The 72,089-nt window shown below is 46.0% G+C and overlaps 2 protein-coding genes across 2 annotated transcripts; both read right to left on the bottom strand.

Annotated features, from left to right (window-relative positions):
* Positions 1 to 28,652: 28,652 nt before the first annotated feature.
* On the bottom strand, positions 28,653 to 55,033 carry LOC149361908 (uncharacterized). The gene is made up of 8 exons (XM_089568178.1): positions 55,007 to 55,033; positions 53,724 to 53,766; positions 50,411 to 50,548; positions 44,390 to 44,683; positions 40,469 to 40,569; positions 37,317 to 37,530; positions 34,016 to 34,201; positions 28,653 to 28,756 (listed from the first exon to the last, which is right to left on the bottom strand). Exons 1-8 carry the CDS (start codon positions 55,031 to 55,033, stop codon positions 28,653 to 28,655), a joined length of 1,107 nt encoding a protein of 368 aa, XP_089424304.1.
* Positions 55,034 to 58,185: 3,152 nt separating this feature from the next.
* LOC149361907 (uncharacterized) lies at positions 58,186 to 71,718 on the bottom strand. Its single transcript, XM_089569621.1, has 5 exons — positions 71,596 to 71,718; positions 69,473 to 69,630; positions 66,117 to 66,190; positions 64,539 to 64,622; positions 58,186 to 58,319 (listed from the first exon to the last, which is right to left on the bottom strand). Exons 1-5 carry the CDS (start codon positions 71,716 to 71,718, stop codon positions 58,186 to 58,188), a joined length of 573 nt encoding a protein of 190 aa, XP_089425747.1.
* Positions 71,719 to 72,089: the final 371 nt, after the last annotated feature.

Raw genomic sequence — 72,089 nt, 5'->3', positions numbered from 1 at the left:
CGTGGGGCGCCGCCTCATACTGATCGCGAGCGTAACTAGCTTCGCTTCTACTGTTTCCCCGAAAGCTGAGACAAGCTTTAACTTTCCGGAAGGCTCATGAGACGCGTCTGGCACAAGGCTTTCACGGACTACCGTTATTTCACTACCGGTGACTATAATCGCCGTTGTCGGTACTCCGCCGCATTCGATCTCTACTAGAGATGTAAAATTTCATGAAATTTTGAATGGCATGAAAAAAACCATTCTTTTCAGGGTTTTTTTCATGAAAAATTGGAAATTTTGCAAAACGTGACCAAAACGGATTTATTTGCAACAGCACAACGATCATTAATGATGCTCCGAAGTTCAATCGAATATGCAGTTATAGATGTCATATTGTGAAAGAGCTTCTTGTTCTATTGCACCGAGAAGATAAATAATGATTTGCACTTCAGGCGAATATTAAGATATAAATATTGTAACGCTGCGGCCAGCCGAAGAATGAGGCGTGGTGAACGATGGCTATGAGATGATTTTAATGGCCGCTGGCCTAGCGCGGGCGCTCCGTCCCGCGCCACTGCCAGCTTCGTCTTCGTCACACTACCCGGGGCCTCCGAGCGATCGTCCCGATCGGTGACGAACAGACGGCGAAATGGCGATGGTCTTGAGTGAAGGATCGAACAATATGTAGAAGATCGTGCAGTGCTGGCCGCCACGATGAGAAAGATGAGAGAATGAGTCCCGGTCCACGAAGCAGCCGCGCCGTAGGGTGCCAGGAGCTGACGGCCGAGGTCTCTGGACGCACCGAACGGCGGGGGCACGGGGGCGGTGTCGTCACGTTTGGGTCTTGGGTCGGTGGGGTTTTGGGTCGGTGGGGTCATGGGTCGGTAGGGTCATGGGTCGGTGGGGTCTTGGGTCCGTCGGGTCTTGGGTCGTCGTGTCGTGTGGTCCGGGCGGGGGACGGTGCTGGGGTGAGCGGCGAGGTTGGTTCAGGTCGGGCGGGCTGGGGCATGGCCGTGCGGCGCTGACCAGGTACTCACGGCCGACGTCCACGGCAGGCCCAGGACGCCGAAGCTCCGTGTCCAGGATGGCGATGAAGGGTTCCCAGCACCTCACACCAAATGTAACGCGGCGGCCAGCCGAAGAATGAGGCGTGGTGAACGATGGCTATGAGATGATTTAATGGCCGCTGGCCTAGCGCGGGCGCTCCGTCCCGCGCCACTGCCAGCTTCGTCTTCGTCACAATATCATATTTGTGGAACGAACTTCTTGTTCTATTGCACCGAGAAAGGGAACATGAAAACTGATCTATAAGTCACTCCATATCGGACTCTCACTGTCGCTGTCGGATATCACTGTCGCTGGATGCGGCACTAGGCGCAGCAGCATGGATTGAAGCTGTGCCCACAGCTAGGTTCGACTGCACATACACAAGCTTTCGAACGCGTTCCCCTGAAAGCCTGTTGCGAATCCTTGTATGGACGTTTCTGAAACGTGACCAGTTACGTTCGCAACTGCCGGATGATGGTGGTATCTGCAGCTGTCGGCAAGCCAGACGAGTTAGCGGCTGGTTGTTGCAAAGGCCTTGCCACCAGGTGGATGGGGCCACGCGCTTCGCTGAAGACCCCTGTCCTGGACCAAATTCCTGCGGATGTCCTGTACTCTGCTCTGTTGGAAATCAAGAAGCTAGGCTTGTATTTGGTTAAAATCGCTTACGTGCCCAGCAGCCTGTGTTATTTATGCCGTGCGTGTCGCGCTGTAGAATTTGTAGCCATTTTGTTCTACATCAGCCGTGAGTTCAAGTATTAGTGTATTTGTAAGTCAAGCCTAAATTTTATAGTGATCTGGCCTTCAACCCGCGTACTCGCAGCACGAACGTTTTAAAAGCATTACCGGGCACCGGCGATGACGACTGCTCTCCAATCGTTCAACGATGCACGCTTTAATAGTTTTCAAACCAAAAACAGAAACCTAAACTAAAATCAAGCAATCATAAAACCTTGAAATTGCCTTGTGAAATTTTCGATGTTTCTTTCCATTTTTGCTCGTCTGAAGAAAACGAAAAAAAAAACCGTCTTTTTTTTCTCCAAAATTTCACTGTTTTTTTCAGGCCTTCACATCTCTAATCTCTACCTGCTGCAGCTTCGATTTGCGCACTTCTGGCGAACTCGGGGATTTAATTTCTGCAACCAGAGTCCTGTGGGAGTAGGTCGACCCAGCGGTTTCGGGAGCGTTCGCGCTGGCGACGGCTACTTTCTGAGCCCGGGCGCGCTTATCATTTCTCTGCGCGTTCTGCGCAGCGCGGGGGCAGTCTTTAGCGCGGTGACCCCCTGCGCGGCACACATAACACTGTGCCTGCCGTTTGATGTCACTGCTTGAAGGTGGGCATGGTGACCTTTCTTTTTCCGCGTGTGCGGTCATTGGTCGCACCGCGCGCCCCTTTCCTTCAGATTGCTCGAAAGTCTGAAGAATCTGCGATAACTCATCCGGTTTCGCCCACTTTTCCCCCTCGCGGAGGCGCACATACTCCAGACCCTCGGGGCTTAGGCTAGCTTTCATGCGATCGGCTACGACGAGAGCCACCACATCTTCCTTAGTGTCTGCCTCCCTCGAACGAAGGTAATAGTGAAAGTATGTCTTCACGCGAGAGGCGAATTGCGCCCAAGTTTCCTCCTTACGCTTTGCGGCGCGTTCGAACCGATCCAAGTACTCGACGGGGGTCAGCTTCAGCTCGCTTAATACGGCCGCCTTCACTGACTCGTAGTCGCTGCACTCGCCGTCCTTAAAGGGACCATGCAAAGAATTAAAAGCCGCTTGTAAATGTTAGAAGTGATGCTCAGAAGCATTGACACCAAGTATGAGTCTTCGGAACTGAGCCGGCAATTTACTATGAATTTTTAAAAATCGTGTTTTTAAAATTCGCGGGCCGGTTGGTGTCTTCGTAGGGAGCCATTTTGGAACCAAAATCGGGAAAACAGACTTCACTAGTCCCATGACGTCGGCAGGCCACCACACGCTGTCATTCGCTCCAGCCGCGGCAGCTACGACGTCACGGGCACACTTCCGGTAGCGGTGAAAATCGTCTGCTCGAGCCGCCGCGCGACCCCCTCGGGCAAGCGCGAGCCAGGGCATTGCCTTCGCGCATATGTTTTCAATTTACCTCTGCCGCCTCTTTCTGTCGCGAGTTCGGGAGCCAAGAAAGCACAGAGACCGAGAGACGCTGCCGACGCACGCTGCTCCTCGGGAGTGCGACAACCGGAAGTCGTAAACCGAACGTCAGCGAATGACGTATTCATGGGCGGTGCCCAGTCCCGGAGCTGTTTTCTTTATTTTTTTATGGTGCTCCGCGCGTACGAGTGGAGGGGGGAGAGGAGGAGCGTGGTTTTTAATCGTCTATAACTTCGTTGTTATTGTTGCTAGCTCAAACATTCTTGCGCTGGGGTGACGAGTGATGGATTGCCTATCTTTACATAATCTCAATAAATTTATTTCATAGTCCCTTTAAGACCGCGAAGCAAATACCGCACACGCTCGGTCAGCGCCGTCATGATCAAGTGTACGCGGTTGTTTTCCGGCACATCGTACGTCGTGAAAACTCTTTCCACCTCGTCCAACCAAAGCGGTACGTCCGCGTCGCCCGACAACTTGAGTCCCTTTAGGACTTTGGCACATTGGGAGATTGGGTCGAGGCCCGTTCGCCGTTGCTCCCCGGATTCCGATATCGAGGGGGTCTGCCGGCCACCTGTTGTCGCTATCCCAAGTTTCTGCAATTCGATGCGCTCTCGAGATTCGACTTCGAGTTTATGCTTTGCGAGCGCAAGCTCGAAATCTAGTTCCATGCGGCGGATTGCCAATGCATCGGAACCCGGCGTTGCAGCTACCTTTCGTAGCTCTCCCGCTATCGGCTCTGATGTCGCTGCGTCCTGCTGCGACGTTTCGTTTAACTGATCATCGCCCTCTGTTGCCTCTCCCTGCTGCGACATTTCGCTTGACTGATCGTCGCCCTCTGTAACCATCCCCTTTAATGCATTCGCAATTTCCTGTCTGCGATCTGAGCTCGCCATCATGCTCCTTGTCAACACCATACGCCCTTTTACACATAAGCCATAACCACCTCAGAGGTACGCAAGGAATCCCGCTCACCCGAGCTGGTGTCGCTAGTAGGATCCGTTGCCTCTGTTGCCGCTGCCTCGTCCCGAGATGAAGGATGAACGACGCCTCAGGGTCGGTGCTCTGGAGTACCTTGTTCCTTGGCTGGACCTGAAGATCGGCTCCCTCCCGGGTTCCCGGACGGTCGTTGCCTGACACTGCTGGCTTGACGGTGGTGTCAGCTCGCGGTCGACGATTGCCGAATCCTGTCGACTGCGCCAGTAAATTCTTTTCTTTCTTCAGGTTCGTTTGCGTTTCTTCGGGGGAGTTCAGCCTCCTCCAAACGTGAGTTGTTCGGTGGTGTTTTGAAGCACAGGAGTCCAGAAGCAGAAGGTACGAAAGGGAAATTATATTTACAGAGTATATACAAGGCAAACTCAGTTGCAGAAGCGTGAAGTCACACAGACGTTTCAAATACTGCAAATTAGAAGGCACTTATCTCACACAGAGATACTATCTCACACAGAGATACAACTTCGGAAAATCTTACTCTTCGACCGGCGGTCTCGGTTAGAGCCTAGAAGTTTTCCCGTACGTGCTAAGCACGGAGCCTGGTTGGGACTGCCATTCATGGCTTTTTCTTCTGTTTTTATCCCTTGCATAAACAAAGGAGCTAGGGCGGTCATTTCTCTTGACCCGCCCCAGTCTTTGGTCAACCAATCGCTACTTAATTTCGCAGTAGCCACAGCCCTGTGGGTTGGGCATAGCCTCGAAACCGGGGCTCGAATAAATAAAACAAACAAATCAAGAGAACATTCGTAAAACGCTCTCCACGCAACACCCTCGCGTTCTCCCAAGAACGCACTTTTCGTCTTAAGTGCATGCACGTGCATAACTGCCTCAGGGCGGCCACCCTCGCGTGCTGCGTCCGACCGGAAGATTTTTTGTTTACCTCCCCGCATGGCTACAATGGTATCAGTCAGCGAATCAGTCCTTTAATCAGTCGCGGTGGGAGGGAGACCACCCCTTTCGGGACGGCAAGGCCACGCCGCACGCGCGCCCTCTGCCCGAGGCGTCACGTCTACGTTCCAAAGGGGCGTCCTTCCCATGCCGGTAATTGCTTCCGCATGGGTTGCTCGCTGCACTGCGCGAGCCACGCGGGAAGTACAAAGGGGTGAGCCGGCGAGGTCGTGTACGAGGCGCGATCTTACAATGGCTCTCAGTGAGGACGTTTATAACATCTCTACCTCCTCCCAACGATGCGGAATCGTCGGCGTAGGCTTAAAAGGTGCTTTCGATAACGTTGCCCCTGAAGTAATTCTAGATAGCCTTCCGTCCATCAATCGGGGACCGCGACTGTTCTTCAACGTTCGCGACTTTCTGCACAACTGCGCTGCCATGTCAGTATACAGTCGCACTAATCTGCGCACAGATGCTCCACAACAAGAGTTCTGCACACTTCTATGCATTCGCCGGCCCTGTTTAACCGAAAACCCCGAGCTGCACTCGTCGCACGAGATGGTACCAATGTCGCCAGTGATAAGTCACACTCGTCCGGCCCGATGTTGCGCTGCTCCCACCGCCAAAGACGAGCTACGGCTGGCAGTTGCGTTGCTTGCAATTTGCAACATAGAAGGCGGTATTTGTCGATGATCAAATCGTTTCGCGCCTTCAGCGCCTCACACATAAGTGATGCCCATGGTGGTTGTGGTGGTGAAAACATTTATTCAGAAGGGAGAGGAGATTTTAGATCAGCCCGTAAGGGACCGATCCTTACAATCGCTCGGTGGAGGTCCCTAGTACGGGACCCCAGTGGCGGTTGCCGCCGCCCGGGCGCGCCCGGGGCCGGTAGGTCGTGGCAGCCGAGCAGGGTCGCCTCCCAGTACTCCCGGGTTGGGTTGCGGATGGGGGGAATGGCCGGGTTGGAGGGGCAGGCCCACACCATGTGATAGGTGTCCGAAGACACCGCACTACAGTGCGGGCAGTTGCCGCTTAAGGAGGGGTCGAAATGTTTTAGGGCTGCCGGGCACAGCAATGTATTGGTGAAGAGGCGGAGAAGGAGCCGCTCATCCGCCTTCTTGAGGCCTTTACATGGGCTAGGGAAAAACGATGAGGATGCCGGTGCAGCGATGTCCCAAGCAAAAAGCTGCTCCATGAAGCAGTTCTAACAGCTTTGCTGACGTTCTAGAATTTGTTTCCACCTGTGACTGCTTTGGCTGCTTTCCACCTGTGATTGACTTTATTTGCGAGCTGGAGACGGTTTCAGATGACGATGAGAGTGACCGCCACGACAACGACGATGACGCGCTGCGGGATATGGTGAAATCTTGCTTGTGCTAGGGCGAAGAAATGTCTATGAACTTTGCATTGTATTACAGCCTATCGGATCAAATAAATACGTTTCATTTCAGTACCTTGTAACCTATTACTATAGCATGCACAGAAGAAAAGCCGCCCTTCAGAGCAGTTTTATTTTTTAAACTTTTGCGTTCACAAACGAATGAAGTAAAACATTTTCAGTGTAAGAATTCTATAGAAACAAATGAAGATTACTTAAAAAAAAATGGCGATTTGAGTAGGCTTTTCGGAAATTAATTTGGTGGTTAAAAAGTTCTCTTAGCACTTCGGGGCGCTTTGCTTTTCCTGAGGCAAGTGAGCAATCTCTCGTTCGACATCAACCTGTGGACGCCGCTCGGCAAATCGTCCAGTGGAACACGCAACCCAACCTGTTCTGGACATTGTTGCACAGTCACTCCCTCCTGCACCAAAACGTGTCGTCTGGAAGGACCCTTTCCCCACATCACCGAAGCAGTTAGAGGCGTAATTGTTTCGCCCTTCCAACCGAGTTGTAGCAGCATTTGCTTTTCCATACCTTCCACACCTTCCTGACGTTTGCTGAGAAGCTAAAGAGAGGCGACGCGTTGTCGTCAGAAAAGAGATGCAGTTATTGCGTCATTTCCTTTCCTTTCCTCTAAAACCGTTAACCAATAACACAACCAAAGCGCCTCCTCATTGCTGAGTTGGGTCGCTCAGTAGCAGCACTCCCTCCTGCGCCTTCCTTGCACTCTCTCTGGGTTTACATCACTAACTGAACAGTCCTCTGACATCCCCCGCAATATGACTCCTAATGAACACCCTGGCAGGCGGCAAGCTCGATCCCGCTTCCTGCCAGTGGAGGTCCCATGGGGAACACAGAACTGAACGCGGATGCTTCTCCTAATGGCCTCTTGTGTCTAACGGGGGTGCCTTCTCAAAATTCTATCCACTCCCAGGACACCTACGCTAACGTCCAAGACGTCGCTGAGATGTTAGCTATCACCAACGCGATGACTCTACCACTCCCTTTAGCTATATACCGATGTTAATAGTCACCCCTACAGCCGGGCTGCTTGTCGCACCTGTCATGGGAAGACCAGCACCAACCGATTTACGACCTCGTTCAGCAAGCCATGTACATCCATGACATCCATGAGCTGGCTGAAGCCAGCTCATTCCTGGCGATATAGCTCTCGCGCCACTCTCCCGGGTCCTGCTTCCCAATCGACGGAACCTTAGAACCAAGATATAAATATCATAAATTCTACATACATTGGGGTATTTACAAAGACGTCACGGAGCGTTCATTGATCAAGCCAGCTGTGTCGTGTCGTTCCTGGATGACCGGCCGGCTGCCGTCGATGCAGCGTCGTAAGTCAGTCATAAAATAATATTACTTATCATATTATTGCACTAGAGAGATAGAGAAATTTAATGAAACGAAGGCAGAGAGGTCGACAAGAAAGGTTGATATCTGGTCTGTTACTCTGCAGTGGGGAAGGGCAGGAGGACCAAGTCAATGAGCAGGCTGTGGGATACTCTACCCAGCCGGATGGCAGTGGTAAGCGTCAGTTTTAGACATGTTCCATGGCAAGTGCTGGAGCATTAGTCGCTCGGCCTGCTTCTAGTCAGTCCAGTATGCTCTTTTTTTATAACCCCTTCCTTCCTTCTTTCCTTCCTTCCTTCCTTCCTTCCTTCCTTCCTTCCTTCCTTCCTTCCTTCCTTCCTTCCTTCCTTCCTTCCTTCCTTCCTTCCTTCCTTCCTTCCTTCCTTCCTTCCTTCCTTCCTTCCTTCCTTCCTTCCTTCCTTCCTTCCTTCCTTCCTTCCTTCCCGTTGTGTCGCCGGGACTTTTTAAGGTGTCGCCGGGACTTGCCCCACTGAGTAAAAAATCGTGCGTGCGCGCGTGTTTGTGTGTGTGTGTGTGTGTGTGTGTGCGCACGCCCTCGATAACACTCGATGATACCCATAAAAGGTGACGTCCACATGCAACCTGGCAGGTGTCGGTTATATTAATGATTAGTCGCGCGAGTTTGCTAGGAACAATATGGATCACACAAGCCCACCTATGGCAGCACCTGTCATCCCAGGGCAGTGCGTACCGCTTAAACGCTGCACCACTGTGCAGGAGTGGAATAAGGACTCCCAAGGATCTATGAATGTTAAGTAGAGAAAGATCAATTCCGCATATATGGCATTATCTTATTAGCTTTCGCGTCATACCCTTAAGGCGAAGCGCGAGCCGCGGTACGGCGGCGGCTACCTTCACGATCTTAGGGAGCAGATAAGAAGGGGTAGAATTGCAGAGGTAGATTTGCTACCTGCGTGAGTTAGATCCCACCGCAGAGCGTGGCGACTGCGTTCACAATGTTAGCGGGTGAGCTTATTCCTTCTCACATTCTTAAGTGTATCTGTCGACTTTTTTGCTTCCCCGGATTCGGAGAGTTGTTTCTTTAACTCTAAAGATTTGTGATGTGGCATAAAAGAGGCTGTCGATTAGCTAAAATAGGTCGTGGAGGCTGTTCTGTTCCAGACACCTGAGCAGGCTCCTGCTCTTAGTGTTGCTCGTTAGCCACAAAGAAAGGTGGGAGCCGTTGTTGTTGTTGCCTTGGTGGCATGGCACATAAGTCCAACTTCCAGTAATCGTCTTCTTCTTGAGTCCTGCATTCCTGGGAACCTGTACAAAAAGTGGCGAAGATACACCTCAGCGGCTGGCGTGGAACATTAGGAACATATATGACGGGCACTGCATCTTCCTGAGTGCCCCATCGGTACGTCACCGAAGGGGTAAGGACCGCCCCAGCCCTTATCCTTTGAATACGTCCTCCAGTGTCGTTAAGTTATGAGGCAGAGAGTTGCTAACCGGAGTTGCTGAACGGAGCTTCTGTCAAGAGGCAACGAACTGTGTTAAGCACATGCTTTACAATTCCTAGTCCTTCTGGTGCGTTATATTTTTTGAAACAATTAACATACTTAAGTTTCGAAACGGGCCTGCGAAGCTTTGCCGCTGTATGCTTTCCAAAGTAGGAATTCCAAAGCAGTTGAAATGGGTTGCTACCAACTGTGAGTGACAAAGAAGAAGACCAGCAGATGTTCAGTCCGTGGCTGGAGTTACCATCGCAGAATCCTGAAGGCCCGCTGATTCCCGGCAGACGGCTTCTGGCGGCACCTTCGCTCCCTAAACAACAAACATGGAGCAGCTTGCTTCGTCTCCTCCTGGAGCCCGTGGGAAGCAAAGCACGGCTGCGGCGTCTGCCGTCCCGCGGACTGCAGCCTCACAGGACACGGTACTGAAATTAATACAATTATAATCTTTATTACAGCACTTTAGATGAGCATTGCGATATGATGTTATGGTAACCGAGCTCCTTTGCTCCCTCTGCATGTTGCTGTTGTCTTAAACTGTGCACGCGTTTGCATATTTAAAATAACAACCGCCCGTGCTGCTGTGAGCGTGTTCTATATTTCCTTGGTTTGTCTTTACTTGCACGGCTACTGCCATTATATCTGGGGAAATGAAGCATCCTAGTAGGATCAAATGTTTTGAGAGTAAGTTGCATTGTTCGTCGTTTAGCCATTAAGAAATGACGGAGAGTAATTACGGCCCTTTACCTGGCTTGACTTTGTGTTGTGCGCGTCGCTGTTACGCTAGATATACTAAAAAGAACGCAACTAACAATATGAGCAAGGCGATGCCAGCGAGTGATGTGGATTAGGTTCCGCCACATCTCGAAAATAAGACTGTGCAGATAAATTGAGATACGGTTTATGGGGGTTAAATGTCCCAAATGGGCTCAGGCTATGAGGGACGCCGTAGTGAAGGGCTCCAGAAATTTCGACCATCTGGGCTTCTTTAACATTCACTGAAATCGCACAGTACACGGGCGTCTAGAATTTCGCCTTCATCGAAATTGAACCGGCGCGGCCAGGATCAGAACCCGTGTCACCACAATGTCCTAAAAGAACACGGAGGATAGCATCAGGAATAGGTGCGTCTTCGAAGCCATCACGTTTTAATGATATTCACTGAAAAAAATAGCGCGTGTCGGTTTAATCTGCACAATACGTCATAAAGCGTTAAAAGACAATATTTCGTCATTGAATTCGGCACCAAATATGACTCGTTTCATAAACTAGGAAGCAGCGGATCTGGTGACGTTGACATTGCATATTTACCTGATGGCTGCCTTAAGATAAGACCAGAGTGCACGTCGGAAATTACGACGAGAACATAAAATAATTGCTGAGGCAGCAAACAAGCGAGTAAATGAATTATATCTTCGCTAGAACATTGCACCCAAAAGCACAGCGATTCCGTTTGGGTCGCCGTGCGTTGTTGCAGTTCACAGCCGCCCACTAATAGACATCTCACGACAAACTACAGTAAGCCCTTGAGCACTGTAGTGCACCAGTCCTGCTGTGGATAAAGACGAGAGTATTTTTTCCGCTCGCACCGAACAAATTTTCTCCAGTATTGCACGTCGCCACCACTGTAGCGGCAGTGGCGTACTGCAAAAATGATTCTGTCGGGACCAAGCCAGTTGTAATGTGACGGCGACAAGCGATGCCATATATGACAGAGAAGGCTACCGTTACGACAATGCTTTCTCGCCTTGCGACAGAATTATATTCCAGAACATTACAACCGTTTTTTTTTGTGAGAATAAAAAATACTGTATATATATTGTACTGGCAAATGGAATGCTATTTTTGTCCTTCTGTCTTAATGGAGGAGATTCTGTAGTCTTTCACTCTTAGAAAAAAGGGGCGAACAGGGGGCGAGAGGTTAGTCTTTTTGAGGACTAACTGACCTGCTACTGGCAATCGTCCTTTTCCGGACTGACTGCAAAGGCTGTAACTGTTGGTCCCCTTCGAAAGGGTTCAACAGTTAGTCCCCGGGAGCAGACATTTAATGAAAAAATGCAAACGACGCTTGATTTCCAGCGTAACTTACAGCGGGATAGTTTCCGACAGAACTTCACACATATAACAACGATAAAGGAAACAGAAATAAACATACATGAAAACACCAGGACTCCAACCGACAACCTTTGGAATATCAACCGAGCGCGGATACGACTACGCCACCACAGCGGGCGGTCTACGGCAGAAAATAAAAGCCTTATATGCGAAACACGCACATTGTCTGCCTGTACCGCTCAAATTGTTATCAAACATATTGCTGTTTAGAGCTCAGTACGGTGATTTTGGTGCCATATGCTTCTTAAACAACCTGTGGTAAGCTTTAATGCGCACGCACAACGATCTGAATCGCGTTTTGGCCAAAAAAAGAAGTGATGAACTGCGTATACGCGTACATTACGGCCGGTACTTCCCAATCACAACAGTTGTTTTGTTTTCGTTTCTTTTTTTTGCGTATAAAGTGGTCTTATTTCTTGCAACTGGCCGCTGCACATTAGAGCCTGTTGAAAACATAGAAGGCGATGGTTCACTTCGTTTTTGTTACTGGCGGGCAGCTGTGACAGGGAACTGACTGCTTCCACTCACCGATTCGCTAAGTGTCGCCGATACTTACACAGCATCACATAAGCTTGCAGACGACGGCAACGATATGAAACTACGTGTACTTGCTGAACCCTAACCTTTACAACTCACATTTGACACGTATTGAAGCCCGTAGTATTTGTTTATGCACTTGCACAGCTTCCAGCCGTTTCGGTGGCACGAAGCCTTTTTCTCACGCACTTCGTCACAGGCAGCGGCGGTGCTCTCACTGGCCTTAGACCTCGCCCTGCGCTTCAAGAATCGAGTACTATTGCAGTCAGGGTCTTCTCGCGCGATTTTCGCGTGCTGCTAGGCTGCGATTCGCCCCCCGTTAGTCTCTTTCTCCGCAGTTGGTCCGTTGAGTTTGCGCACGGCGCGCACTTTTGGCAAGAAGAGTGTCGTGTGCAAATTTAGGGACTGAAGCGCCCTTTTGACGACTAAAGTTGTCTTTACTCCCCCTGAGCCGGTTTTTTTTTAATCAAGCGGTGTTGAATCAAGCGGTTATTTGCTGCGTCGTTTACAATACACAGATAGTGGAGGCGCCGCGTACACTATAGGACTACTGCAACGTATTTATGTGGATGAGCACAAAGGAAAGGACGGAAGGCACGTGATTCGCTTCCAGGGGCTTATGCAGCAGCATGTGGGGCTCGTGGCGCAGCGACCAGGAGTCGCGCCTCCTGGGAAGCCGCGCCCCGCTTCCGGAGTCGCCACGCCGTCAGATTCCCGCAGCCACGGCCTCTCGAGCAGCGACGGGATTCCCCGGCTGCCGTCCCCGTTCAACTCCCTGCTGATGCTGCCTTCCGACGAAGGGGTGAGTGGGCGGCGAGGGCGGACGCGCATTTGTTGAACTTCCGTCGGGACATTCTGCATCAAAAATCGACTCTGCGGCACTTTTTGGGGGACTGTTCATATTTGTCCCTCAGCAAAAGAGGCATTTACTGCTGCGAAAATTGAATAGAAAGAAAATGTCCGCCACTCGATTCAAACTCTTGGCGTCTACACCGAAAAGGACTTCGTGATCACCGTACTGAAGTGAATGCCTGCGCAGCTATAGCCTATGGGCGTGGGCTGGGAATGTAACGCGAGGGCAAGATAACCGATGGCAACGGAACGGATTCCTTAAGAGTAACGGATAGGATTCCAAGAGAAGGCAAGCGTAGCAGGGGGCGGCAGAAAGTTAGGTGGCCGGATGAGATTAAGAAGTTTGCAGAGATAGGGTGGCCCAGCTGGTACAGGAAAGGGTTAATTGGAGAGATATGGGAGAGGCCTGCAGTAGGCGTAGTCAGGATGATGATGATGATGATAAATTCGCGAAAGAAACTGTTTCCGACGCAACGCAATTTATTTGCGCAATCACAGGTTGACGGCGACACCTGCACCTGAACTTTTGGCCTTTTCTAGGTAATGGACGCTCTGTTTTCGCAGTGTGTAGCGGCTTTGATGATAGAGTGCGGTAATTAAACAATGGAGGTGAAGCTAAACTAAAGCAGCGCTCGTCTGTGCAGTCTTCTTGCTTCGTCCTTCGTTTTGTTCTGTTCGCGCTATACACCCTAAGATGAATTATTACAAACTCGCCCAGCTCTCCTTCCTTCTCCATCCTTCTTCATCCGTCTTCAGTGTTCGTTTAAGTCGTCTGTGATGAGTAAACTCAACTGCGTTGCATGCAGCTGTATGAGTGAGGAAAACTTGTGGTACCTAGTCGCACGAGTTGCGATATTTTATTTTTACTTGTTTTTCGGGAGCTCCTCGGTGGTTTTTATAAAAGTGAGAAGACAGCGCATGATTATATAGTGGTTTCCACTGCAAAACATATTTAGTTTAAGCGCTCACTACAGACTGATCAAGAATAGGACAGCTGCAAAGCCTACGGGGTTTCTTTTAATGACCTAGCGTGGCCATGAAAAAGCTCTGCCTTCAAAACAATTGTGTTTTTAACAGTTTACGACAATTTATACTAACTTTAATCCCATATAGCGTTAAAGTTACCGCGATACTAATTTTCTCCAAGCATGTCCACTACGCTCGGCAGCTATATGTTTCTTTTGCAAGGGCCGGGTGTACCTTCTATGCCAATATCAACTGTCAAGCGACCTCTGTGCACTCGCTTCGAACGTGAAGCCAGACTTACATCCCGTTCAGAAGAGCCTTAGTGCTGAGATTCATTAGGCGGTATACCGGGGCGTCTTGTGTCAGTGATGAATATGATTCATATCAACTTCGCAGCGCCCAGTGAGCATGCAGAAGAAGAAATCGCAGTCGAAAAACACAACACAAAATCTTCTCTTGTCGCAACCGATTTCCTGCAATATTTTTTACAAGAACTTGTACCGTACTACAGCAAAATACTACAAAACAACGGAAAAGTCTGTCGTTACGACAAAACACAAAACATTTTGTCGTACCTTTGACAAATTTGTGTCGTTTGTTTGGATTGAGATGCCCAGTTCGAAATTGGTAAGCACACTCCTAAAGGGCCATATTCGACTGATAGCCAGATACGATTTGTTGAGACAGACCCTTTGGCCTCTGTCGAATAATTCCGACGCAAAGCCGCAGCTCATAGCTGCAGAATGAGATCAACGGTTAACCGCTTCAGCAACGTGATATTCAGGCATTTTCTTCCCGCGTGGTGAGAGAGGACGTCTGCATGCCTCAGGAATACGATTTGATTTTACTATAGTCGGATACAACTGAAGTGTGCAGTGAAGCTCCGCCCATATTCAGCCCTCGAGCACAGAATGCCTCCACAAGAAAAAAGTAGTGCACTACTTCAACGTTTCTTGTTACATAAACAAGAAGCTTAGCACAAGAAAAAAATTATGAACTGTAGAGTTTTGATATGGGGATTGTTTGATGAAGTCAAACATTAAAAAGCTGATTTCGTTTACAGTTGCGATTGGCCAGCGGAGTAATACAAAACGCCGCGGACCGTGGCCCAGTGTTAGCAACTGCTGTTTTTTTTAAAGTTGTATTCTACTATACAAAATACTGACTATATTTCTAAACCTGGTAGCACTTGATTGCGAACTTGCGGCAGTACAGGTTTCCTTGTAAGATCTAGTGTTCGATAAGAATAAACAGGAGACCTCTGAGCGCGGTTTACTGGCTGTGACTTCTGAGGAGACCGTTCGGTTGTGCAGATGAAGATGGAGGAGTCACGACAGCGACTGCTTTCAGAGGCGTGTAGCTGGGTGAATCTGGCAACTTTCACTGAGAAGCGGGTCCTAAATTCAAGCGCAGTGAAATGGCATGCCCCACAGTCGGCATTGTTTATTACGAGCGAAAGCCGAGCTGAAGGGATGGCGCGCAAAGGAAAACACCCCGCCTAAGTGCATACCCTTGCATACTAGATATACCCTTTGCAAGCTTACGCGAGCCACAGGAACGAAATAACCCTCTCGACACAGCCAGCAGCGACAATCTTCCTTTTTATGACACGAAGTGGCACTTCACTAGTCAAAAAATAGTTTAATGAAGCGGTTTTCACCTCCCGCGAGGAAATCAGTTTTTTTTTCTTCGCCGTGATCACTGAACTGAGCATGCGTTCTTGAAATAGACAGCCGCCGTATTACAGTGGTATGTTTTTGTTGACTAATTATAATATGGTTGCTTTGTCAGCGAGCAAGAACCCTGTTTTTCTGTTTACCCCAAATTTTGCTCAAGTTTTGGAGTGCTATGCTCCTCCTCCTTATTTTTCGTGTGGCGGTAACCCTGCTATAATTTTCTGCTGGAGGCATCATCTCAAAACTTTATTTAGTTAACCTTTGCGTTAATTCATTATATAATTCTACTGGTTCTATAGGACGCTCTTCAAAAAGATAAAACTAACTTTTGTGCCTACAATTGCCACCACCCCTCCCCGCCTTCTTCCAAAGCTCGTTCCATGGCATCAGTTCGGTCCAGGCTACTAAGGATAGGGCGTTATACAATAATGATTATGACTGCGTGGTCTGTACGGCAGGAGATGGCAATCGCAGTTTTTTTTTCATCAGTAGAGATTAACCGAATACTAGTGAGGTCGATTTTCGCTTCGATGTTGCCTTTATGGCAGGTATTGTTCTTGCGCCTTCGTTTAAGCTGCTTGAGCTGAGCGCCTTCACTCGATGACGCAGACCAGCCAGCGGGATATCCGGCCCGATTCCAGCTGGACTCTACCGCAGATATGCATTGGCCTGTGCGGCGCCGTGGCTTTCGTGTTGGCGATACTGTTCGCTGGCACACTGGCCGTCAGGACTCTGCAGAGCTACGAACTGCTGCGACCAGCTAACTCTGGCAAACTGAAGGGGCCCATGGATGAAGCGACAGGTCCCGTCACGACGACGATAGTCATGAGCATGGGGGCCGCCTTGAACGCCACCGAAAGTGCGCTCCCCAGTGTCACTCCATCACCACTACCTCCGGCGCTATAAAGGAGACCCGGGCACGCGGGTTGTCGGCTCATTTATATTTTGATTAAGAATAAAGCCTGATTCTGATTATCATTATAATGGGCCAACGTCTTCAAATTACGTGCAACTTACGAGAGACTCCGTTAGAGAAAAAGTATTAGACAGTCTATAGAGTGTCTATAGACTACTGTTTATAAAGTCTATAGACTGTTTATAGACAAATCCTAGAGAACAGTCTATAGGCAATACAGGCAATACAGCCATAGACAGTCTATAGACAATCTATAGATTTATGGCCATACACTTTTAGTAGACTTTTCTCTATAGACACTCTATAGACTATGAATAGACAAAAAGCAATATCTATAGGAAGTCAATAGAATCAATAAGAAGTCTATAGACTGTCTATAGACCATTTTTATAAGGGCTGCGCTTATAAAGGCGGGAAGAGAGAGCAAGGAGCAGCGGGCACGGAAGAACAAGTGTTGAAGTGAATGCATATTCAAAAAGAGGGGCAAAAGCACTAAAATGCAATTCTAATTTTAGAAAAAAAGCGTGTGCACGTAAGGAGTGAGAAACAAAAGGAAGAGAAAAGGAACGATCTTTCCCCTCGATAAATCCATGAATTGATCACAATTAGGTCACGGACTATCAAAACACCCCCTGCTGAAATCACCGATCCGAACTTCCAGTCGCCTTAGCCACAGCCACTCCATAGCCAGCATCAAGAGCAGTACTTTAGCAATGAGCAGTTCCTTTTTTCCTGACGCAATAAACCATTGGAATGCCCTGCCAAACGACATAGTATCATGCAACGATCGCAAATCATTTCGCGCGAAACTCACCAGTCATTTTCAGAACACGTGAACTGTTTGTTGGCCTTTACTTTTTCTGTATTTTCCCTGTGTTTTTCTTCTATTTTCCTGTACTTTTTTGGCTTCCCTTATTTTATAACCACTTGTTACTCTTTAGTTTATTTTTGTAGCTTTTTCAGTTGCAGTGTTTCTTTCATTGCCTATGTTTTCATCATGAGTGCATTTACTCAAAACAACTTGTAACCCCCTCCTTATGTAATGCTCTCGGGCCTTTAAGGATGAAATAAATGAAATGAAATGAGGAGAAAGAGCCTAAGGATTGATATGGTCTGAAAAGTCCGCAGCCACCTTCAGTTCCTATAGCGCTCATTCAGAATGTAATACAATATGATGCACTTTGGAAAGAAGTTGCAGAAATCACTTGGCACACAGCGGAAACAAAGCGTACTCAGCGTATATTAATAAGCATTTTAGCAGTAGTGAAGTACACACACTATGCACATATGCAAGATTACGTAGGTCAGTACGACCCGGCAAAACGACCCGACTGTGTTACAGAAATCGAAAAATAAAAGCTACAGGAGAGTACTTCTGTGTTCATAGAAACGAGCAGTCAAGCAGAAAAGTGACCAAAATATCCTTATCAGTCTTCAGAAAAAAAAAACAACTCTTAGAACAGCCTACACACACCGCTGTTTCTGCGAAAAAGTTCGGTAAACGGTTTAAAAAGACACTAAAGGGGAATACTAAGCCAGGCTAGACTGCCAGACCGCACGAGCCTGTTTGAAATAAGGTGCGGAAAATGGAGAGCGGCTCGCTGACTGCAATCAGCAAGTGGTCAGATCCACTGAGGAGGTGACAAGAGAGAGGGGAGGATTCCTTTACGGGTAGAAAAGTGACGCTGCGCGCCGGAAAGCAAAATAGAAGACAAGTCAGAGACCGTCGTTAATCCAGCATCCGTCTTCCTCTGTCAGTACGAAGTTATGGCGTGCTAAATATGCGCGTCATGGCTACCAGGGTCTAACTTGCAGTTATAGAAACGCTGCTGTAATCTCTCTGGTGAAACGCTTTGGTCGTGCGCGGAGGTACGGAAATACATGCAAGAAAACATACAAATATGGCACGGAGGTTTCAAAATTCATTGGATGGAAAACGGGCTGAGAGAACGAAGACAACTTTGTTACCGAGTGGCCCCAGGCCGACACAGGACAACGAAAAAAAGGGGACAAAATGGGGGAACCGATAGCCTGTAATAGCAACGAAGAAAGAAGTGCTGAAACAGATGGAAAGACAGGCTACAGAATTTGACATTTGATTGTGCATTAACTATCTAAATCTTAGCACCTTCTTGCCACTGCCCATAAATGCTGATATCTAACAGTCATGGACCGTATTCGAAGGTGCTCAGTTTCTCTTTTGTTCTTGTTGTTTTGCTGTTGTAACATACATTGCGACCGCATTATGTTGTGGATTTAGCTATCGTCCTCACTCGATAGACTGAAGTCAAACAACGTGGTGCTAATTCCGCGCTTCGTTGCTTTCAGAGCGCCATCACACACGTTTGTGTTATCAGTTTTCAAGATTCTGCAAGCTGACCGGGCTAAATGTCTAACAATTAGCTAAATTATTGACATTACGCCATAAGCATTTGCAGTATTGTTCGCAATATGTTACCCGTAGCAACATCGGGATTTTGCCATGAGTCGCGATATTAATTCAGTTGTTGGAGGTATTCGCTTAAACATAATTCATGCATGCATTGCCAACTGCACAAAGTTGTACAAACAGCATTGCCGGTTTCGAGCCACGGGCTTTGGTTGAGTTTTGTTCCAATGTTTCTAACGCTTGGTCATCTCAGTCCTGAAATTGTTCGTGAACTCTGTACAAGTATACTTGCTATTACCTCGCAATCTTCGCTGGCGACTTTACTGGAGACCTTCTCCTCCACTCTAGTTCTTGAATTACCAGTAGCCAAACCGAACACCCAGCGTTCTACCCCCGGTGTGGTGCTCGTCCCTGGTTTTATATGCATATCCTGGGCCTGTTCCAGGCGGCCCTGACCAGCGGAGAGCAGTGCACAGAGCACATGCTAATCCGGCTATATTCGGACACAACTCAAGAACGAAGCGTCTTTTTCCTGTCAAGAGACCCCGTTTCAGCAATGGCTTCGGCCTGCTCTCCTGACCCTGCTAGCGTGACAATACAGAGAGTGGCAGAGGAAAAGGGATAGTCTGCTTCCACCATGGTCGGGGATCCTCCTCTCCCTACATTTCTGAGCGCTCCCTGCATTATTGTCATACTGGAAGGGTCATGAGAACCGGCCGACGGCGTTGGCTGGAGGGGGGTCCTTTGACGGAGAAAAGCCGCTTCATTCTTGAGTTGGATCCGAATACGAGAGTAGGCGCGAGCCAGCAGCGTCCTGGACAAGGCATGCCATCCTTCTTCTTCTTCTCCACAGTAAACATGGCACATACCCACGCGGGGGGATTGGCCAAGGTACGGTGGTGAATGCCAAAGAGGTATATGGGCGGGAAAAAAACCTAAGTAGAGTGTAGAATGACTGAAATTAGAAAATATATTAATTGGTGAAATTCTTAAAATAAATTAACAAATTAGATAAAGCAGGAATAAAATAAAATACGCTTTTTGGACATGCAATTATTGCAATTAATTTTGGAGTGGCAATTATGTAATCATGAAGGTAGCCGCAAATAGTGCTTAACGAGAATCCCATGGCGCTCGCACCAAATGAGAGCAGAACTGGTAGAGACAAAGGGAGTCCTGGCCTGCTCAACAACTCTTTCTCTTCTTATTTCCTTCTTTTGGTAAATAAAAACTTCCTCGCCATCATCATCAGGGACGCATCATTGCTCTACGACTAATGAAGAAAAAGAGCGATAGCATGGCAGCAGCCCGAGGACATCATCATCGTCACCATCACAGGATGCCACCAAGGCAACAACAACAACAACAACAAGAACACCTCTGTCCAAGAGCCTACCATCACTTCGCTCCTCATGCCAGGAAAGCAGCCGTCATGTACCATTGGGGACCGGAGGGCCAACATCACTGACGACGCCATGTGCGAGACTGGCGAATACTTCACCGCCAGGGAAGACCTGCGGACATCGGAGCCCTCGGGCGCCGCCCCTTTAAAGCAGGATGCCGCTGAGGACCCCGGGGAAGACGGCCTTGGTGATGGTCAAGACCGACTGCCACTGGTGCTGATGTGCGTTTTCATGGTACTTTTGGTCGCCTTTCTGTTAATTATCGTCACCACGGCAAGAAGGAACCAAGACTCGCCGTTACCCATCCGCCGAGCTGTAGTCACCCGGGCAGAGGGTCAGGACACCGATACCGAGAGCGAGTCGAACCCTCGCTCCAACTTAGTAACTACGGAACAAGATGAGGGCACTACCCTGAAGACACTGCCAACGACTCGGCATCCCCTTAGGCCATCTTTTACTGTAACGTACAAAATTGAAACATCCACGCCCGGCATTGATGTGCTGTTAAACGGAACAGACCTGAATGCTACTGTAGCTTACTAGGCTGTGGTTTGTTTATCTCAAACTATACAATAATAATGGTGCTGTTTATTGCTTGGTCTTTTTTATTTATTAAGGCAACAAACAGCTCTTGCATTCAGCCTGCAGCAGGTGCATTTCCATCAATCCAAACAGAAAAGCAAATAACGCTATAGAACTATTCTTCTCCTTTAGTAAGCAGCAGCTGAAGTTGCAATAGCGAAATATGAACGTGATGCATCCGTACAGATTTTTTTTCCACTTGAGTAAGTTTTTAGTTTTCTCCTAAATGAGGCAGATGTCACCATGTGTTATACCCTTGATTTTCATGGGATAGTCACAGCGATATCACTTTTCGCTCATAGGCGAGTATCGCGCAGGCTCAAGTACGTCGGGATGCTGGATAATAATGCCTTGTGAAGCCACCGCCCCTTGGTGTAGCGCATAGGCATCAAGCTAAATATGCCGGTGCCGTCTTTAAAAGGGTGTAGACGTCAGCCAATTCGTTATGCATCATGTCTAATGTCTCTGCTGGGCATCAGGTGGGAGTCTGGGTGGAAACTGTAGTAATCAAAATCGTTTACATTCGTTCCAAGAAAATATCCGCATCACAGCGCGTTTTTTATTAGACTGCATAGTCTCCACCTCTACTGAAAACTTCCAGTTTTCCAGTTTTTTTTTCACACAAGAAGCATAACTTGCAATCAGCTCCTCGGAACATATTTATGTGGGCAACACTTTTCGACATTTGGTGCACCTATTATGATCAGCTGGCATAATAACAAAACAGCACTCACGTGGCAGGTTAGTTACTTTAGGGGATTAATAACTTAAAGATATGCATTCTCACCACCAGCAGAAGGTTGCAGATAGTACCTCTTGATGTTCGCGAAAACGGCCTAAGGAAATGATGTAGAGTGGCAGTTTGGGTTGGCTAGTTTATTCATTAACAGGAGGAACGAAAGACAGCATACGCGTTGTGTTTTCTTTCCTTTTGTCGTCCTTGTTTGCCTCCCTGCTTAGGCTCTTGTTAAGGAAACAAAGATAGAGAAACCTTTCCCAGCCTAAAATAAAGATAGTGTAGCAGTGCGTTTTTTATGTGTCTTTGGAGGGACCGAGTGTCACCACTTCGCGAACTTTAGCGTGCCAGACACCCTTAGAGTGTGTGGGGGTAGCGGTCTCGCTCACAAAGGAGATACCCTTGACTCAACGTGGCAAGCCCAGCCGAAGACCAGCTACCAAGTGACAAGGGGGTTGGTCTTGGTCATTTGGTGCGCAGCTTTCGCCGTTCGCAAGCCAGATAATGGGTCGGAGCCAAAGGTTCACAAACAAAACAAATTCTACACAGCAAAGAGACGATACAGAGGATTCACAATCAGCCGTACGAGCACTTACAAAGTGATTAACAAAAGAATGCAACTCGTGCGAAGTTAAGAGCGTACAATACAAAGGAAATATTGCGCCTTAAATGCACTGACCCAAGAGAGAGACAGACAAAACAATTTGTTCACTGCAATAGTCTGACGACCAGAGGTTCACGACGGAGCCGTCCCGCAGGCTGGCGCACGCGACCTCTGGTCTTGGCTGGGCGAGTGGTGGTGTCCCCGGAGTGGAGCGGGCGCGCTTCTCTGAAGCTTTAACGGTGGCTCGGGCTAACAGACAGCGGTCAACGTCCTTCATATATAGGCGCCCTCCGCGTCATTCACACAGTATCAGCTGTGCTATTTCGTTCTCCTTCTTGCGCCTGGGGAGCGTCCCTATTGGTCAGGCACTGAGACTTGCTTTGAAGTGCTCCGAGATCTTGTGTGGCGCCGCCGCCGACGCGTGAGTGAAGAGGGCATCACTTAAAGGCACACTCAAAGCTACGCCCTCTCCGTCAGCGTCGAGCAGAAATTACTCCGACATTCTAGAAGATTCGACGACATGGGCTGACACAATGCCTTGACACCGCGCCGGTGAGCGATGGTGGAGATGGCAGCAGTACACACAAGGCTAGTCGTTCTCCGGGGTTTCAATATCCCCTGTTTTAACGGCGCGCGCTGGCGAGATCGCTTCCGAGCGACTCTGATTTTTTCAGAAATGTGTTTTTTTTTCAAAAATGCCCCGAATTTTGGTACCACGAGCCGCTGTGTCAGATCTTGCAGCGTATTCAGGCGTAGTAAGCACCAAGACAGGGCGCCAACTTCTCCGTCTTCAGGCGCAGCGTAGTGTCGGCACATTCCAGTTGATGAACCCGTGGCAGTAGGCACACTACAGTCTCCACCGGTGGAAAAGGAGCCAGCCTGTAGACTTATGGGAAGAAAGAACAGAAGGGTCGTAGTATGCTTCAATCGGTTGACGTGGACGGTTGCACGGCCACGCCGACGCAAGTCTGCAGAGGATGCAACGGGCTGAACGATTTAATTGACAGGAGAGGTTTGCTTTAGAACCCGATAAGGACTCTGACATCGTGTCAGCAGTTTCCGCGAAAGGCCGGGAGTTGTGGGAGGAACCCAGAGCCACAGAAGGGTGTCGGCAGGACAGGAGGTAGAGGCCTCGGAGGTGTTGCGGTCATTTTTCTGCTGAAAGTGGTTCTGCGTGGTAAACGAGCGAGCGAGCTGACGGCATTCTTCAGCGTACGTGGCGGCGTCGAAGAGTGGTGTAGACCCGGAAATGCAGGGACGGTAGCGAAGAAGCGTATCCATCGTGCAGGGGGGCTCGCGGCCGTACAGAAGAAAGAAGGGAAAGAATCCGATGGTGGTTTGCGTCGCAGTGGTGTACGCGTAGGTGACGAAGGGAAGCACCTGGTCTCATTTGGAGTGGTCGGCGTTTACTTACATGGCCAGCATATCACTGAGGGTTCGGTTGAAACGCTCTGTCAGGCCGTTCGTCTGTGGGTGGTAAGACGTAGTGGTTCGGTGAATAATGCGGTATTTATTGAGGAGGAACTCAAGAGCGTCGGATGAAATGTCGCGTCCACGGTTGTTGAGCAGTTCCTGATGAGCAGCATGGCGAAGAATCAGGCTCTTTAGAAGAAAGGAAGCGACGTCACGGGCGGACGCAGACAGTAATGGAGACGTTTCAGTATAGCGGGTGGGATGATCTACGGCCACGATAATCCACCGGTGGCCAGCGGGAGTGGGAGGGGGCCGTAGAGATCTAGAACGGGTGGGCAGGACAGGGTCAAGGCTGTAATGAAGCAGGGGAGTTGTGAGGTAGAGTTTTACGCCGTTGATAGAAGGGGCAAAAGCGCACAAAAGCGCACAAAGTGGCGAACAAAGCGGTAGATGCCATGCCATTAGAACCGCAGACGCATACGCTTGTAGGTTTTAGAAACGCCGCTGTGTTCACATTGGGGGTCCGCAAGAGAAGCAACGCAAATGTCACTGCTTAGATGGGGGGGGGGGGGGGGGAGGTGACGAGGAGCCATTTGCATCCGTCGAACAGGTAATTGCGATGATAGAGCAAGCCGTCCCGAATAGAAATCTGACGGGCTTGACCGATGAGTGCACAGGACGAATTATCGGTAGCGGGACTCGAAAGAAAGTCTAGAAGGTTGGCAACCCAAGGGTCTTTCCGGTACTCGGTGGACATGTCGGCAGTGGCAAGCGAGGTCAAGTCTTAAGCGTACACCGGGGCAGACGATGAAGCACTAGGTAGCTGCGAGCGGGAAAGAGCGTCCGCGTCACTATGCTTGAGGGGGTGGTGGAAAACAATTATTTAGGCTATTTACATGAGAGAGTAGGGACTGGCCTTAAGGGCCATTCCCTTACAAATTCTAGGAGAGGTCCCTAGTCCGAGACCCCAGTGGCTTCCGCGGCAGCTCGGGCCCTAGCGACGAGGGCTCTTTGGCTCTCTAACTTAAAGCAGCCCAGCAGGGCAGCCTTTCAGCTCTCTCGGGTAGGTGAGGGGAAAAGGAGGTAAGCAGGGTTAGAGGGGCATGCCGACACCATGTGGTACACGTCCAAGAACGCTCATCCATAATGCGGGCACTCTCCGTTAAAAGCCGGATTAAAATATTGCACCACTGCCGGGCACAGTACCGTGTTGGTAAATAAACCAAGAATCCAACGCTCCTCGCTTTTTGTTAGCCCTTTAGCAGGGGGATGAGAGCGGCTATACTGTGTTCGATAAAACTGAATAATTTGTAGGTGATAGCCTGATTAGGTCTTGATACCTCAGGCGGCGAGTGTCGAGGCGATGCCCGGAGGTTGAGCGCGTGGGCTGAGGCGTCTGCAGCCTCGTTTCCCTCTAGTTCCGCATGTGCTGCGGTACAAATGACGACACGTGTATTAGAGCGATCCCGGTACTCGCATTTATGTAAAATTTTGGCGGCCCGTTGAGATATGCGTCCTTGCTGTAGATTTCTACAGGCTTCCCGGGAGTCAGTAATGGTAACCCGGGAGTCTGGCTCTGCAGCGGAGAGTGCTATGGAGACCTCCTCCGCGCGTGTAATGTTGGGGGCACGGAAATTGAGTCCCTGAACGTACATATTTTGATGGATTACTGCGGCCGTATACCATTCCCCGTGGTGTGGGCCTGCAGCATCCGTGTAGAAGACTCCGTAGCGAGAGCCATAGCGGTCGATGAGGGCCGTCACGCGCGCGGTTCGGCGGCCCTCGTGAGTCTCCTTTGCCATGTTCTATGGCAGAGGCTGGACCTGTAGCGCGTGGTGCCAGTCCTCTGGGACCGTGGTTCTTTCCTCTGCATGCGCTTTGTAGGCAATGTGCAGGCGGTTTAGGAGGCTTTTGCCTGCTGAGGGTTTGTTCAACCGCAAGTATTGACTGTTTAAGTGCGGCTTGCGTAGATTCGTAGAAGTGTTGGTCATCCCAAGATTAATGAGCCGTTGAATGGACGTAGTTATGGTGAGGTCGAGGGCGCGTTTATTGATTTTGCAAAGGATCGCCTCTGGAGCTTCTGTATTTAAATGAGTGGTTCTTGTCAAACAAACTATATTTGAATGCTGACAAAACTAAATACATTATCTTTAAATCAGGTTATCGGCGCAGGAATATGCTGCCTTGCCATATACAGCTAGGCAGCAAAGAACTGCAGCAGGCTTTAAGAGTTCTACACCTAGGCATTACACTGGGCTGTGAATTAAACTAGAAACCGAATTTAGACCACCTGCGAAAAAAGATGTCATATTCGTGCTTCGTTCTGTCAAATGCACTTAACTATTTTGTTATGGCAACTTTAAGGACAATTCATTCTTGTATCTTTCAGTCACATATCGCATACTGCATTGAGGCTTGGGGATTTGCATATCGTACTTATCTTGAACCTTGCATAATATTACAGAAGAGAGCGTTACGCTTTGTTCACTCGGCAGCACCTGGCGCCCCGTCGGCACCGCTGTTTATGGACTCCAAAATACTGCCCTTACTTAAACTGCGTGATCACCGCACCACTTGACTGGTATACAGGGTAATACACAACCAGACTCCCCTTCCGTAAACTATATTTTCTTCACTTCATAGAAATTCACGCGCTGCGTCCGAAGGCAAATTTTTAATACTTCTCTCTCATAACATATATGGCCACCGGCGCCTGAGGTACACAGGTGCGAAAGCTTGGAATGATCTTCCCCTAGGCAGTTTTCCTGCTTTCTATAGTTGTAACACAGTAACCCTGAAGAAACATTTTTGGGCGCTGGATTTTTAATCAGGTTATTTGCACACTATAAGTAAAGAGCATTTGTTCATGGGTTGTGTGCTTTAGCCGTAATGGGTAGCATGTGTCCAATGTGAATGACGCAGTGTATTTTGTTGGTGGGGTATGAAGTACATAATATTTACCTTATGATCTTGTATCTGTTTGCCTGCATGGCAGTGGTAGCTGTGAGTGTTGGTCTGAATAAGTGTTTGGTTTATTTTTATGAAATAGCTGGAAGAGACGTGTGATTATTTGTTTATCATGTTTAGTTTGCAGCCTTGAGTTCGTGCTTGCCATCTTCCTCACTTTTTCATATTCTTGTGTATGGATCCGGTACTAGCCTTTGGCTATGGATCCGCTCAGCTTTGTGTATTAAAAATGTACCTGTTATGACAATAAATAAAAAAATAAAAAATTGCTTGTTAAAAGCAGCCGACAGTTCCAACCCACTAGGCAAGCATGGTTAGATGTTTTTTTTGGGGGTGGTACAGTGAACGCCTGTACTTCATAAAAACCCACCCCTTATGTAACATACCGCCAGGGGTCTTTAAGGAAATTAAAGTGATGTGATGTGATTAAGCCTAAGACATCTGTCAGACGGTTTTCTACTTGGAATGAGGACAAGACTCGGGCTTATTTTTCTTCAACTTCGGAATGTATTGCACGATATTTATCAATTTTTTTTTTGTTCCGTGCAGGAAATCTACCGTGACTTCGGACCGCCTCCTTTAGTCGGGGCTATCAGTTTTTGAGCAATGAGGATATGTTGCTCTGCAACAGTGCCAGCCACCCACCATGGAACCCAACAAGGGGACGGGTCAGGAACTTGAAAGCAAGTCCTGACCACGCCAGCTGTACACCACTGCTATAATCAAATATGACGAAACCCAGGGTAGTTCTCCACACAAGGTTAACCCTAGCCGCCAGGAAAAAAGGAAAAACCAAGGGAGGAGGATACAGGAAAATTGTAAGAAAGGAGATAGGAAAGTGAAAGATAAAGGGGAGGACAGGAAAAGGCGACTGCCGATTTCCCCCGGTCGGGTCAGGCCGGAGGTGCCGTCTACAGAAGCTGCGGCCAAAGTGGTGTGTTGCTCCGCCGAGGGGCCTTAAAGGTCCAAACGCTCGGCATCGGCTCAACCACCAGGATCCCCTTTTTCTCGGACATGGCGATGCCACGCACGGCTAAGCGCGGATGTTCGGGTCCATGGTGACGCACTGCTCACCATCATCCCCCTGCGGAGGTGTCCCTGCGGATACTCGGGAACCCGTGGTGAAGCAACTCACCAATATCTGCACGCTGATGATTCCATTTCTGTGTCCTTCTGAAGCTTGCTTTGTTTTGCGTGGTGATGAACAAGCAATTAGCTCGAGATGCGTTATTTAAGCAATTCCACCTACTAAGTGCCACTGGAGAAGTCCTAATCTAATTTACAGATCGCAGAGGGGGTGATTACTTGTTTGAAAAACCTGCAAGATTTTGTTAACGTGACGCGCTTCATCCCGTGGCTTCGGCAGTAATTTTTTTTTGTATCTTCCACTAGGACCTCCGTGGACAAAAGTGTGCGTGCTGACACCAGTGCCACACTCACACAAAGCTGAGATGCTATTCTTCTCTGCAATGTTCCACACGTTATTTGTCATTATTTCGCTCTTCCTGTAATCGTTTTTCACCATTTGTCGCAAAATTCTTTCGCGCCATTTCAGGGGCAGGCGCAGGATCTTCCGACCGCTTAGAGATAGCACTGACTCACTAAAATTCAGTCTGTAGATCGCAGGGTGATATGTCGCTGTAGCTCTCCAGTTTACGCCAACTTATCAACGCAGCCGTTTTGCGAAGAGACGAGTATGCAGACGTTTCGGCCACGGAAGGTTTGACGTGTAAGTTTCTATAATAACACTATCCTACCTCATTATAACTCGGATTTCCGCACCTATACTAGATTTCAGGATGACATTCCGGTCCCAATTATTCTTGCATCCTTTTTTTTTTTCATTTTGGTCTGCTCACTATCTTATTGCCTTCTTCTACACCAACAACATATGTGTAGTATTCCTTTATGCATACACATAACGGATAAAGATTTAAATGCTCACATACATTTTACACTGCATAGGAAGGGACTTCTTCCTGCTGTTTTGTATAATTTGAGAACACTTCAGGACAATATTTGTATCATTTTCTCGGCATGAAAGGCTACACCTCACTGAGCATGGTGCTCAATTATGCGCTTTTACTGGAGTGAAAAAAAAAGTTGAATGCAACAAAATGAACCTATACACGGGGGCGAGGGGGCAAGGAAGTCTTTTTTATTAATAACGAAGTCGTTTAAGAACATGCAGAGCTTCGTATAAGGCCACAGCCAAGAAAGAAACTACCACTGTGTCATCACACTTGCTGATCACTCCTCGTAGGCCCGACTGGGATAACTGTAGTAAGTCAAGCCTTTGGTTTCTCTGTATGTTTCTACAAAGAACTCACAGTCCTCGGCATCAGTTGGCAGATCTGCAAAGCAAAAACACCATTTCATAGACGAACCACCGTGCATAGTTCATGACAGGTGCTAGTGCATTAATTAGGGTCCCGTTTTTCACCCGAACCAACGGGAACAACAATAACTAGGTTTCCGAAAACCATCGCTGCTTTTCAGCTTCCCGACAGGTAATTTCTGCTGCTTACAATTACGTCTGCTTAAAACAACTCATTTTCCCCCAACGCAATAGCACTATGGAATTCACTGCCTAACGACATCGCTGCATGCACTGATCACAAAACATTCCGCGAGAAAATAAAAATTCACCTCACATAGATCTTGATCACTTCTGCGCTCTTTGTAGCGAGTATTGCTTGATATATCTTTATTGAATGATGTATCACCTGCTGGGAAACCCTGATATGACTACAACCCCTTCTATGTTTGTTTGTATGTTTGTTCTTTTTATTGTTATGCATGTTCCCATCATCGCCGTTGTAAACCAATATGCCCCCCCCCCCTTATGTAAAGCCTTCGGGCCTTTAAGGGAGCAATAAATGAAATGAAATGAAATGAAATGTTTTCAGGAGTAACATTCCCTCTTGCTTACATTGTGGGCGCAGAGGTGTACACCGAGGTTGGAAAGCGTTTAGAGACACTTTGCGAAGAACAAGAGACTGCAAGAAAGGAAACAGCTGGAGTGTCGCCATTTCTTGCGTCTACCAAGCCAATCCCGAGGAATGCAGCGCGCCTAGCTCACCGAGTTTCCTTCGGTAGTTCGCCGTAGTATTCTGTAAGCTGCCGTTGCTATGAAGACAATAAAGAGCACCGAACTCGCGGAACCGACGCTTCATAATCGGTCGAAGCCTTCAGTTTACCGAAATTACCTGAGCCCGCCCAGACTGCCTGCAAAACGTGTGGCATCCCTCCTACAGCTTAGCATTCTTCCCTTTTGAACAACCCCGCCGCGGTGGCTCAGTGGCTACGGCGCTCGGCTGCTGACCCGAAAGACGCGGGTTCGATCCCGGCCGCGGCGGCTGAATTTCTTGAAGGCGAAATTCTAGAGGCCCGAGCCTCTAGAATTGCGATGTCAGTGCACGTTAAAGAACCCCACGTGGTCGAAATTTCCGGAGCCCTTCACTACGGCGTCTCTCACAACCTCAGTCGCTTTGGGACGTTAAGCCCTAATAAACCAAAGCAAACCAAACCTTTTGAACAGAGCGCTTCGACCTGTCACGGATTCCAAGTCGAGATACTGGGCATTTTGGTGTGTCTTAAGTACTTCGTAGTGCACGTGAGGCCGAATTCAGTAACCAGCATTCCACTGCACCCAAAAAAACCGTTTTTATAGATACTGAATAATCAAAGTGATGTCATCCTTCAGTACGGCCATTCGCTGCATTCGACGTTGAGTAAAACTGTAACATGCAGCGATATGCAATTTACAGAAGGCTAGGTCATGCGTTATTAAAATCATCGACAAGGTAGCGCTTCGCCAGTCTGCATCCTGTAGGTACATCCTACGCGAGGGGTGGAAAAGACGGTGTGACGTGGAGGACATATTTATACAGGAGCACTCGTAACAGTTAATGAGGTTACTAGTTACATCCGTACGTGATCTAATCTAATAAAATGAAGGGTATGACTAACCCGCTACAACGGTGTTATAGCAACTGAAATGACTTCGCTTACGGGTAGGAAATATACGCTTTCAAGAAAATTAAAAAAATATATGTTCCTGTGGAAAAGGTGACGCTTAAATGAACTTTCTTGCCTGGTGCCAAGCTGCACAAGGCTATTTAATTCGGGCATTTTCATCAACACGAATAACACCTTACAAACCTTAAACATCAATTTTCTTTTTCCAATAAATGTGGCATTTCGGGCTTCCATTCTGAGCATCAGTGAGATTATTTCTTAGACAACAATTTTCTTATACCGTTAGTTCGATACAACTCAAGAAGCCGATATTCCCCATTAAAAGACCCCCTTCCAGTCAATTCTCATGACCCTGCTATCGTGACAATGGTGGGAGTGGCAGATAAAAGAGGATGGGCTCCTCCCCGTATTGTCCCGCCGCTCCCTGCACCCTTATGCTAGCAGGTTCTTGAGAATCCGCTGACGCCATTGACTGGAAGGGGGTCCTTTGAGGGGAAATAGCGGTATCACCCTTGAGCTGCATCCGACGGAAAGGTTTTCTTTAAAGGCGCTACCTATTACATGTGAATCAGTTCTTTACATGATTAGTGTAAGTGTTTTATCAATAGTTATGAAATAATCCTTGTTTAGTTGTTAACATCTGTGTCTTTGATGATAATCTGCGCTTTGAATATTTTTTCTTTGCCAGAGCTGTATGTCGTTGTGCCTTTTCATTTAGCCTGATACGATGGCTGATGGTCTTGACATCACAAAATAAAAAAAAAACAGTACAGGAAAACGTAACCACATGTATGAAGTAAGCATGGGTTTTCTTTTATAGAATATGCCAAGTAACATTTAGTCGAGTGGTCTGATAAATGCGTTAAGTTGCGACATGCCTGGTGTTTCAGGGAAGACCGCTAATAATTTTTCATAATTGGTTGCTTTCAGGTAAACGGACGGTTTTTGGGGCACAGTATTATACCAGCGCTGGCGGACGCCAGAGAAGAGGATAATGATGTCGACCAGTAAAGTGATTAATGAATTTTAATGGTTCACGTTTGAAATATTACCGATAGGCGCCTGATTTCATTTAGAGATCTGGTTCCGGCCGTCAGTAATAGCCATGTCAGTTTTTCGAACTTCGAAAACGGCATTACTTTCGCCGTTGCGGCTCAACAAATTTGGGCCATTTCTCGCGGCATTCGAAAACAGCGCACCTGCGGGGAGAGAGCACAGCGACCTCCACAAAATCACAACACTCCGCGATGCGCGTACCACGTGACAATTTCTGCCCTGCCCGAGCAGCGCTTCTCCCTACTCCTCGCCACTTTACTGCAGCAGGGCGGACGGGGTACAGAATGTGACGTGGCACGTGCGCTACGAAGTGACGTATTTTTATCGATGCCCCTGTGCGCTCTACGCTGGCACGTGGTTTCCGAATGGCGCGAGAAATGGCCCAAATCTGTTGAGCCACAACGGCGAGGGTAATGAAGTAAGACATGATGTTGGGCTAGTCGGTTCATGATTAGAGCGAAAAAGAACTGCGCGAAGACGACGGGTCAAAAGAAGGCACGAATACACACACACAACCTTTCGCTCTTGTTTCGCTCTAACCATGAACCGACTAGCCCAACGTCATACTTCAATACATTTCTTCCACTCTGGGCTCTACCACTCTTCCTATGAACAAGGGACAAGTGGCAACTGCCTATGTTAACCTCATCGCACTGTCAACGTGCCAGTCAAGAGCTTGCGCTTTGTGTGTGTGTATTCGTGCCTTTTTTTGTTCCGTCGTATTCGCGCAGTTCTGTTTCACTCTGGCGAGGGTAATCGCGTTCTCGAAATTCTAAAAAGTGGTACGCCTGCTACTTTCGGCCGGCTACGAATCACTAATTGCAATCACTTTACTACTTAAAGCGGTCATGACGTGGCCTACCATCAAATCGTGGTTTTACATGGCAAGTACTAGCCACAACGTTGTCATGCACACTTAACAAAGAAGTAAGGCTCTGTGCGTGCATTTGAGCTAGAAACTGCAGCCAGAAGTTATCGGCTTTAAGCCCCTCCCTCTGGCAGCGACGTCCATATTGAAGCAACCTGAACGACGTCACAAAACCTACAGTGCCGTCGTCTGCTGCAAAACTGCCGCTCGCACGGTCTGCGAGGAGCAGAGCGCGCGCCTACTCGAGTCCGGCCGTGACTCGTTGTGGTGAAGCCGCCGAGATCGGGCAGTAGCTAGACAGGAAAAAGGAAGGACACAGACCTTCGTTGCCTTTGTCCCCCTGCAGTGACTTTCGCCCTTCCCCCCTAGCTCGGTCAACGAACAACCCACTCCCCTACGCTCACTACGCGCAGTGCGCAGTTCCGTCGTTCAGTCGCGCGCACGCACGTGACCGTTGGTTAACGTCATCATGGATGGCGAGCGCGCCAGTGCTACCTGCCACACGGTTCAGGAGAACATTTAAATATAAATTACGAATTAATCGCTGCACCAAATCAGCTCATATTTTGCCCAGTTGTGGTTTGGTTTGGTTTGGTTTATGGGGTTTAACGTCCCAAAGCGACTAAGGCTATGAGAGACGCCGTAGTGAAGGGCTCCGGAAATTTAGACCACCTGGGGTTCTTTAACGTGCCCTGACACCGCAGAGTACACGGGCCTCTAGAATTTCTCCTCCAAAGAAATTCTAGCCGCCGCGGCCGGGATCGAACCCGCGTCTTTTGGGTCAGCAGCCGAGCACCATAACCACTGAGCCACCGCGGCGGCATTTTGCCCAGTTGTCGCGATATGCATAGCGAACAAAATGCAATTAACACCTTGAGTCTGAAAAATGGTGCCGTGACACCTCTAACACGATTCGCCGGTTTTCTTACGTCCGCCACCACTGGATTATACTCTGTCACAAAATCTACTGTTTGTCTCAAGAACGCCAATTTTAAAAAATAGTGGCGGGCTTCCCTGAAACAACTTCTATGCCATAAGACCGATTCAGTTTTACAATGGTTTGACTGTACTGAAAAAACAACTATAATGTGCCGTTCTCCACCACAAGCAAAGATAAGAATTAATTTATTTTTTAGACTAAATCATGTGATAAGTGACAAACGTTGGAATAATTTTCGCGCTGTGATTGAGGCCAGAAATGTCTGGACATTAATGTTCGGCGCAAACGCTAAAGACGGCAGATAGTTTAACGCGCGATAGCTACGGCTTTGTAGGCACTCAAGAACAGCGAGAGCTCTGAAAACATTTCAGTGCCGCCGTCGCATCCCTGTAGGTTCAATTTAACGCTATCGGTACCTGTCTTAACGTTTCCAAGACATCAACATCACATTTGGACATGTTAATTCTCCTTCCAAAATGTACTAGTTAAAAAACTGCCTAAAAATGTGCAACGTCACTGCCATACCAGCTCTTTAGAAAGCTCGAAGGAAGGAATGGCTTCGAGCCCAAAGTCATGTACTGTGCCTGATATAAGCGCTGAATTTCAATTAGAAATAGCCAGCGAGCATCCAGAGACTTTTCTGTCAGAACGAAAGCATCTCAGGAAGCATACAGTATTATCTATTCGTGAATTAATAATTTATGCCAGGCGGCACTCTGTCGCATTGACAAAGAAGGAAAATGGGGGATGTGGGGTGGGGGGGCTCACCTTGCACCTTTACTGCCTCATGGTTGTGGACTCGTGTGTACGGAAACGTCCTGGTCTCGTAGTGAACTTTCCAGCCGGCACCGCATTGACCAGTAATCTCGGCGTCTTCGTTTCCATATTGACTCCAGCGAAGCAAGGCTTTGCCATCAATGTAAAAAACTCGGAAGTGGAAAGCGACTGTGTATTCTGAAAATTGAAAAACTTGAATTCACTTTACATTTCCTTGCAGTGCTTTCTCTCATCTGTTGCGACGTTGCACTTATAAAAATTTCCTTGCACAGCCTATAGACTGTCCATAGACTTTTGTCTATAAGGTTTATAAACAGTCTATAGGCAAATCCTAGATAATAGTGTAGAGGCAATACAGATCAAATAGACAGTCTATAGACAATCTATAGATTTATGGCCATGCATATTTTAGTAGACTTTTTCGATAGGAAGTATATCGGCTGTGAATAGACAAAGCGAAATGTCTACAGCAAGGCAATGGAGTCTATAAGAAGTCTATAGACTGTATATACTGTATATAGGCCAGTTTCACAAGGATACCGCCGTGGTGGCTCAGTGGTTATGGCGCTCGGCTGCTGACCCGAAAGACGCGGGTTCCATTCCGGCCGCGGTGGTCGAATTTCGATGGAGGCGAAATTCTAGAGGCCCGTGTATTGTGCGATGTCAGTGCATGTTAAAGAATCCCAGATGGTCCAAATTTCCGGAGCCCTTCACTACGGCCGCTCTCATAGGCGGAGTCGCTTTAGGACGTTAAACACCCCTAAAACTAAACTAAACTAAACTAAACTAAACTAAAAGTGCTACAAGGGAGTAAAGTTGAGCTCTAAGTGGGGCATCGAATCATGACGGCGGTGGCATTTCGATTAAGAAATGCACAAAACGTGGGCGTTCTGTTAAATAAGCACAGGAGTCCTAAATTGTTTCGCAGCCCTCAACTGCGGTGTCTTTCATAACCCATGTATAGTCTTTGTCAAAAAAGTACGGCCCAAGGGGGTTGGCTTCTAACCCGTGTAGCGAGGTTTCCTAACGCCGCTGGACGTGAAGAGGTTCACAGAAGGCGAGGACGAGAGTCCCTCCCCTTTTCTTGAGATTTGGAACGCTGGAGATACGCAACAAGCTACACAACACGACCCAGAAGCAAAGCCCTTGGGCTATATATTTTTGACAAAGACTGTACCTATTGCGACGTGTTAAGCGATGAAATGACGAAAGAAAATCTGGGCATCCGGTTAAGAATTCTGCTGGCGAAGATTTCTTTAGCCAGAAAAGCCACTTATGCCTCAGCTGTAGACGGCTGTGCAATGTATCGTAACTGTTACCCAGCTTAGTAAATCAATGTTTAATTTTAATGAGCAGAGATCAATTACTTAAAGCTTTTAACGACCGGTAATAATACGTTTCCTCCCGAATACTGTCCTTTTATAAATAAATGTAGTTGTTCCGTTTTGTGTACTAGGCACGACAGTTAAAACTTGTCCAATGAGCAGAGCTGACCTCAACTCACTTTTAAATGTAAGCAATCAAAACTTTTCCAAAACATCGGACCTAGCAGCCCATTCTGGCTTGTTGAATATCCCGTGAAGTTATCTTTTATGGGTCTTTCGAGCACAACTGGAAAGGTATCTTAGACAAAGTTTATGAAAGCCACGTGCACAGCAGGTTTAAAAGAAGAAAAGGCCAAGTTGAGCGTAAGCTGCAAGGAAACTTCCTGAAAAATGATTCAAAACGACCTCTGCAAGCAAAAAACTGGCAGAGAGCGGCGACAGGCGTCGATGCACTGTTCGATCGTAAATGCAAACTACAAAAATCATGTGCGCAAGAACTAAGAAAGGTAACTCCTTTTTCAGCCGTTTCTGTGCAGTCGTTACTTGCCCATATTTCAGGGAACCGTCATAGAAAGTATTATGACTAGTACGTTTCTTTATCTTTCGTCATGTTTATCTTCACAAATTTATTCGTAGGGTTATGCCGGAACTTTGGGAAAAGAAATGGCGGTGATTATAAGGTATTCCGAAATTAGAGGAACTTACATATTCTTTGCTATCAGTTTAATTTGGATTACATGAAATGAGTAACTAGCACGTCACCTAAACATTTCTTCACAATGATTCGACTGCAAAAAAAAAAGAGACGTGAATGCCTCATACTCAGAAATTCTGGACTTGTGCGTCTTTCAGCACGAAGTTGCGTATGAACGCAGTTTTATATATCGTAAAATTACACAATAATAATCAATATATCAGCAGATCTCTTTTGGCAGGCTAGCATTTTTTTTCTATTAACGTTTTTGCTACCGTCAAAAAAGTTCACCATCGGTTTTCTGTGGCACTTTCAACTACTCGATGAGAGCGATGGAAGAAACTCTTGAAGAAAGATATTGCACCGCATCAGAAGAATTACCGATTACCTTCAATATTTGCGTAACACTACATTACAGCATACCACAGTCACCTTGCAATTGAAACTCATGTCCAAGAATCCAACACTAGTGGCCCAGACCGAAAACTGCTGGAAGGTGGGTCATTCTATATTTTGGGAGCGACTCCATCTTTTTTGTGCACGCCACTGAATCTGAAATAATAGCCAACTTTCCTGGACAATGTCCATCCAGGCCATCCGCATTATTACCCGTAGCCCTTTCTCATCTAATGCTCGTTCTTTATTACAGGAGCACAGTATTTTACCAATCCACCAGCTTTTCCAGTATCACCTTGCAATCATGTTCTTTAGATTACTACATGGCACCCTACATTTTCAGTTTGTAGACCCCAATCAGCTCATCAATCACAACCCTACCAGATTTGCAGCAAGAAACAATTTTCTACTCCCCAAAGTCCATACCAATTATGGTAAATCGACGTCGTCTTTTCAAGCCATTTCAATTTGGAACACATTGTCACCCAATCTAAAAACATCAATTTCCTTGCCTGAATTCAAAAACAAACTTAAAGTATTTTTATTGGAATGCTGATGTGTTATTCTCTTTTTGCTGATGTGTTATATTACCTGCGTTATTTTAATTTTTGACCTTGTTTTTGTGAAGTATTGATTTTATATTTTCTATATTTTGTATTTATCCGCTAATTATGCTGTAACCATTTCTTGTACTAATGATTTATCGAGGGTCCCGGTGCAGTCTTTGACTTTGGGACTCTCGTCTGTACATTTATGTTGTTTTGTATATTTTTTGGGACCAATAAAGCCTAACTTTCTTCAAAAAAAAAATGTACAAGTCAATAAAATCGCGTAACATATGCCAGTCAAGGATGCAAAATGAAATGTATTACTGTACCTAGACCATGCCAGACGAAGTTCACGGGATACTCCTTTCCGCATCCATGGTGATTGCAGCCGCGCACTCCAACGGTGACATTCTCGTCCCTTTTACCGTGTGTTATTGACATGTAACCTGCCGCATGCCTCTCTGTGCTGTTGTGGCTCGCAGTGACGTTGCATTCCGTAGACTGGTTGCAGCTGATCCAACGACCCTTTCCGTCAAGTCGATACTGCAGTTGAGGGGAGTAGAACAGATGACGTTGATCAAGGGGCTGGTTTCAGAATTGCAGCAAGCAGCAGAGGTCAAACAAAGGAAACAACAACTGCTTAGTGGACAAACTTGGCAGAGCTTCGCTCATAAAGCTGCCCCCCTTCCCGGCGCCAATAGCGCTAGGCGTTGGATGTTTTTCTCGCTACTTTCATAATTTACCCTGTCAGCTGGCCGAAGTAGGACCTCCTCCACCCCCCCCCCCCCCCCCCCACACACACACACTCACCGCACAAAAACGCCGTTTTGTGCTTCGTATGCATTTGCTTGTGCGTGTATTGCTCCATTTCTGCACGGTATTATTAAAGATTCAAGAGGCGCGAGGGTGAAATCACGAAAATCTTGTAAAAAATCTGATTTTAGACAGCCTTAGCTTTGGTTACAGTAAAGTAATTTTAATTGCACCTCGGAAAATATTTCCCTGAAGATAGCCTAGAAGTGACTTTAAAAAACTTAATGCGGTCGTAGCTAGCAAGAACCTTTCTCAAATCTCCGTGAAAATGGTGGATTTTTTCAGCGCGATACGCGATAGCTCCACTCCTGCACTGCCGCTCGCGGCAAAAATTAGCGCCACCGGAAAGCTGCTTTCACTTGAGAACCACGTGTCTACAGAGAAAAACGAGAGCATTATAAGCTAAAATGCGATGACCTCACGAGTCGCGAGTCTGCGGCTGCTATATTTGTCGAGATAGCGCTTCTTTCTTGCGCGTGGTTCTGTGCGCCAGTGATGGATCGTCGCACGTCACAGACGAAGCATGCGTGCGGGAAGCGGTAGCGTAAGCCTGTCCTTCCGAAGGACAGGAAGCGATCGTCAGGAAATGAATTCGCCTAGTGGTCTCGCTGAGCGGCCCTTAAAGGACATCTGTTGGCGCAGCCGCGCGTTCGACTCCCACTCATGCATATTGATTCAATTTCTTTTCTCTTTTTCACGGTTTGACTTCTAACTCAGTTGAAGGTCAAAACTAGGCACCCGGCAATGGAAGCACGAGGTCCCGTAGTGAAGCTTTCGCTTCAAGACGAAGTAAGCTGCCCCCTAGCGATAAGGCAGTGCTCTAGAGCACAACTTACTCTCTGTTTACTGCCATAGTTTCGTATTCGTTTTTAAGCATGCTATGGCGTGTACGGGGCCGCCTTGAGGGACGAAAAGGATCGGTATGCTCTATTATCCGTCGCAAACACAAAGAAATGTGAGCGGCAGTGAAAGCGACGAGTCTCCCCTGCGTTATTTCGCCCCTAGGATATGAGGCTGTAGCACAGGGCAGTTCCCGCCCACTTATGACGCCGATCAAACCGATCGATTTATCCAGTGACGACCACGCTGATGTCCCGCCACAGGCCAACCGACACCTCGGTGTCGATGGCCGGTAGCGAACGCGAATACCTTTGAACAAACGCAGGATGGAGACATACGATGATCCCTATAGCCAAAGACACTAAGCATTGCAAACCTGAGGCATTTGGTGGACATGAACGGCTTCTGTGACTTCAGTGCCAGTTTCCTCAAAAGTTTCTTGACCTGAATGCCCTGCTTGCGGAAAGCGTAGCATGAGAATAACATACACGAATTTTTATTCGGTTTGCTGCAATGTGTTCCTTGATAAATTCATAATGTCGTAGAATTCCTGTATTTTCAATTACTTTACCAGTTTTTCATTCTGTAACTAATTTGACATGATCATAATGAGTCCGTTATGTAAGTGTAGATAGAGCATCATTCGTAGAAACAAATTGGGCTGCTAAAAATATTTGGACAATGTCGCTGCATAAGCCATTCCTTTGAGTAAAACTTTACTGCAAAGCTCCTACCATGTTTTGTTGTCACGCGAGGCTTCCTGCAAGTTAGGTATAGCAAAGAAGCACATAAATAATTATAATGTAAAAAGTGCTAAAAATTTTCGCTAGTTTTGTATTTTAGCATTCAATGACATGTAAGCATTCCAAATTTCATTGCGCTGCGCAAAAAAATAAAATTTCACCGCACATCCGCGCCTGTCTTGTTCTGAGCCTTCTAGTTTCCTATGTACTTTAACCCCTTTAGTCGCGAATTATGACCTGTTGTGTTAACGTTTTTCAAATTATCATATTTCTGAAGCGAGCATCACAAGAAAGAAATCTCATCTTCACGAATTTTTTATAATGCATTTTCTGCAGGTTGCGTAGACGCTGCTCTCACCGCTAATTAACAATATTACGCGACGCCGCTTTCAGCCCCTCACTTATGCTTCTTTTGACTCATTTCTCACATATGCAGTGGTTATGGATATAAATTAACACATATGAGAAATTTCAGTTCATTGGTGGTTGAAAAACGAGCAAATGAACATGAAATAGCTGTTTTAGCTACTCCGTACAAATAGGAGGCGTACGTCTAAATAAAATGGCTGTGGCTTAGCTTGGTTAAGCCCGGTAAGCGCGAAAGAAATATCCGTAACTACGCCATGGTTCAGCTGGTAGTGTAGGTGGTGGTGGTGCTTGTGGTTAGACTTGTGGTGAAGCATCGATTATACAATCCAATCCAATCCAATCCAATCCAATAGGCTAATATGGTAGCTACCGGCCTCGCTACGCGACGGGCTGAAAGAGCAACTAGTATTGCTTTCGCAATAAAACAATTTGGTGAGCTCATTTCGACTGCCTGGTGGTCGCAGTTAGTCGAAAAAAGTTTACAAGAAAAAGCTCTTGCCGTTCTCGGCAGATTACACTCGAGCAGTAGCCGAAGCTGACAAAAAAAGGTTACGTGGACCTATGCAGGCGCATTGACCGCAGTAAGTTATGGGGATTATAAACGGGAAGTGTTCTTCATAGCCCACGAAATTATCTACATGCTACATAGCAACATCAGAGCTCAAATATTTCTGTGAGTGAAATTTCACTCATGCGATCCACGCCCACCTTCTCACCTGAAAGTAGGTGACGCTGCTGTTGATGGTCGCCCAGGCCAGTAGGCTGGTGGCGGATTCGTCGTACAAATCAACTTTATGGCTGATCGTGAGCACAGGCACTGCATTTCAAGCGTGCGCGTTGCATTTATTTAATTATTTATAAAATATACCGCAGGCCTTAAAGTAGGCGCAAGCAGGAGGGGCATGAATATGAACACAGGAAGCCGTGATCAAAAAGCAAAAGTGGTATTAAATAAAAGGTAATGAAACGAAACTATAAAATGCAATGCTAAAATACAAACTATACAGATACAAATTTGAATAAACAATACAAGCTATGACAACACAAAATATAAACGTACTGAAGTATAACTCTGAGAATATGCCCTTAACAATCAACTGCATCAAAAGAATAAGCACTGTTGAGAATGATTGGTGGCAGATTGTTCGAATCATCTATAGTCTGTGGGAAAAATGAGTACTTAATGGCATTAATTCTAGTTCTGGAAAGTGTTAACGATAGTGAAGAAAGTTGGGCGAGTTGGTCTATGTTCATGATTCACAAGATCGCAGTAAACAGGGACATAAGGGAGACTAGACAAAATAAGCTCTGAAAAGTTGAAGTCGGTGCTTCTTTTATCTAGTCTCCGTTTTGTCAGTGTTTGCTGCGCTGTTGTGAATCATGTTAACGATGGGGCATTGGGCAATGATTGGGTTAAGAAGTAGGTTCAGCCTGAATAGAAGGCGAAATTCGCATGCGGATTCCTACAAAATGTCACGCAAACTGAGAAAGGTAGAGAATAGCTTCACTATTGTTTAACTAGTGTTTGACTAGGCAGCACGAAGTGCCTACGTCCTCCTGAGACCCGCAATAGAAAATGTGTTCAATGCATTCGGCAATTTTTCGTCACTCACGAACTGAGCTCTGGAACAGTGGCGGCCAGTGTAAGCACAACTTTCAGTGGCGGTCGAAAAAACAAGGAGTCTGGTTAATGCAAGTAATGCATTTCAGCATTCAGCAAAGCACTTTTAAACTCCGTAGCACTCACAAAAATGCAAAGAGACGCACACACGTGCACACGTTTCAGGGACGAAAGCGCTAGTACCTCTTAGCGCTTGAGAAATTCAACCTTTCGTTTCTACTGGCCATTCCCCGGCACATAATCAAGAACATGAAACGTAGCAAAAAATATTTCAGCCGTTTTTTGTAACTGAAATCGTTATGCAGGAACTGTCTGAAAGAAATTAGCGACAGAATTTACATTGCAGTTGCCGGTTGCCCGAAAAGTATTACTTTTAAGATAAATTTTCTTCCTGAGCATTATGACAAAATACTGGCACAGTTTTCGCTAGCCTTGTGACGCTTCGCCCCAGTGGTCCCCAGTCCGCCGCTTGTGCGGCTTAGAACATGGCGGCGCTCTAAGTAGCAGAAAGCAGCGCTTCCTAGGAACGAAATGCAAATTGTGCATAAGTCGTTTTGCGTGTTTCATTTTATCCACATCGCGAAGTTTCTGCGACGAAACGGTTTTGTTTTGAAGGCTGGATTCAGATTTCCCCTCGACTTGAGTATGAGTTGAGTATGAGTTTATTTCAAACAAGCATGTTTACATACATGTTTGAAGTGTATTGATCCTCACTGGACGCCAGTTACTATCGCCATGAAAACGCCACGTGAAAAGAAGCGGGAAGTTTATGAATTCTATCTGGCGAGCTTACAGCGGGCACCCTGCCCGTTTTTCTTTGCTGGTTTCTGAAGTCACATTTGGCAGTGGACAGTAGGATTGTGAAAGTGGTGCTTCTCCGATGTTCTTTTTCAGGAACGCTGGTGAAACAAAACTACTTGTGCTTTTTTAAGAGCATCTGGGTACTCTTCGTAGTGTCGTTAAATGAAGCAGTTAATTTGTCAGGTACTTGTACACTATGGTATTGTTTGTTTGAGCGGTGCATTGTCGTGTGGCTCCGTGAGGACTGTGTGAGACACCGTCGTCAAGAGCTCGGGTATAGCTTTGAGTCTTTGGGTTCTTAAACGTGCAGTGACATCGCACATCTCACGGTGGTTATACTCGTATTTTAGCGCAACAGAAATGTGGCTGCCGAGGCCCGTATTATGACGCGCAGTCCAAACGTTACACTCAAAGCGGTGGTCAATGTTTTCCTCGCTGCGATAAATAAGGCGCTATTCCGCTCCTCACCGCATGCAGATTTGCTGCCGAAACGCCAAACTGATCACAACAAATTATATAGGCCAACCTCTCGACCTATGTTGGAAACAAATATTGGAAGGTTTCTTGGACAGTGTTAGAAGTTAACTCGAATTATGTATGTGGCACTAGTTAAGCGTTGCAACTATTCCGCACTATTAGCGCAGAAAAACCTTTCTCATTTGAATGCAGCGCATTGTGGTGCAGTTTCATGCTTCAGGTCTCTGTTTTGTGTGTGATGCACCATACTTTCTCTTAATTCCAACTCGCAGCTTCGTCGCGTCAGGCTTCGCAATCGTCCTGCCAATTCTGTACATTTTTGAATTGCGCTAGAACAGCAAGCGCATCTCCAATGACATTGCACCTTCATATTACTCTCCTTTCTTAGCAGTGAAACTGTTCTCAAATACGCCTTTTTCAAGGAATTTGTCACACTTACCCTCTGCTCGAAGGTAACTTATTACTTCTACCTTTTTATATATCACCATGTCTTTGACTATCGACTGGTATTACATACAAGAGAACCAGCCTTTCCATTAATTTTTTATTGCCTCGTACTGCCAATGACTCCAACCACGTCCTCTGCAGCCTCCATCGCAATCATCGTCGATTGCAAAAATTTCAAGGTGCCGTCGATTTAATATGCCTCTTCTCCTTTAATGCCTCAAGGCCTTGAGAGAACAGAAAACAAATAATTAAATAAAAAATTTAATTTCATGATGTATGATGTATGTATGCTATGCTTGAAAACAAGAACCCAATGCGGCATAGGCGCAGTCATAGCTGCAAATTTGGAAACTATATGGTGACTGAATTAACCAGTAATGTGCGGGAGGAAACCTTTTTGCACCATGCCGCAACTCTTCAGCAGAATTAACTCGTGGTCACGCCTTTCAGTCCCGTTTGCACGCGATACAGCGGAGAAGAAACGTGTATGCGAAGAAGTGCTACAGCTAAAGGACAATATGATACAAGCACTTTCTTCACGAGGAAATAATATGTCTCGTGAAGTCTGCAGTCTTTAGAAAGGTCTACTTGAAGAACTTTTAATGAGAACTATTAAGAGAAAGCTTCCTTTGCGCTATGCCAGCAGTTTCGAAGATGGGTGCAATTTTCTCAGTTAAAGTGAAACATTGCCTCTCACATTACAGGGCAGCAACAACTTACTTAATTCCTACGTCCGTAGTAGTATTACATTAAAGAAAACGTTGGATGGAAAACACTGGCGCATAGGCGAATATCTGCAAAAGTACAACTTTTTTTAAAAAATATACTCTGATCACACGAAAACAAAGAAGAACCTGTACATTTTACCTCCCAACTTCATTTCTCAACGACGTGATCATGAGCCGAAGTTTCTTGAAATCAGCTGCCGAACTGATGTCTTACGTGATTCTTTTTTTCAGTATACTTTTTCACGTTAGAACAGGCTGCTCCACAGGAGCGTTGTCCTATATAAGACACTTTCTGAGCTCCAGTCTCTTCTGGCGTCCAGTTTGACGTCGATTCTTATGAACCCTCTCGCCGGTTTTTCTCGTGTTGAAATTTCGGTTTTTCCGCTGTGAACTGTGCTTTACTGCTTGCTCTGCGTTACAACATGCTCATTTTAAGCATATGTTTTACGATTATGTCCCCCCCCCCCCCTGCAATAATGCCTTTGTGGCGCGGCAGGAATGGGTATAAATAATTAAATGAATGAATAAATAAATAAACACGAGTAAGTGAAGTAATCTCGTACCGTCGGTCCACGCTGTGACTGAAGCCCTTCCTGGTGGTCCCAGCTTGAGTATTCCATCCGCCAACTTCAACTGCGCTCGTACGTCAACGTGAAAGGTGGTGTCGTTGGCCAGACCTTCTGCCTCGAACTCCGTTTCATTAGTGAAAGCGAGGAAGCAGGTGCTGGAGTTTCTCTCGCAGTAGCGCACCCGGAATCCGTGATAGAGGTCACTGTCGATGCTCGGGAAAGACCACTGAAGTTTGAAGGATCCCGGGTGCGTCGATTTAATTTCTGTCACCACTGGATGTGGGAGCTCTGAGGAGGGTCGCTCGAAGAAGGTGCAAAGAGAAGCAAAAAAGCAGAGCACGTCGTTAGCCTTACTGATACGCTCAGATGCGAGCAGAAGGATCTTAAAACAAAACATATAGACAGAATGGAACGTAGTTCGTTTGAATTGGTTTATGGGGGTTTGAGGTCCAAAAGCGACTCAGGCTATGACCGACGCCGTATTGAAAGGCTCCGAAAATTTCGACCACCTGGGATTCTTTAACATGCAATGACACCGCACAGTACGCAGAACTCTAGAATTCCGCACCATCGAAATTTTATCGCCGCGGCCGAGACCGAACCCGTGTCTTTCGGGTAAGCAGCCGAGCGCCATAATCACTGAGTCACCGCGGCGGCTACAAAGCAACATAATGTAGACTTTGTTATGTCCTGCGTACGTATGCACAACCCTGCAAACCACTTGTAGGAGGTCTTTGCAGGCATAATCTTTCCCAAAGCGCAGAATGCAGAGCGACTGCTTCTTTAACACGCTACAGTATAAGCTTGAACTGGCGTGTTGATAAGCAACTCCACTGAAACAGCTGCTTTTCTCCTTTGAGCCAAGGCAACGTGGTGAGAGACTCTGGAACGAAGTGAGAATATCAGCGGAAGTGAATTTTATCGCACAATGAAGGAGTTCTGAGCTACTGCAGTCGTGCACGTTCTCTGGCGTGGGCGAAGGATACAGCGACAGCCTCTCTTCTGTTTTATTTTCTTGGAAGCAGAGATTCTTGTTTGAAGATGACCGCTACAGTTTTCCGCGCACCGCGTCCGGAGAAACTTTTGAGTGCGTTTGGTCCGACCTCATTACTCTTTCGGGATCGGCTGGGGCGGCGAAACACCATAATGTGTAGCTGAATGGGGATTAGTGCGAGTGGTCGTTTACTCACGTTGAGAAGGAAGCGAGAAAGAAAACACGCACAAATCAAAGACAATGACACAGGCGCTATTTCACAATAGATGAAAAGAGCAACAACAACATTATTTAATTGGAAACCACTCACCTGCAAAGAGAGACTGAGGACGAATAGACTTTAGCCTGTATCAGTATAGGTACCAGTTTGTAATTACGAAAAGACCACTCAAATCGAAAAGAGAGTTTTCATGAAAGACCAAATGCCAAATACAAGTGTCGCCATCCCGTGCCGATTTTGCAAGTAACGCGCATGTGTCGGCACAAATTTTTAACAAGGATCCAAGAGGCTACGCTATATCGCTATTAATTTCAAAGCGGTGGCAACCCAAACTTTTCGGTAAGGACCGTACCAGTCTGCATCGGCTGGTGGGAAGGTCTTAGATCAAATCTCTTGGCCGACGAATGCGTCTTTTGCTGTCCGACACACGTCAAAATAAACTGGAAGAACTAGATAACCAACTTTTACTTAGAGTAATAATCGGATTGATATCTCCCCGTGGCCCTTTGAACATACCAACAGCGAAGAAAGACCAGCAATACAAAATGTACAAAGACGAAAACTGATTTATGCTTATGCGCAACCCATACAAAAGCTCAGGAAAAAAAAACCGAGAAGTTGCACGGCTTAGAAGGAAAAATGCTCAATCTCTGTTTTTAAAGAAAGTAATCGCGGGCTGACTGACACAATAGGGCTTTGTTTGCTTGGCAGAACTCCTCAAGATTTCACGGGTGCGCTGTTCACTACGTCGTGACAAAGTTGATGTGTCGCTAAAAATTTGCTGACACGACGCACGTTCTCGAGAATGCACTGACAGATATGGAAGCCCGGTGTTGACAAGGATGTTTGATGGTCTCCTAATTTCACAATAATGCAGCTCTCCGTTTGATCAACGTAAACATTCCTACGTGTCAGTGGTACGCAGTTTTGCAAGGCACGAGCCTGGGCTCGTGATTGACATTGCACGCACTGAGGCTTTGTTTTTCTTGGTTGTTAGCCCCTCTTCTTAGAAGTCTACAAGCGCTAGAAAGCTTAATCGGAACAGATAAAAGAATGGCCACATTATACCGTCTTGCCACATCTCTAATGGTCGTGCGATAACTGGTGTAAATACGGCAAAACGAAACACTTCTTGTTGTCAACTGAGCGTTGAGTCGAACGCCCTTACATCCACTTAACTTCTCAGAAGCAATGTGCATGTGCTGATATGAGCAACCAACGGCTGTGAGTCTATAACGTGTTCGATATGGTTTTGATTACCGCCTTCTTGCCATGATTTAGTGACGGCTGACGTAAGGCACAAGACAACATTCTTACTACCTTTGAAGGCCCGGAGTCTAAATGCAGCAAGGGCATCGTGGACCTCGAGAGATATCTCCAGCACACATGTCTGCTTTTAAAATAAACCAACAGGTCTTACAATTGTAACGCATGCTCAACGAACATTTCAAACGTAAATATTATTCCTGGCCCTAACTCTCTAAACACTTGTAAAATATCTGCTATATATTGGAGAATTCAGAATGAAGGCACAAGCACTAAATAGTTAATCATATATGTGAAGAGATGTGGTGTAACTTTAGATAAGCTTGCCTGCAGCGTTATGTGTAGACTACTGAGAAATTTGTAATTCAAGACAGAGGCTATACGAGAACCCTCAAACTTGGCAGGTTACAGGCATTTACGCTGCGTGTAGGGGCACATTAGCCGTGGGTTCGCTCCTGAAAGACACGGAGAAGGAGAAAGCCGACATTAGACACGACCACCGGAATATCTAGGCAATGATCCTGAGCCGGCCGCGGCTTATCGCCCTTTGCCGCGAATGAAAGTGAAGAACCTTGAAGCATGTGCGTGGATGCTTACTATCTTTCCACCGGAGTCCATCAGCCACGCTGACAGGCTGAACAACCTCGTACCAGGCTGTTCCTAATACAACCCTGCTTGCACAAAACAGGTTGCGGAGGTTTGTAAGTGGACAGCGATGGTGTTGGAAAACTAGAATATGCCTAGAATATGCACTAAACTAGAATATGCCTCTCCTATTTGGAACCCACACAAAGCTTACTTAGTCGACACCCTAGAAGCTATTCAAAACCGTGCAGCCCGCTTTATTTGATCCGACTATCACACCCACTCTAGCGTTACAAATATAAAATTGTCTCTCGACATACAGCCCCTGGTGCACAGGCGGAAAATTGCCCGTTTGTCATTGTTCCACAAACTTTACCATTGTTTTCCATTACATCGGGACTCCATTTTGCTTCCGCCCCTCAGAACTTTGCGCCGTCTCTTCAACTCCATGAGCATTCTACGCGTTCACGGCTCCACTAACACATTTAACAAGTCGTTTCTACCTGTTGCCATCGAAGAATGGAATTCATTACTTGAGCGCATTGTCATCGAGCGAGATCCGCGTAAGTTCCGCCAATTGCTGCTGTCGCAGTTGAAAACCTGATGATGATTATTCCTTTTGTGTTTAACTACCGTTTCGTATATGTTTGGCCACTTTCTATGATGGGTTCATGTACATTTTTTTCTTTATATCCTGCCAGTACATGCAATGGCACTGATTGTGACCTGGTGTATTTTTGTTATGCAACGCCTCCCACTTATGTAATGCCCCACCACCCAGGGGTCTTTAAGGGTCAATATATGATGATAATAATCGACGTCGACATAGCGTTGCGGGTAGTCCCAAAGAAGAAATGGCGAGGTAGACGCCATCGAAAGGGAGATCTCAAAAACGCGACAGAAGTGTGTTTCTGATAGCGCGCACGCACTGTTACTGTGAACTCCTGGCGATCAAGCCGAGGGACTGGCGGTTAGTGAGCATGTATGGAGTGCAGCAAGGTAAGGAGCCTTTTCATGGTAGGTTCGACACTTTCCACAAAACCCTGCCTTTATCGCCTTTCGACCAGGCGCTGTGCTTCCGTCTTCAGACGTTTGTTTATCTCAGATCAAGGTATTTAACTCCAGCGCAAGCCCTAGCAACTACTCGCTTCGATGCAAACGAGACACCGGTTGCGTGCGGTAACCAGTGCGCTCTGACAGCAGCAAGTAATATGATCGCCGCCGTCTACGTATCATCCGGAACTGCGCAAATGAGGGTCACCAGTTTAATGCTTCATTTTCATTTTATTTCCTTAAAGGCCCCATGCCTGGGGTAGTACATAAGGGGTGGTATTGCAGCTATTATTTTGCTGCGTTTGCGGCGGAATTTCGTTCGTAGTTGCCGATATTCCTCAGAGTGAGCTTGAGCCTTTCTGTGTTGCTGCCCTATGCCATTCGTGATGGGAAGCATATCACACTACATATCTGCGAAGTCATTCTCAAAGATCTACGTTCGTAAAATATTTCGTAGACCACAAAGTGGTAGCGGCAGGTCTCGACAAAGCAGCGCGTTCATAAATGCTGCTGCCACTTTGCAAAATTAGTGTGATGTGAGGAAATTTTGTTTTCTTAGATTCAAGCAGTTGGGATGGTACCGACGCCAGTGTACTCTGAACGAACGACTTTAAAATGTAATCTTAACCCGAAATATCAGCTAAGGAGGTCGACCAGCGTAAGAATGGCCACTTTCAACAGCTGCCGACAGAACTACGAAGACTGACTTGCATTCAGAAGAAATCCGATATTATTAACAATGATAGACTGTTATTGAAGGTTCCTATTGCAATACAGTGTTCGGAAACACCTCTTTAAGCAACGCAAGTTTAGTTAGAAAACCAACTATGATGCACCCTCACTAGGTATTAACGTATTTGTGATAACGACACTGCGAACACGCATGGCCGGGCATTAAAGCGCAATTCATTGGGTAGGCTGAATTCTTAAGCTTGGTTTTATATGCATTTTCTTCGAGCTTTGCATTACTGAGCTTTATTTAAACATCAACACGCTAAAAAAATGGTAAGGCACAAAATAATTGTCTTAGGAGCTCAGGAAGGTATGTCCCAAACCAGAATAGATTGAAGCGCTCTCTAAATAACTTCGTGTGGGTGACCTGCAGTAGCGACCTTCCATACTGAGTGCACTGTTGGTCAAAGATTTTGCTTCACGTTCTGTCGCTTTTCTTAGTAAATAGGTCGTTCATTTTTGCATGTTTCTGGTACAAAAATTAATTATTATTGATTGTTTTCTGATGTCAACCGGAATGCTGCACAGCGAACGGTTTACCGCGTTTTGAATTCAAGAGCGTAAATTGCTGTTCTAGTTGGTTCATAATGTTGTCAGGGTGGAGCCAGCGGAACACAGACGCAGGAAAAGAAAAAAGAAGGTACACACACCACACCGCTGGACTTGCAACTGATTTATTTCCAAGAAAACCACCAGATTTAAATGTTTCCCTGCGCAAGCGCACACTCTGGATGATGTGAACAACTGTATTAAGATAAAAGAAAGTTATATTCAGTAAAGTTATATTCTTTATCCGTGATAAAAACCGAGGGACCGCTGACACACATCTGCTTGTTTTTCCTGATTAGAAATGCTTCAAATATTTCACGCTCGCGTCTTGTTCTCCCCCGCTCGCGTCTTGTTCTCCCCCGATGTTCTCCCCCGACATGCAAGGCTAAATAGAGCAATGGACATGTTAAGGTATGCAAAGGTTGTTCTCCTTTGCTTCACCGCACGAGCATTATCGGTAATCCTTCAGCTACTTGCAGAGTGGTTATATTTGTCGCAGGAAGATTTGAAAGGTATGATTTTGTAAATGATAAAAACAACGGAAGCAGCTGTCAGAGCGACCTAGTTGGCTACTCGTGCCTTTTAAAAAAGCGAAAATTTGCTTCGGCACACTCACCACAGATCAAGAGATTTTCATCGTCTTCTTTGGAATCTGTACTACTATCACAGTCAACAACGCCATCACAAACTTTTGCAGAAGGCAGGAAGACGTTGTCCTGCTTGCAGAAAAAATCCTCTTCGTCGAAAGCCACGCCTGAAAGTAAACAGCATAGAGTCTAATACGTGGCCGTGCAAATACAAATACACCTAAAGAGCTAGCCAATGTAATTGGTAACGTGGGGCTACTTCCTCACTGGCACTTTGAAATGGTGTAACCGCGAAACATCATTAACAAGGAGGTGGCAGTTATCAAAATTACTCCTTATAAGAGGTGCAAATTGAATGTTGTGTAGTCATGATGACTAGATAGTGTAAAATGTACTTGAAGACTTGGAATAGGCAATGAGTGTAGTAAAAACGCTGTATACTGTACTAATTGGTGACTGAAATGCCAAGGTAGGCAATAAGCACGCCAGCGACAAGGCAGTGGGGGACTATGGGATAGGTACCAGGAAAAGCTGCGGGAAGTTATCGACAGACTTCGCCGAACAAAGTAGTTTACAGATCATGAATGCTTTGTTCGACAAACTCAAGAACATAAACATAGAAAAGCCCGAATGGCGAAACTGATAACGCAAAGTACTTCATATTTTGCGTGCATCCTTGTATCGTCCAGGATTTCGAGATGCTCAGCAATGTCTGATGCAGTGGGCACTGGATGATGACGTCTAGAATTAGCTTAGATATTCGCAGTTAACGAAATAATTTAGTAAAGAGCACTATCAATGAGTTAACGGTAAAAAGGAAAGGAGAAGAACAGGGTCTCGCTGCAGAACAGACATTCCGCATTACCCGAGTGCGATCACCTTATTTTTAAAGCGACGAGTAATCATCTGACAAATAACATTACGGAGTGCGCAATAGAAGTAGGCATTGGATATTTAGACGGGATTCCGATAAGTTCTCTTAGGAGACAAATTCCGGTAACCTGCAAGAAAGAAGACTAATGGGGGAACTCTCAAAGCTAATCAATAAGCGCAAGGTAACCGACATAAGGAAGTATGAAGTGGGGTAAATTGAGCATGCTCTAAAGAACGGAGGTAGCTTAAAGCTAGTTAGTTATATGGAGTTTTATGGCGCATAAGCAACTTTGGCTATCATGCGCCAAACACAAGTAGCTTAAAGCGGGCAAAAAACAAATTATACATAGAAAAATAAGATGTATGAGATTGAAGGCAAGCAGGACAAGTCATGAACAATATGAATAAGATAGATAATGCAGCCGAAGAGATCTACACAGATATGCAGACTGCAGAAATTTCTCTTAATAAGGATGATAACGAGAGAAGCAGTAGTAGAGAGAAACTGGACATTCCGCCGGTAACGAAGGAGTAAGTCAAGACAGCCTTAGAAGCAATGCAAAGGCGGGAGGCAGCTGGTGAGGTTCAAGTAACAGGTCAACTGCTGCAGTAGGCTTGCGAGATAGTGCTAGAAAAACTAGCTGCCCCTTATACGCATTGTCTCATCACGTCAAGTGTACTGGAATCTTGGAAGAAAGTTAACATGCTGCAGTAGGCTTGCGAGATAGTGCTAGAAAAACTAGCTGCCCCTTATACGCATTGTCTCATCACGTCAAGTGTACTGGAATCTTGGAAGAACGTTAACATTATCTTAATCCATAAAAAAGGGGATGCCAAAGAATTTAAAAATTGCGGACAGATTAGCTTGCTGTCCGTTATATACAAGCTGATTACTAAGGCAATCGCTAATCGAATTAGATCAACCTTGGACTTCAGTGAACCAAGGAAAAGACTCGCTTCTATAAAGCTACTCCACAACAGGTGGTGGTGGTGGTGGTGGCGGAAAACATTTTTTCGAGGCTATTTACAAGCAGGAGTAAGGACTGGCCTTAAGGGTCAGCCCCTTACAAATTCTAGGAGGGGTCCCTAGTCCGGGACCCCTGTGGACATATTTAGACCACCACACTGGTTCTAGAGAAATGCGCAGAGTGTAACCAACTCCTATGTATAGCCTTCAGAGATCACAGGAAAGCATTTCGCTCAATAGTAACCCCAGAAGTCATGCAGGTATTGCATTACCAGGTTGTAGAAGAGGCGTAGTTATGTAAATATACTAGAAAACATCTATAGCGCCTGCACAGGCAGGATTGCAGCCTTTCATAAGGAATGCAATGAAATGTAAATCAAGAGTGTTGTCAAACAGGGAGACAATTTTTTACCACTATTCTCTACGTGTTCACAAGGGGTATTCAGAGAACTGGATTGGGAAGAGTTCGGGTTAAAAGGCAATGCTAATGTTTTGGTAACCTTCGATTTTCTGATGAGACTCTAAGTAACTTAAGGGACGAACTGCAAAGCGTGATAGACGACAGGCAAACAAAAAGGTGGGTCTAAAATATTAAGAAGAAATTTAAAAGGATGAATAATAGTTTCGGAAAGGCACGACAGCTTACAATAGGCAGCGGTTCATTGATGTTGTTAGGGAATACAACTACTTAGAACAGGTAGTAACAGTTGACCTGTACCACAAGAGTGTATCAAGTAGGCGAATAAGAAAGTGATGGAGTGTATTAGGCAGGCACTCTAAGGTGATGAATAGAACCTTGCCAGTACCTCTCAAAAAGAACGTATACATTAATTACATCCTGCGAGTACTGAACTATGTGGCAGCAACTTGTAAGCTAGCGAAAAGACTTTAAAATTATGAGAGCAGCGCAGAGAGCTATGAAAAGGAAACTTGCAGGTGTATATTAAAAGACAGAAAGGGAGCAGAATAGGTGAGGGCAAAAGCACGAATTAATGATAGCCTAGTAAAGAACAAAAAGAATAAATGGGCGTGGGCCGGGCATTAATGTGAAGACAAGATAAATGATGTTTCCTTAGGGTAACAGAGCGGAATCCCGAAATAGGCTAGCGTATAATGACGTAGAGGTTGATGTTGAAGTACCACTGGTCATTCAATTTATTGGCAGCTCTCTACTAAGGCACGTCTTGCAGTGCTCAATACTTATTTGGCATAAAAAACGGATCACATTCGTGATTTCCACAAACAAGGTGGATAGAGTGAATAAAAATAGGGAGAGTAATTGCGGGGTAGGGTCACCATATGGTTCGGCAACCTAAGTCTCTTCTTTTGCAATGTTATACTGAATATCAGGATATCCTTTCGTCCTTCGTGCACTAAATAAACAATTCCCCGCAGTTGCGCTACCAGATGTTCGATCAGAAGAATACGACTTAAACCCCGTGACTCTCGCAAAATTGAACGCATTGCATCACTCCACTTTTGTTTCTCGCGATTCCACTTACTTGCCGCTGCCAAAAGTAGGAGCAGGGCAGCACGAATAATCTCCTACGGTTCTGCAGAGTGTGCCCGAATATACTAAGCGGCTGGACCAGTAGGAAGGCCGTAAGAGCAGTTTTGTGATAAACTGCGTCTGAGACTTTTCAATTAGGTCAAGGAACAGCTGCTGCAGTAGTCAAGTTGATATATCACATTTCGTTAGCTTAAGTCACCGCGAGCTCGTTGTACGATAAAGTGGCTCAATGTCGGGGCAGTGAGGACTGCGGGCTTATCACCTTCGCTCGGTCGAGAGGTCGCCTCTAATCACTGCGCAAACAAGTTGAGCAACCCTGGGAAAAAGAAGTAACGTATTTGATTTCAAATGCCTGGCGACGTCGATGCATGCAAAAAGCTGAGACCTGACACGTTTCAGACTTTGTAAACGTCTTTTTGCAGTGAACCACACACCAAGTCTGCAGCTTTACTACCTGCTTAACTACGCCGTTTCTTTAGCCATAAGCCATTGTTATGGGCTGTAAGAATCGCTGTAAAAGAAGAGAACAGACACAACAAATGAAAAGATTGGTTTGGTTTGGTTTATGGGGTTTAACGTCCCAAAGCAACTAAGGCTATGAGAGACGCCGTAGTGGAGGACTCCGGAAATTTCGACCACCTGGGGTTCTTTAACGTGCACTGACATCGCACAGTACACGGGCCTCTAGAATTTCTCCTCCAAAGAAATTCCAGCCCCCGCGGCCGGGTTCGAACCCGCGTCTTTTGGGTCAGCAGCCGAGCACCATAACCGCTGAGCCACCGCGGCGGCAAAAATGAAAAGATTCGCCGGCGCCCAAGCAAGAACTGATCCGTAGCTAAACAACGTCCTTTCAACCAAGGCTGTAAGATCAAAATGTCACGTTGTTTCGCGCAAGATGTGGTCGCACTCAATTTCTGGATCAGTAGCCTCTCCAGTGGATACAATAAAAGAAGGGTATGACCGAGGATCGACCCCTCTGCAGCAGCAAAGTGAGTTAAATAATTCCTGCAAGAGACACATTCACGGGCATGTGTTCCTCACGGTTCTGCTAATTTTATTAGGTGTGATGGTATGTTTCAAGTGAAGTGTTTTTTTTTCAATTTCACTGAGTAATACCTCGTTATTAATGAAGTCAAACGCTATTGCAAAATTTATACCCTTGTGCAGAGCCATTTCATTTTGATTCGAGAGCGTTTCAGAACCGATTGTCCAACGTCGGCGACCATTTGCAGCCTCGCAGCCGGGGCGGTCGGAGAAGCAACCTAGGCGGCCCACCAAGGTCACGTGACCTTGTAGCGCCATCACAACCAGCCCAGCGGGTTGCGGGGAAAGTAACCACCGTGGCAGGTAAATTAGTGATTGGTGGCGAGAAGTTGCTTGGGAAGAGCAACCTGGGTCACATGAGCCCACCGCTTCACCACTGCGCCAGCTGTCGTTTGAAGACACCCAGGGATTTATTAACGCTAAGTAGAGAATAGAGAGTTTTAGTATAGCGTTAGCGTGATAGCGGACCTAAGGGAAATTACGTTAGCGTGCCGCAAACAACTTATCCCCACAGACAGTTTTAGTGTAGCGTTTTGAACGCTAAACGCCTTCTGCTTGACATGGATGCCAACGGTCCTTTTAAAATGGTCGACATTGTCGCTAACTTGCCAAAGTATAATATTTCCGAGTTTTTAAACGAATTATTAGTGCAGCGTTCATTTTCGTCTGCAAAATGACCCCGAAATTAAAATAAAATGAAATAGAAACGTAAAACAGTGGCGCCATCTAGTAAAGGCAATGTTAACTACAAGAATATTTGGAACAAGAAATAGTTGGAACAAGAAAAACTTGTGTAAATTGAATATAAACTCTCTTTATATAATATAAGTCCATAAAACACCACGAAAAACCTCAAAATCTATTTTTGTCTCGTTCCAGACGTTTTTGCTAGGTTTCTGTTGCGTTTCGGGCCGTTGCAGACGGTAGCAGTGCAGCTTGAGGTTCTATTAGGCTTGCGCGCTCCAGAATCGAGAGCATATCTCAAAAACTGGGCTGAATTGCAGCTTAAACTTTATCGTCGAAGCAAGGTAAGTCATAACGAAAAGCAACTACACCAGTAGTTGCCGGTAAACGTGCCGACCGGAATCGCAAGAGCTGCTGAATCGGCTGAAGCGGGCGGCTGTCGCTTGAAAGGACGCCGCCATGTTTCCACGCTAAAGGCGCAAAAGCCGCAACTTCCGCAACGCTAAATTCTGAAAATTGCGTGCGTACGCTAACGCTATTTCCCCGTTAGCGTTCTGCGCATGCGCACTCTGGACTCGCTATTCCGCTATGCACGCAATTACGCAAAGCCCGCAATACTAAAACTCTCTAATGACCTATTCCGCATACGTGGGCATTAACCCATCAACGCTATCGCGTCGTACCCTTAAGGCTGGGCTTAAGTGCTCCCTCGAAATTTTTATCTTAATTTTATTTTTCATTAATGTTGATGTAGCAGTGTTGTTCCTTGACATTAAATTGTTTTACAGCAAAAACCATTGTTCCCCGTGGCAAATCGAAGAAACAAAGGTGAGGAGAGATGGCTGTGAGGCGATTTTTAACGGCTGCGGGCCAAGCGCGATCGCTACGTACCCCAATCAAATCAAATAAAAATTTTCGCCTTTGTCTGCTTTTAGAGATAGGAATGGTAGTTGTGCCATGTTTCGTGGGGATGAGGAACAGTTGTCCAGTTCTTAAAGTTTTGCTCAATAGAATGCCGGTCAGTTTTCAATAGAAGGTAACAGAGAAAATTTTTTTATCAATGAAAATGGCACGGAAACTTTTTGCTTTGCTTATCTAGTGCACGAAGGGGCAACTAGATCCACTGGCAAGTGGTCCGGTACATAAGGTAGTATTAGTCCCGCCAAAAACATTGTAGAAGATTTCATTAGCATGTGATCAAACATTGTTTGTTTTTCAACAAAAAATGGGAAAGATTATTATTGTACCAGACTTTTGCTGGTCACTAAGCGAATTTATGAGTATTATGCTGTTTCGGTTAGAGCAGCATGTACCATATTTACTCGCATATAGGTCGACCTTTTGTTTCAGAAATGTCTCTCGTAATTAGTTATCGACCTATATTCGTGACCAAAGAACCTCCACCTATATTCGTGACGCAGCTCTTCATCATCATCATGCGGGTGCCCACAGTGAATTGCTGTGTGTACCCGCATTGCTCTTTCGCTCATTTCTGTGGTCTTATCGTGGTAGACAGCTTAGGAAGCAGTATATTTTGGCGTTCTGGGCAGGAGCGGTGATAGTAAAGCACGGGAGGTTTAGGAGGCGTACCACATAAGAAAAAGAGAAAAAGTTGTGTCAGCGATACATCTGTGAACCTTTTTAAAGCTGAGATTTCATACCTTGCACGGTTCTGTTGATTGCACATCAGGGTTTTTTCAGCGCATGCCTAGGTTTCTGTATATTTGCTCGCTTTTCAGAAGTTAAAGTCAGATGAAGTGTGCGCTTGTCCTACGTCGTATGTGCATGTTTTTCAAAAGATATGGGTCGACTTATATTCGAATAATTTTTTTTATTTCTCGGCGAACTCAATGTATAGGGTCGACCTATATTCGTCGTCGACCTATATGCGAGTAAATACGGTACATTAATATCTGATGTAGTAATATTCATAATATAGTTCATATTGTATCATTTTTAGGTACCTTACAATGTGGCTTTTTTGTAGGTGACTTACTCGTAACCGCTAAAAGCTCGAATTTGCGTTTCGTGAAACTTATGTAATGGTGAGAGGTACTTCAAGCAGGTTTTCTGCTGTTTCCGCTTTGCTAATTCAGGCTATAATGCAGATTGTACTTTGGTGTTAAGGCCGGAGAAAATACTTTAATAATTATATACATGTTCTTGCGTATCATAAAATGGCGCTCCGTCAGTATGAATACTTCAAATCAGTTAAGAAAATAGTCTGCCTTTTCAGTGCCTGCGAGACTTTTGGCACTAGGGTTATTTTTGCGCTTTATGTGCATTGTGTGGGTACGGGTTTTGTGATTATGACCATTGTGTGAAGTTTTCGGTACGGCTTATGCTATTTATTTCGACCAAGCTTACCACAGTGGTTGCACTAAAAGAAACTGTTGCATTATATTCAAGTAGGTTTAAGAATTCTGTTCTCTCAATTACCCGACCTACGATTTCTTCGTCGTTAATCTCATGCTGCTTGATGCTTAATCGTGTTTTATAATTCATGCAAACGTAGCATAATGGGTCCGTGATATCAAAAGGGTTGTGAATCTTCTCGTTTTGCTTCGCACTTTAATGACTTATGGTAGGGGTGTGTACTCGCGTGTGTAAAAAAAAATTATTGCACAGGACGAGCAAACCATATTTATTGCCGCCTTACTGTGAAGCACTGGTAAAAAACAACTTTCTGGCCTGTAGGAGTCTGCATCACCAAAATGCAGTGCACATCAGGCGTCATTGATGCAATTCTGGTATATCTGGTACTTGGGAGATGGGCCGCAAAGCAGGTCATATATAAATTCACAGCAGGTGTTGCTGACTCCCAGCTTGCTCTCAGGAACCCAGTAGCTGCATCCTTTCCCTGCATGCATTTGAGTGTTATAAACTTTTTTCATTATCATTGCAGAAGAAATCTAAAAAGGCACAATTACTATCGAAATTCTTAATTCAGTAGATATGAAGCATGAATGCTGCTCGTAGAAGCAGCTCTTTGAAAGCAATTGCTAGTGTTCAGAACTCGAAGCATGTTACATGGTTATTATGACCGAGATAACTAACGGTAGTCTGGTGCCTCTCTTTGAACGTCTAAGTTGCGTCTTAGACGAAACCGCTTCTTCTTTCTTCTTCTTTGAAGAAGATCCGGATGTCGAAGGTGTACTCATCTTCGTAATTTCCAGAAGCGCTGCAATCAACACAAACACAGACAGACAGACAGACAGACAGACAGACAGACAGACAGACAGACAGACAGACAGACAGACAGACAGACAGACAGACAGACAGACAGACAGACAGACAGACAGACAGACAGACAGACGGACGGACGGACGGACGGACGGACGGACGGACGGACGGACGGACGGACGGACGGACGGACGGACGGACGGACGGACGGACGGACGGACGGACGGACGGACGGACGGACGGACGGACGGACGGACGGACGGACGGACGGACGGACGGACGGACGGACGGACGGACGGACGGACGGACGGACGGACGGACGGACGGACGGACGGACGGACGGACGGACGGACGGACGGACGGACGGACGGACGGACGGACGGACGGACGGACGGACGGACGGACGGACGGACGGACGGACGGACGGACGGACGGACGGACGGACGGACGGACGGACGGACGGACGGACGGACGGACGGACGGACGGACGGACGGACGGACGGACGGACGGACGGACGGACGGACGGACGGACGGACGGACGGACGGACGGACGGACGGACGGACGGACGGACGGACGGACGGACGGACGGACGGACGGACGGACGGACGGACGGACGGACGGACGGACGGACGGACGGACGGACAGACAGACAGACAGACAGACAGACAGACAGACAGACAGACAGACAGACAGACAGACAGACAGACAGACAGACAGACAGACAGACAGACAGACAGACAGACAGACAGACAGACAGACAGACAGACAGACAGACAGACAGACAGACAGACAGACAGACAGACAGACAGACAAGGACGAGCGCTCTGTCTCTGTCTGCGTTGCCTGCAGCGCTTCCGAGACATAACGCATAGGCAGCAACTAGCCCGATCTGTCACTCTTCTTGTAGACATCTAAGTTGAGGTTTACACGCGACTGTGTTCATTATGAAGCACGATGCCCCAAATTCAAAGCAGCAAAATGTTCAATCTCTAACATGGGAGAGATTCCCATGAAGGACACTAATTCTTAGAACTGGACACTCACGTATGCTTGCAACGTGTGCGTTAGGCGCCTATTCCTTTGAGTACCGAAATAACCAAAAGGACTGGTTGCTGACACTCTCGAGTAAACGGTCTTTCGCGATCGGCGCCAACCTGTTGATGCCTTAAAAATGGCCTGATGGCCTTAGCGGGAGCTCATCTTACGTCTTCCCTTTGTGTTATTCTCAGAGACTGTGCTGCGCAAAGCCGTGGTCGTATAAAAGGAAGTGAAAAGTATGTGGTGCGATTTGTTTGTCATCAAAGACGTTGCGGCGCCAAAATGAATGCATGAAGTGAGTGGCTGGAGCTGATTTTTGTGCACATCGAGGAATAATGCAAGCCTTTGTTTTGTAACATGAAATAATTTTCGATGTTCACTGCGTTGAGAACCCAAAACATATGTCGGTGTAATCCCCTACTCGGATCAAGATGTGTGCATTCGTTTAGACCTCTTCGCAGGAAGCGTTGAGAAGCATGCTTTTAGTGCCTCGATGCACAATGCCTGCAGAGCTACTCTAGATAACATGGCTTATACCATACAATGCCTTGAGTAATCACTGCAGAAACGTTCCGACAAGCATGGTTGGAAGTATCCACATGTTAGCTAAACTGCCCGGACTAGGCTATAAGAATTCGTTTCGTAAAACGACAGCCTAGGCGAGAGGAGGGGGCGGCACCCAAGACTTTCATGGTTCACCCTTTTTATACCCTGCGCGACCGGCTGCGCTTCAAGGTATTCATGCGTTTGACTACATTTATTAGAAAATCTACCGATGATATAAGCGCAAAAAGTAGATTAAGTACTAAACGGAGGCTCTAGTATTCTATTCAGAACCGGCTAAATTCTCTGCTCTTCATTAAAGAGTCTCTCTCTCTCTCTATTCAGAGCTCATCATAGTCTGAGTTCAAAAAATTGGGATCGTGTCAAAAATTACTCCCCTTAGCTTTTTAAGATTTCTGCATAAGCCAATACTACGGCAGGCAAACTATTAGCCTTGGCTACTCTTGTTGCTGAGCGCGCGCTTGACTTTCCCGGCATGTTATATCAACCAAACCACCCTCGAAAGTTTCGCAGTACTGAACTTAATTCTCGGATCTTATGTGGTTTAATTCTAGCAATAATTAAAACAAGTCAAGTTACTGAATAATATACGGCAATGAGAAAGTGTCAGGATGAGGATTCGCTAAAGAATTTTTTTCCTAAGCCGGTAGGCAAATCAGTTTGCTAAAGAGAATGGACGCATGGCGCAACATTATTCTTGAACATCCGACTATAATTTCCAGAGAACTGCTTGCGAGCTACCGAAAGAACACATTTTTAACGCAATAGTGTTAAGGCTCCCGTTTCACGGAAAACCTGGATTCATCGAAAAATCCACGTCACGCGCGGCTGGAATAAAAATAACGTAAAAACTTGTGATGTTAATTAAAAGTCGGCGCATGTCTCAAGCGACTGAACTTTATAAAGTAATGGATTGTAGGTAAAGGGAACTTTCCATAATCTTTGGGCCACCATGCCAGAAGCACTACCAACTATGCCTCATAGGCACATTGATTTGACTGGTGTAAAAGGGGGGTGGCGGAGGCGTGATGTGTATATGTGATGTTCACTAATTTAAAACTCAATAATGCGAAATTAGAGTAGAGAACTAGGGACGTGCAAATCAGTGAGATGCTAATAACATTATGTGCGCAAACTGCAGTGTGGACGAGTTCAAAGACAAGAATGTGGAAACGTGTGATAAATGTGTGGATGTTAACAAAGAATACAGACTGTGTTTGATGAGAAACTGTGAAAGGAGCCATTAACGCTGTTGCATGACATTTTTAAAGGTGGAGCTTAAGTGTTCGTTTAATTTTTTTCTGTCACATTTATATTTACTAAACATTAATGACTGAAATATGGTCGTGCGTGGCGCAAAAGATGCAGCACTTCTGAAAAGAACTTTGTACAAATCACGGAACACCATGCCACCGAGAGAAAATTCATTGTCTACAACGTGTTTCGTATGCCGTTAGTTTTTGTTCGAGTTGTGGGGCTTACATAGTGAACTAACTGAATGACAGAATTTGTGAAGCTCTCAAGGTAGGCACAATGACTAATTTCGACGGGTGAAATATAACCCAGGCTTCAGTTAAAAGCGTCTGATGAATACACGGGTATTAAATAACATCTGCCGCTTTGAACGGGGCGCCACACACATTAAACGATAGGCTAGGGTTTCGTGCATCGTATGGGCAACACGAAAGCCTTGCTTAGTGGCGCGCGTAGTTCCCGGCCACGTGCTTAGAGAGCGTAAGGCCACTCCCCCGGTTAGTGTCACCAGATGTGCAGCACTCCGAATGTAACAGGCCTCTATGGTTTGTTGTCTTCGCCACTGCTGCGTTCGTTTCCGTGGGAGGCAAGGCAGTGAAAGCAATACTGATATGGCGGAGCCGGATGACTAGCTTTAAATGCATGGCGCTGCTGCACTACAAACACGCGTTCCTGCAACGCCAACTTTCCGCCGCTGTCGCAGCCGCAAATTGCCTAGTATAAAAATAATGAATTTGAGCTGACGTAGACAAAGCAACCACTTATCACTGCAGCGCAGACAACAGTAAAGGTGTATAGTTCTCTCGTTTTCCCTGATGGATCTTTCCTGGCTCTTCACTGTGTTCGCTTCGATTTAGATGAGAAAGGAAACTCAAACCAGACGTTTTGTTACCTCCACGCACTTTCATTTCGGTCTGAAGTTTCATTTCGTTATTATTATCTTTGACATCTTGTGTCATAACTCTGCTGTTCGTAAACGACAGCTTCGAAATGTGATCCAAGTGTCATGTGTAAGGGTTGGAGGCAGTAACCATTTCAGGAATAGGTAGCAGCGAGATTACTAATCGGCAATTTTTTTTGGAAACGATATAATCGTCAGAGTGCTTGCAACTCCGCGAGCACCGAGACTACCAGTCGGTGAACTTACTACAGGATAAAATAATGGCAGCCATTGCATTCAGGGAGCTTTATGAAAAATGTCGCAAATGTTCTTAAAGAAAAAGAGAATCGTGCCGTTTGTGCAAAGAAACAAAAAAAAAATAGTGGCTACCAGCTCGAGCTTTCTTCGCACCAAATCAAGACACGCTGCTGGCTGTGTCACCAAGAGCAATAACAGCACTGGGAATTGTGAGCTGTAAACGTGCCACAAGACAGGAAGACGACAGGCAACGCCAAATTGTACCAACTTCGTGAGCGCTAAGCTACTCTTGGCTTACAATAGCAACTCGCGAGTTGCATGCATTGCATGTAGTCGGAGTCTGCTTGGTGGAATATCTGTGCTAGTAATTTAGTAATTTTGTCTTTATTAATTTAAAGAACCTATCCATGGCTAAAAGCCCGAAACACATACACTGTGATGAAAAAGTCTCCAGTTGTGTTAACTTCCTGATTTGTACAGAACCACCCCCATTGCGGTATGCGGTGATGGTGTAATGCTTGACCTCTTACACGTAGACGCGCTGGTATATATTTTTCGGACGCTTCAGCGCTGCTATGCTGCGTTTCTGTGCCTACAATCCCTCAAACCTATTTTATGTTGCCGTTCTGTTTGGATGGATAGTGCTTTATCCAACCAAACTGTGGCTGGGCGCATCATTTGTGATCCGCATGATGAGGCTGCCCAGTACTCATAAACGGAGTTTTCATCATATTCATCATCATCATCAACCTGGTTACGCCTACTGCAGGGCAAAGGCCCCTCCCATGTCTCTCCAATTAACCCTGTCCTTCGCCAGCCGCGGCCACCATATTCGCGCAAAATTATTAATCTCATCCGCCCACATAATTTTCTGCCGCCCCCTGCTACGTTTGCCTTCTCGTGGAATCCACTCCGTTACCCTTAAGGACCAGCGGTTATCTTGCCTTCGCATTACATGCCCTGCCCAAGCCTACTTTTTCCTCTTGATTTCAACTAGGATATCATTAACGCGCGTTTGTTCTCTCACCCACTCCTCCCGCTTCCGATCTCTTAACGTTACGCCTATCATTTTTCTTTCCATAGCTCGCTGCGTTGTCCTTAACTTAAGCTGAACCCTCTTTGTTAGCCTCCACGTTTCTACCCCATAGGTGATTACCGGTAAGATACACCTGTTGTATACTTTTCTCTTGAGAGATATTGGTAAACTGCCATTCATGATCTGAGATAACCTGCCATATGCGCTCCACCCCATTCTTATTCTTCTAGTTATTTCCCTCTCGTGACCTGGATCAGCTGTCACTACCTGCCCAAAATAGAGATATTCTCTTACTACTTCCAGCACCTAGCTACCAACTGCGAACTGGTGTTCCCTTGCTAGGCTGCTGAACATTACTTTGGTTTTCTGCATGTTAGTTTTGCCGATCCTCAAGAAAAATCTGGCCAAGCGTTTGGCTGCTTCCTCTATCGTTGTGGTGGCATGTCCGGAAGCGGAGCGTGATACTCAGGCAGTAGTGCCACTTACGACGGTTTCTATGAATCGCCAACTCCTTTGATAGATCTCACACTTTCTTTTGCCGGATTAGCATGGTTTCTTAAACAATAACATTTTTGCAAAGCACACGCGAGGAAGCATAGCCCGCCCTTTTAGGTGGAAAATTTCATGATCGCTTTTTTTCTATCTACAGACAATAAAGTTAGTGTCTAGAAACTTTCTCCCAATTGTTATCTTGAATACCTAAGTTTAAACTACTAAAAAAAAAAGCGAGTTCTGATTTGGCGCACAGCGCTGAAAATTCACTGCTATGGATGTAAAACAGGCGAATGTGACAAATTTACTCTTGTGTATTAGTGACTCCGTAAACACCGCGTCGTTTCTGAGGTGCGAAAAGTTGGTACTTACCTGATTCAATGTACATGTGACGGAAAACCTTGCAGTTGTCGCAATCTCTGTATGCCACAGTATAGTTCATGCTGATGCTGGGATCTTTGACCGAGAAAAAAAGAATAGGTGTTTTACGTCAGAAAACCGCAACTGCATTCTAGTGCTTTCCACAATGCTGTCATTTCATTATGGAGTCATCTTTTACAGCAGGTAAGGTTTTGGAAGCAAACCGAGACTAGTTTTTGACAAATGAATGAGGCATCTGTATTTGTACGGTACAAGGCTCCTTTTTGCTCGACGTGAATTTTTCTTTTAATACCGATTGTACACTGTGTGTAATTTTAGGAAGTTATGAAGAAGTTACGTTTTTTATCCGCGTGTGAGCTAAATGCGCCAGTTTTTCAAGTGTATACCAACGCTTGAACGTAGTAATATTCTTGGAATTTCATTCATTATCTGCTGAACTTGTGGCAGAGGGCAGCCTTGTGGCTTGCAATAAGGCTTTTGAAACGAAAGCTTCACTACGGGAACTTGGGCTTCAATCGCGGATCGTGCAAATTTTACCTTCAGCTGAGCTAGAGGTCAAACCATGAAAAAGAGAAAAAAAACATTCAATCAATATCCATGAGTGGGAGTCGAACCCGCGGCTGCACGAACAGATCTCCTTTAAGGGCCGCTCAGCTGGAAAAAAAAACCCCACTAGGCTATCGCCGCAGCCAAAACACCTCGTGTTAAACTGCACCACACTCTCGCGCTGTGCATTGGAGAGCGTCGTCTTCATCAACTTCCATCTGCTCCGTCCCGCGGCACTGCCTGCTCACCGTCGTCTTCTACGTAGAACAAATCCGTGCTTTCGCTCTGATTCAAATGTAGTAAACACTATCCGTAGTTTTTTTAGAAAAGTTTGGAGGTTAGCTTTGATTGCTGTGCTCGTAAGTAAACAAATAAAACGGAGAATTACTGGGGCTAGAAGTTAGATGATGCTCTTTGTCTAAAGATGAGATTGTTAAACAAAGTTGCGCCATATTTTATATTAGTGATTAACGGTTCTTTTGGGAAAGGAATGGCGCAGTGGCTGTCTCACTTACTGGTGGAAACCTCAACCGCACCATGAGGGAAGGGAGGAAGGTGGGAGTGAAAGGAGAAAGAAAGAAATATGGACTTTAATGATTACAGGAGAGGTGCGCCTGCTAGTTCACCTTGGATGCTATTCCAGATGAGGGTGAAGGAAGAGGGTGACGAAGAGGGAATAGAAAAGGTGAAAGGTGAAAAGCATACACAACAATCGCGCACTGGCAAACGCATAGGATAATCGAAGGGTTTCTGTGAAACCCATGCCCTTGAGATAAATTACTAGGGATTTTCAATCATGCCATCTTCGCCCACCTGGGGGTCTTTAACATGCACTGGCAGTGCACGAAACCTACGAAAGACATCGCAACAGTGGTTTCTTATTAAGTAAAAGAACAGAATAATTACGAAAACATATGGGTACTTTCAATTACAGGGGAGGGTGAACAGAGGCACACAGAAAATAACTGTGCAGAGTGAGCAGCAGTGTAATATAGCAAAAGTACTCTACTGAAGCATACTCACCGCTAGTGTTTTGAAACATTAATGCGTTGTGTACGTCATAGCCAGGAGAAGACATAGATATCCACTTTAAATTTCTGAAAGATGAAAGCACGCATGAAAAGCAAGACGTAGACTTGTTCTTCCTCAGAGAACTTTGAGACGGTCAGCTTTTTCCTAGGTACTTTCACGAGGCAATTCTGCTCAAAGAGAAGGTGTGTGAAATTTGCCCCGCCCACATACCAACAATCCGCACTAATTGCAGGATTGTCCTAAGCATCATTGCATGTGTGTATTAATACATGTGGAGCTTACTGAAGGCATATGCTGGTTGAGAAATGTATTATTGGTATCATTGGCTTTTGTCTTCTTTAAGATCTGAGCGGAGCTTTCTGACGGCTATCGGAAAGAAGACACGTTCCTTGTTTCAGCGATGCTAACGGTCAATATTGCCGTTCCTTGTTTCAGCGATGCTAACGGTCAGTATTGCCAATACCAATACACTGTAGCGCAGCAAAAGACGAGGACACATGAGAGGAGAGACGAACAACACGAGCGCTATGGTCTCCTCTCTTGTGTCCTCGTCTTTTGCGGCGCTACACTGTATTGGAACTATGTACCAACAAGCCCAAAAAGCACGCTACTCAAATATTGCCAGGCGCAAAAAATAGAGGAGTTAAATAACGTGGACTGCGAACATCCTCGTAAAGGAAAGTTCCCGCTGGCTTCATATAAGTTCAATGAGTGGCTTGTCTGCAAGAGTAGTTGAATATCCGAGCATCATATCCGGAGTTCTCACACAAAAAGTGTTTTGAGGCTTTTTCGCATTTTATGCGTATTATATTCCAGACATTTCATGCGCAAACGAATTAAAAAAAAAGTTGTTGCGGACCGCCCCAAACTAAGGCTCTCAATTGGGCTAGCGGGTTGTCGTAATTAAATATGTTAACTAGAGCATATACACAGACACGGACAGTGGATTTATAGTAGCCACCCGCGTACCTGTTTAATTCATAAGTCAATGTATGGCTTTATTTGGACATTGCATAAGGCTCTGTAAGGTCGTTCTTAAGCCTCTTTTAAGGCTTTCCTCACTTATTATTTTTCTTCCAATGGCCCGCTTTTGGGCACGTTTCCCTAATTATGTGGCTTTCTAAGCACTTCTTTTTATCTGTATTTTAGCTCTTTTTAGACAGCTGCAATGGAACTTTTCTGGCGTGCTTCCACCTGTCTTACTTTCTACGGTGTTTTTAATTTTTAGTTTTTCAGTTTTCATGTCCGGGTGTGCGTCTTTCATTTCGACTATCTCATTGCATTTATTTTTTATCTGTTTGATGTCTACAGGTATATTTCATGCCATATGTCACTGCCTTTCTACTGCATACTTTTATCTGGTATAGTTTTCTCAATGTCACCAGCATCTACTCTTTTTGTTATATTCTCTCGCTTTATTGTTTTAATATGACGCTATAGCAGCTCATAGGTGGCACTAGTGGTACAAGAGAAAAAAATAGAAGAAAGAAGGTAAAGAAAAAGAATGTATAAATACTTCTTTCGGTTAGTAAAGTTTCAGTTACAAGTGCAGCGTGCGCCCTGTTCCATCTCTCTGTCTGTGTCTGTGTATATGCGCTTGTTAACATATGTGATCACAATAAACTCCGCGCCGAGAACGGTATTCAGTGATCACAGCTCGCTATTGCTTCATACCACCTCTCGTACAGTTTGCCTTAAGTGCGCCCTAAGGGGCTCAAATTGGAACACTTCCAAGCTTCGCCCCAAAACTGCTGGAACCTTTGCAACATTATCAGCATGAAATGCTTTTAGCTCCCATTATCGGCAGATTAAGACCAGCATCCTCGCGGAAGAGGGGCAAATGAGCAGCCAGACGATAAGCCGAGTCTGATGCCGAACATTCCGAAGCTTTACGTCTGAACGCTATTCGGGTTAAGGTGGATTTAGGCGTGCAATATGGACGCCGGATCGTACAAGTGGGCCGCGTATCACTTGGCGCAAAAGTCACTCTTTCGAGCGGCTAGCGCCCAATCCACAACTCTGCGCTCGTGGGCCAGATAGAAAACGCGCTTCCCTTTCAGCTCTCTCGTTTTCAGGCGGGCAATGTATATTTAGCCCATGATTTAATCCGACCAGTACTAGGTCGGTCAAAACGGGCTCGCTCTCCTGGCTAGATATTTCGAAAGAAGCTGGCTTTTTCTGTACGCGCTTTTGTTTTGGCGCGCTCTTATTCTACAAAATTGAGATGAGCCTGCAACAATTTCGTTCTTCCGCTGCTCGTTTTTTGCCCTTACGCGCTTCAAGTTTTGCTTTTTGGTTAGATCGTGCGTATGTGCGACTGCCGTGCCTATTTTGTTGTTTTTGCCGAAAGGCACGATTCAAACATTGCGCTCAACGATGAAGGTATCATTGCGTGCGGATGGTGCGTTGTGCTAGTGTGAACGTTCTCCGTCCGTACGAGCTCACGGGCGTTTGGCCGAGCCTGCGGTCCACTCATAAGCGCCCACCTTCTCCGGCTACGGTTATTTTTCACGTTCTTCGGAAGCCGCGGGTGACACATGTGCAGTCTTGCGTCCGTCCAGATTTTGCCATGGTGCTCTTTAGCGTGGGTCTGAACAACGAATATACAGGGCGCGTTCTTAAGGGGGAATGCGAGGATTAACGGTCAACGATTTATCGAGTGAAAATTTTGATGGCGCTCCATCATTCCGAAATGACGACAGAATCGAAATTGCAATGTTGTAGAATGAGAAAAACGTTTTCGCATCAGAAACTCCTAGTGAGTATGTAAGTTCGAAAAAACAACCACTTTAAAAACACTCCAATTTCTTCAATTTTTTTTGCGTAGGTGTTGTTCGCAAGAGATTATTGTTTGGTGGCCACTTTTGTAAATATTGCGCTACTTCAACGCAATTTATTTATTTCGCTCAAGTGGTATTGATTAATTTCCCCTTGCCACAAGAACAAAAACGACAAATGACAATGATAAATACCTTATTTTGTTCCCTATAAATTTTAAATCGAATTTAAAGCGAAAACACCTTCAACGTGGCGCGGGCAGCGCCAGAACTAAATGGTTTTATTTGGATTCAAATGCTTCACATCTGCGCGTTGGAAACGACGCTTTGGAGGCGCCACTGTGAAAGCCAACGCCATTAGGAGAGAAACACCCTTGTGCTACCCCATTTTCTGCAGCGCATTGAAACCTTGCTCCTTCTCTCGACGGCGAGAGGGGCTGAAAAGCATTTGGTATTATATGAATCCATCGCTGTGGTGGCGAGTGGCCGCAATTAGTTCGAGAGATTGAGGCGCATACCTATGTCCATGCATTAGATTATGAGAGGACAGTATTCATAATAGCTTCTCACATTGAACCGGTGGTTGAAGATTCGACTGTTATGTTGAGGGACCCATTCGTGTAGGGACCTGTCTCGGTGATACTCATGCAGGTGGTACCATCTCCGAAGTAGGGGTCACTGGCGAAATTTCGGTACAACATGTACCACGTTTCGTTGAATGGGAGGCACTGCAGAAGGAAGGTGAAATATTGTCATTTCACTTACTGAGTGCTTTGTTCTAGTATTTAAAGTGCACGACGATGAAATACATTGATTCCAGCACTTTTTTTTCGTCATAAGTAAAAGCATGAGCATTTGGCCCGGATTGTACAATTTGTATACATGTTTCCTTATATATGTTTCGTGGAAGTGCTAGGCCAGTTGTGGCAATCCTAGCATTTTTCGGCTTCCATAGGCAGATACGTTGCGCGAACCTTTTGTGCCTGACTTCGTGCGCTGGGTGGTAAGAGCATCAACCAATATTTTTGACGGAACAGCGCAAACCGACGGGGCCGAACAAGAGACAGGCGCTGACTTACAACTTCTATAAAATAAAGTTAGTTGTAGGTCAGCGCCTCTCTCGTGTCCTGTCCCGTCGTTTTACGCTGTTCCATCGCAGATTAATAACCAACATGTCCAAGCTGCTATGTGATAATAGATGGTCATACCACGAAAACTGCTAAACGGAACACGTGAGTGATGCGATGAAATAGTTATTCGAATGAATAAAAGTCCGGACAGTAACTCTCTTGCTCTTGAATATTAGATCACTGATTCTGGGCACTGTAAACTTTATATTGCCTAGATACGTTGCCTAGACTTTCACCTTCTTGCGTGTATGGTGTGGCGACGCTAAAGAGTTCGCAAAATATATCCTGCATTTTGATTCGATCATCCAGACAGCCCGTAAGTAAACTTCACAAGAATAGAAGTTCGGGCGTATTGGTTGTTCATGATAAGTGCGGCCACAGTGCAAAAAGGGCAGCAGTGTGTCCAGTTCCTGTGTTCGCGTTCTGCACTTTTCGCGTGGCGAGTACCCTTATCAGGAAAACTTCTCACAGCCAGAAAAAAGCTAATCGGCCTCCGGCGAACTTCATGTGCACGTCTCCGCAGAAGTCATAATATATGCTCAATAAATATAAACACACATATTGGCTAAATATAGGCATATTATGAAATTGGCTGCGCAAGACAAAGAAATTGTGGCTTCAATTTGTCTCCTGACTTTTGAAAATAGGAGGTGCAGTTCAGGCGTAATGCTTTACTAGACGCAGGTGTTGCCCACAAACAACTTCGTTAGCTAGGTGAAGACCAACATTTACTTACACAGTGAACGAACTTTGGGAAAATAAAAATATTGCGTAATAATGCTAGCGAAGATCTTGTCCATGAGCGGTGCCATTCCGGCAACCAGAGAAAAAGTGGAGGCAGTTCTCTGCCATGGATTCCATTTTTCTCAGACGACATGAAGACAATTAACTGCCATAGATGAACGTGCAAGATTATTGACAGGAACTAAAGCAAAAAGTGGTGATTTCTAGAGGGGCCCTAGAAGTGCTTCCATGAGGTAGTGAGTAAAGAAATACTCCTGGATATATTACGTTAGATGCAGTGAAGGTTGCTGTTTCTTTTTCTAAATGGAAAGAGCTACAGGAGGGCAATTCTAGCATGGTTTATTTCACTATTGATGTTTTCCTGCCATGCAGCTGCAGCTTCAGAATGAAATTTGTCGCATGAGTAGTGACAGCTATCTTGGCATGAATTAGGGTTATAATGGGGATGTAAGACTGCGCTATCTGCCGCTTGTCACGAACTTCCCTTTCGGTAGCATCCACGTTAGCTGCAATGCGCACGACATTAATTTGCCGTACTTATAGTAAAACGTTACACTTGTAATTCTCGTGCTCTGACGCATAGACTTCACTTTTTCCGGAAAATCTTCAGGTTAAAAACAGCAACCTTAGCCCAGCGGGCAAGTATGGGCACCTTTTTTATGACATATTTTTGAAATTAAAATGCCCGTAGTGCTGCGTAAGTACGGTTCGTAAAAAACTGCGCCTTCTCAGAGACCTTGGAACAATTCTTATATATTTAAACATGAAAATAGGAATACCTCCGGGCAGTACTTTTTTCTGCTATTGAACGGTGCAAACACTTAGGTCTTCTTCATTTTGGTAGCGTCCGAGTGCAGGATTGTTGTCGAGAAACCCTTTACTCGCGAAGACTGGCGCGACAGCCAAACATGCGCTGATTGAAAACGCTAGCTTGACAAGCATGGTGTACCTTTCAGCTGGCTTTAAGGAAACTGATTTGTTGCTGAGTCAATACTGCGGCAAAAGATACGGCTTTATAAACGCTTCAGCGAGCACCACATTCTCCTTGTTGCCACGTGGAACTTAGGAAGAGAGAGCATTTTTTTATATTTATGTTCTTGGCATCTGTTGCTACGCCGAGCCCGATGCTTTCATATCTTTGACGAAACCTGCATTTTCGTTTCTTTTTGTTTTGATTTTCTTACTGACTCTCACCACGGAGGCGCTGAGCCATAGTTTGAATTTTTTGGTTTTGCTTGCATTCGTTCTCATAGCTGGAAGCAGAAGTGGCTGCGTTGTAACTGCCTATGCAGCGCAGTTGGGGACTGAATTAA

The sequence above is a fragment of the Amblyomma mixtum genome, chromosome 2 (assembly GCF_055824585.1).
Source record: "Amblyomma mixtum isolate Tamu chromosome 2, ASM5582458v1, whole genome shotgun sequence".
In the NCBI taxonomy this organism is placed as follows: Eukaryota; Metazoa; Arthropoda; class Arachnida; order Ixodida; family Ixodidae; genus Amblyomma; species Amblyomma mixtum.
This window is presented reverse-complemented; position numbering and strand designations above follow the sequence as displayed.

What these genes read in the sequence shown, in the direction of transcription:
- LOC149361907 (XM_089569621.1), bottom strand. Translation starts at nt 71,718, where the DNA reads ATGCTTGTCAAGCTAGCGTTTTCAATCAGCGCATGTTTGGCTGTCGCG. An exon ending in TCTTCAACCACCGGTTCAAT is followed by an intron (nt 66,191 to 69,472) that starts GTGAGAAGCTAT and finishes TTCATCTTTCAG; the next exon opens with AAATTTAAAGTGGATATCTA. An exon ending in AATGTTTCAAAACACTAGCG is followed by an intron (nt 64,623 to 66,116) that starts GTGAGTATGCTT and finishes TCTCGGTCAAAG; the next exon opens with ATCCCAGCATCAGCATGAAC.
- LOC149361908 (XM_089568178.1), bottom strand. Translation starts at nt 55,033, where the DNA reads ATGGCGCTACAAGGTCACGTGACCTTG. An exon ending in TACAAGGTCACGTGACCTTG is followed by an intron (nt 53,767 to 55,006) that starts GTGGGCCGCCTA and finishes GCAGAACCGTAG; the next exon opens with GAGATTATTCGTGCTGCCCT. An exon ending in CCTACTTTTGGCAGCGGCAA is followed by an intron (nt 50,549 to 53,723) that starts GTAAGTGGAATC and finishes GTTTACTTTCAG; the next exon opens with GCGTGGCTTTCGACGAAGAG.